Genomic DNA, 72,089 nt, shown 5'->3' on the forward strand with positions numbered 1-72,089 from the left:
TTCCTACTGCTCCTCAACAGTTTCCAGTCTCTACTGCATTGGTTGTATCTGTTTCTGACTTTGCTGCTCATATTGCCCATGTTGCTGAAATCAGGCAGCGTATGCTCGCTAGAAATCCATCTCCGGAACCAGAAATCTTTAACATGGAATTTGAGATAGAAGTTCTGAAAAGAAATCTCAACAATCTATCGGAGATTGTTAAGCAAATATCGCGTGAACATGCCGCAAAAGTGAGTGGCGCACAGTTTTTCCGAGATCGTATCTCTAAAGAGATATTTCGCACGATGGAATCTGTTAACAAGATGCATGCTGAGACAACTATTTTTAGACAAGCTGTTTCCAGAAGTCAAGGTACTATAATGCTCGGACAAACTCACATTCTCCAACGACTCACCGACCATGATGATGTTATTCGCTCAGTTTTTACTTCAATAGAGTTGATGGATGCCAAGATTGAGTCTCAATCTCAATTCTTAATACTCTAAGTGAACAAGTATCTCATCATACACCATATCTAGAGATGCTCCACAATGGGATAATAAATCTCTCTGGGCGTATGGACTACTTAATTGCTCAAGTCATGTCCGCTGATGCCAAAAGGGGGAAGAAAAACAACCAGAAGGAAGTCAACCAGAAGTTACAAGAACTGGAGACTTGGAAGAATCCTCTGCCAGAAGAAATCTTAATGCTGATGATCCGGATGTTGAAATTATTTCAGAGACATTGGCACTGATAACTAAAATCTTTGTTGTTTTAGTATCTTAATATATTTTGTTGTTTTGTATTTGCTGTTATCTATCTTTGCTAACATTCAAGTTTTGGCATCACCATAAAGGGTGAAATTGTTAGACCTAAATTTATTGTGGCGATACGAATCAAAACCAGCAGGCTGTTAGTTAAAACCAATAGACAATATAAAAGCAGTACTAAGTTTTCAGAACTTAGATAACCAGAAGCAGAACCGTGTCTGAAATTAGGATAACTTGACGTTTTCTAAGCCAATGAAAGTAGTCTTAAATGTTACCGTTAATTTATCGAGTACAAGTATTTATTGCACCATTAAATGTTGTACTAAATCATTTAATTCGACTTACCCATTTTAGTAAGTAACAAGACTGATTGTGTTGAAAGCTTTTTGCAGGATCCATTTAAGGAATAAAGTTGTTTCTTTCAGACACCAAAAGAGCCGTTTATTATAGACGTTGGATTCAAGTTATCTATATATATCGATCAAAACCACTGAAGATTATCACTGATCTTTTATCTATCCAACGCTACTTTGAGCAACCGCGAATCAATCACCATTTTCTAAGCTCAAACTTGCAGAAAAGCAGTACACGTTTCATATTTTACATCTGATATTTGAAGATCATCTTGTACTACTGTTTCTTAATCTCTTCAAGCAAAACACCTTACTATATTCTGAGAAGAGTTTGTAAACTGGAAAAGAGTCTTTTCCAGAACTTTGTTATACTGAGTCACTTTGTGTTTAGTTAATAAGAGTTTCAGTATGCAATAGATAAGCTCTGCTAAAGTGGATGTGTACAAGTGTTGTACTGTAAAATCCAACGTCTTTTAGTGATAACTTCTGGAAACAGAAGAAGGGGAGACGTAGAAGATTTTATCTTCGAACTTCCAGAAACAACTACTGTTTTATTGTCTACTGCTATTACTGTTTTTCACCTTACTCCATCGGATTGTTTCCGCACTTATCATTGTAATCTGCTGGACGGACTATTGAACAAGAACAACTACAATTTCTAACAGGATTCTAGCACCCTTTGCAAAAACTATCATTAAAGAAGAAGAGTTTATTCACCCCCTCTAAACTCTACATCGATCCCCAACACCATTCATCCCAAAAAAAATAGGATTATTTTCTTTTTCACATATGTTAAAAAGTCATTGGAAAACCAAACTTCCTATTTTGCATATATTCAATTCATTCAAAAAATGGTTGCACGTTTTCAAAGACGAAATTAACAAAGTTATAACAATAAATAATTAAAAAAATAATAATAAATATAAAAACTGGACTATATATAGTTTTGAATAATCGAAAAAGAGAAGGAATCCTATGTATTTGGAACGAAATCGATCCTTTTTTAGTCTGAACTTGGAGAAATTTTAAGGCCGCAAAGGTACGAGCAATGATCGAAATTTAACTTTCGTCGAAAGATAATTTGGCATGCATAAAGTATGTCTTTGATATATAGCTGTAAATTTCCTTTGGCTGTTCGTAAAATTATAATTCTTAATTATAGTTATTATAAATATATAATTAAATTTTGAATAAAGAAACTACTCCTTTGCAAAATAATTGAATTTTTTTTCAATTAATGTGGATTTTTTTTTTCCCAATTTCTTCCACTAGGTTATCTCCATCGTTTTATTTGAGGCAAAAATGGAATCGTGGGTTTCGAGTAAAAATTAATTAACTCGTAAATCGAATCAACCCGCATTAAAGTTGATTTTTAAATTATTTTTTGTAATATTTTTCTATTTGTAATTAAAAAAAATAAACGACATTGAAGAAATTAGATCTAGTTTTTCGATTAATCGGTTACGTTTTGGAATAGAACTAATTTTTTCGCTTTTCGGCATTTTTTATTTTAATAATTAAAATTTCGGGTCGAAATCTTTTTTTTAATGGTGGCCTAGCAAAAGGATGAAAGAAAGAAGTAATAGTACTTGGAAATTATTCATTTGATTTTGCTTGATCATACCGCAAGATAAATGTCAAAAGTGTAAAAAAAGATTTCAACTTTCATATAATTGCTAAAATATAGTTGTTCTGTTTATTTTGTTAAATCCAAATTAATTAAATCATTGAATCTTGAAAATTATATTAAAAAGATAGGCTACACACACGCGAATAAAAATATAAGGCAATAATTTTAAATATGATTTCAGTCATTTGAAAATGATAACTTTGTATCAAATTGATTGAAAATAAAAGTTTAAAGTGATAATGATTGTAATAGACTCATAAATCAACTTAAATTAACTATTTTCATAAATTAATTTGAATATGAAATAGTTGATATAAGAGTTCATTTTATAATCGTGTTTTTGGGTGACAACTATTCTTGCTTTTCATTAGCAAAAGTAATTTTTTTTTTATCTATGCATCAAATTTTTTTGATAATAAAAAATAAACAGATATACTAAGTTCAGTCAAGGGAATATATCGAATACATCCACAAGTGTCATGGAAAGATAAATTATATATATTGATGAAGATATGTAGTTTAACATTAGGCAGCAACTCGTATGTGACGGTCTCACGAGTCATATTTTATGAGACAAATCTCTTATTTGGGTCATATAAGAAAAATATTACTTTTTATGCTAAGAATATTACTTTTTATTGTGAATATCAGTTATTTGAGTCATCCATGAAAAAAATATTACTTTTTATGCAAAGAATATTACTTTTTCTTGTGAATCGGTAGGGTTGATCCGTCTTACAGATAAAGATTCGTGAGATCGTCTCACAAGATACCTACTCTTAACAGTAACAAGCAGAAAATCTAAAGTTTTTTTCTGATGAAAAAATTAGTTCAATTTTGTAACGGGGCGGCCTTATCTCAAATCCAGTAAAAGATAGCTTTATAGTATAATATTGATGAGCATTCACACGTTTTTGCCAGTGTAAAATAATTTTTTTTATGCATAACAATACAAATTTATATTGTTAATTTTAATAAAATCCCTAAATTTTTACATAATTTTTTTAAAATCAAAATTTATATATATATAAATTTTGATGTTAAAAAAAATTACATAAGGGATTTTATTAAAATTAACAATTATAAGGTGACTTTTATTATTAAAAATAACTTGATAATTTAATAAAATGAAATTTTAAGTTCGGTAATTTCGATTATTTTTAAAATTGATAGTGGTTTGGAAAAATGTTATGAATCAAGGGTGGTATTGTCATTTTGTGATTAGAATTATAAAACATAAACTAATTGATGGATAATCTACACGTTTCTATTTTTTTTAGAGTAGGTCTCATGTGAGACCGTCTCACGGATCTTAATCTGTGAGACGGGTCAACTCTACCAATATTCACAATAAAAAGTAATACTTTTAGCATAAAAAATAATAATTTTTCATAGATAACCCAAAAAAAATCCGTCTCACAAAATACGACCCGTCAGACCGTCTCACATAAGTTTTTGTCTTTTATTATTATTAATTATAATACAGTAACATATAATATTATATGTTTATAAAATATATAAATGTAAAAAAATATGATTCTGGAAGTGAATCCTTCACATGGGGAACTGCTTACTAACAATCTGATCCATTGTTAATGCCAAAATTTGCTCAAAAAATAAAACTATTTGACCCTTGAAAATATTAAATTATGGCGTACATGAATTTAGAAAATATGAATATAGGGGACAAGCATGTGACTGGCTTGACCACACTCGGTATTTTTTTTTGAAGGTACCACACTCAGTATTTGATAAGAGACATAATCAGAATTTTAGAAATTAATGTGCACAAATTTGCACAAAATGTTCTAGTTGGCCATTATAATATTTTTATTATTCTTGAAAATATTTACCAAAACATATTAAGGAAATTATGGAAATTGCAATTTTGGTTTAGTAAATATGCATATTTGCGATTTGAGATATCCATGTTGTGAGATTGAAGTTTTAGTTCGATATATTTGTTTTATATATTTATTTACAATTTCGGTAATTTTTTCAATGTTGAGCTAATGCGACGATGACATGACTTTGATCTGAAACTGATTTGAGTTGTGTGGATGATGTTGCATCAACACTTTCAATGAAAAAAGATTAAAATTACAAAACATTATATGATATATGACTAGAAGTTTAAAAAACTGGGGGTGTAAAGAACCGAATCGAGCATAATATGTTGAAAATTGAAGGATCAAATTCGGCTTGAAATTGATATATTCGAGAAAATTTAATTTTTTTTGTTCGAGTTCAATTCGAATCAAAGGTCGGGTTATAGTTCGACTCTAAAGATGAGAACATGTTCGCGATCTGTTTTAAATATTGCTCGAAAATAAATATGAGAAAGACTGGAAATATATTTATTTTATGTATATTTACATTATATTATTAAAAATATCAAGTCTCGCGGGCAGCTTTTGAACTAGCAAATAATATAATTTGGGCTCGAAAAAAGTTCGAACATGTTTGAATTCGATATAATAGAATACGAATCAAATATTTTTTAGTAAGCTTGAAAAATTTACGAACCAACTCGGTTCGTTTAACTTCCGATTAAAAACAAGGGGTGTCAAAATAGGACCGAACCGTTAACCTGAACTGGTTCAACCGGAAAAAAATATGTTCGGGTTTTCGATTTCGAGTCAGATATGTTCACATTAACCATACTCATGACGACAGAATTTTCACAATTACCTAAGTAAAGGCTTGATTCATGGAACATTCTGACACTTGTTATATTAAAGGTGGATTCACAAATATAATAAAACGGCTACTCAACTTATTCATATTTCACAATTATTTTTTAAAGAATCATGCTTGGCATATTTCCCTGTAGCCTAAATTGTCATTATCTTTTTCAGAATTGAACCCAATCAATTTGTTTCTTCACATAGCTTTATTAAGTTGCACATATTTTTTAATTTCGAAAAGGTCATACATTTTTATAAATACATGCAAAAACACTGCATTGGTGATTCTTCATTTGCTTTGATTTAAAAAAAAAAAAAAACCGAAATCGAAACCGAATCGAAAAGTGGAACTTATGGTGCGGCTGGAGCCAGGCTCAGATGCAAATCCAGCCCAAATGCGTAATCGAAAATCGGGCCATCAAAACCCTTGTGGGCTTTAATGGGCTGTTGAGGCCCATCAACTGCCGGAGCTGAAACTTCACAGCGACGCGACACGTTCAATGACCGTGCATCCCGTGGAGCATGAACCCACGACGGGGACGGCTGCGCCACCGCCGGAAGTGGGACATCGACGGAGGGGAGGAGATTCTCCGGTGGAATGAAGCAGTGAAACGTCGTGTTTCGCATGCAGGAAAAAACGGAGTTTCGAGTGGCCTGCATTTGTGCACGCTTCAGCTGTTGTCTCTCTTTCTTGTGAGCGTTTTGGTGTCCGCCCAAAGCTTGTGAGTTTGGGAACTCGCGGGAGCAGTACTGGCACTCGTATTTCCGGGACAATGAAGGTGGTAAACCACCGGAATCCGGTGACCTTGATGGAGTTTTTGTGGAATCTACTTCTTCTAGATCTTCCGATACGTCGAATCCGAATAGTTTTAAGCGGGCAGTGCTTGTAATGTTGTGTGGTTTCGGGTTTCGATACTCCAGTTTTGACATGACATACATTCAAGTTAAATGTAAATTGAAAGAAGAGAGAAGAAAGAATCAAGAATTTTGGTGGGGGTGACTCGAGAAAGTTGCTGCTCTGTGTGGGTATTTATATAGTATTAGGGTTTCAGTAAGTGCTTCCACATATCCAATGTCGATAGGACAGAGTTAAGGTCTGCTTGTGACTTATTAGAGAAATAAAAAATTAAATTTTTTAAGGAAATTTTTTTTTATTATGTTATCAGTCAACTCATAATAATACACTAATTTGCGTTTATATTTTTCAATTTTAATCATTTTTATCGGAATAATTACGTAACACTAAATACTGATAACATTAATTTCTTTTCAGTTATTTATTAAGGTAATCTATCAAGACCCGTAAATTCAACTAGGTCCATAGAAGCTAAAGCTCGCAAAACTCTCTAAAAATCTATAAATAGCTCATGCCACCTGATTTTCAAGATAAAATCTATTTTCAATCAAAGTCTCTAGTTCTTTGGAACTTTTATCAAGCAACTACATGCTTGAGTAACAGGGTATCTTCACTTAGACGCCACTCACTTTTCTTTGTGACGTAGATAACATCCCAAAAGGTCGTTCTTTCGACTATCGCATATTAACTGGTCACTCAAATCTTTACAAACTGCCCGAATCTTTTAAAATCGGGTAATATCATGATTTTTTTTTTTCATCAACACTTAAGATTAATGATGTGGACATTGTTGATATATTAGACGTCACGTCAGCACTCCGATGAAAATTGAAAAAAAAAATGTAGATTAATTGACCAAGACTGTGAATTGATCACCTACACCATAATGAGAAACGAAAAACTGACAAATTACATGATAATTTCTCCTATATCTAAATGAGTCAAATGAATGTGATCATGAATGCACCCTTAATTTCTTATGAAATTGTTATTATATGCTAAGATCCTCAATTGTGGGGCACTCTTTATTTGTTTTTTTGTTTTTTTTTTAAAAAATTTAAATAAGCACCTTACATCAATCCATCTGTGATTCCATGTAAGTGTGTGCCAAACAATTAATCAAATAAAAGAAAGGCTGCACAGAAAGATAGAGAGGTAACATGAACTGAACTAGGTTATGTGAATGAACGAGTCGGGCAATCGAGACATGGGCTTCACGATACCTCATTGGGGCTCGTTCCACTAATAAATAATTTAATATCTAATTTAAAAGTTTATTTTTATGCCTTCTCAAATTAAAAATGGTCACCAATGCACTGAGTTTTTAAGGAAATTGTTATTCTTGAATTGAATTTGGCAATTTTTTATTGGATACGTAGTAGGTCTTTTGTGAGACAGTCTTATGAATTTTTATTCGTTTGACGAGTTAACCCTACCGATATTTACAATAAAAAATAATATTTTTTCACGAGTGAACCAAATATAATATATTTTTCATAAAATTGATTGTATCCATATTTACATTATATAAACATGAATGATGTGATCACGCTGAAATGGGTGAGCCGGGCAAGGAGCTCCAACGGATCAAATCAACAATTTATAGTGTTTAGGAATTTTGAGTGAGGATAATGGCTGTGATAACACCTGCAAACAATCAAAGAAACTCGTGAATGAGCGCCGAAGAGGTGTCCGACGTAGCCACTCCGATGCTAAAGCCAGCAGGTTGAAGATGAACACGAGCAATATTTGAGAGAAAATATGTGTAATGCTTGAGAGTTAAAAGATTTCAGAATCATTAAATGAGAAGTGTACCTGCGATTTATAGTAGAAAATGGGGTAGGTACCTCGATTCCAGTGCCACCTACTAAGTATGGCAAGTCGGTTGCCCATACTCTAGCTTCTGATGGCTTCTAGGACACTCCAAGTTCAAGTTGTTCTGACAGAAAAGACGGCATGTATCAATCATACTCGATTGTGGTGCAATTCTCGAGGTAGCCCAGGTAGTAGAGTTTCCGGATGGTGGGTAGAGAGCCCGGGCTATGATGACTACCGGAGAGAGGTGAAGTGCCCGGGATGAGGAGATCTTCCCGGGTCCTCGGGATAGTGACTAGCATATTGGCTCTGTTTTGGGCTATCCAAATAATAAACCGGGTCGACGAGGACCCGGATCTTAATGGAGTATCACCACCCATCCCTAAAATAGTCGGGCTAGAGCTTGACTCGCTGTCCCGATCAGTCATACTCGTAATTTTGTTGAAACATAACTTAGAGTAAATAAGAACATCGGGTCTTCAAATATCCCACGGATGTGATGGGTACCAGGACCCCAATCTCCCGGGCCTTGAAAATTTGTCCTTTAGTATTCTCGGAAAGTCCAAGGGATGTCATTATGACGCATGCATTAGCATTTATACTGCCGAAAATAGTTTCACATTCCGAGGCAATAATGAGTTGTTTCCTCGATATCCGTACACGTCCTTTCACCTGCTTGCACAATTTCCTAGACTCATTCTGATCGTACGATTTGATCTGGATCAACGGTGGAGATTGACTCCTTCCTCTATATATAGTAGCCCACCTATTTTTCAATCATATTAGCAAATTATTATCCGAGAAGTATAATGGCAGGTTCAAGTAGCTCGAAGACTCCTGATATGGTGGAGGAGTTCATGAACGCAGCTTTTGAAAAGCGAAAAGCTGAAATGGAAGATGAAGTCTTCCAAAAGATCCTTCGCTACTGGGAGGAGCTGCAAGGACTGCAGTTTCTCTACGAATGTGGAGAAGCTACCACTCCCCGACTGGTGGCAAAGCATGGAGAAATATCGGGAACGCCTGCACGTTGCCGAGACAATGAATCTCTTTGAAGATGACTACGTCTACTAGCTGATGCTTCACAAGGAGAGGAAGATTCTAACGAACATCACCGACTCCGATAGCTTCCACAAGACGTCCACTGTAGAAGTAAAAAAATGGATGACCTTGTGGATGGCTTTTGTAGAGGAGGAATATTCCAATGTAATCTACAAAAATTTCTTTAAATAAATAAAATGCTTATCTTTGTTTTTTACATTGCTGCAAGAATTTAATTTCATCAGTTGATATATATATCATGAAATGAATAAAATAACTGACAAAAACTGATAAATGACCAACGGAAATACCAGGACCTAATATCCCCCGCGCTTAAAATAAAGTGTCAGGGCCTCATATCTCCCGGGATTTCGATAAGATGTCAGGGGCCTCAAATCTCCCGGGTTATAAAATAAGATGTCGGGGCCTCAAATCAAACGGGCTATAAAATAAGATACCGAGGCCTCAAATCTCCCGGGCTTTGAGACAATATGTCGGGGCCTCAAATCTCCCGGGTAATTGATGTGGTGTCATAATGATGCATGAATCAGCATTAAATTCCCGCCGAAAAACGTTTCATATTCCGAGATGGATAAGACTGACGCCTCGATAACCGTACACGTCCTTTCGTCTGCTTGGTACAATTTACGAGGTGCATACTGATCGTCTACGTGTGCCTAAATCAACGGCCGAGATCTATTACCTCCGCCTATATATATTAGGCCTCCTATTTTTGGAAAAAATACTTGCAAATTCAAAATCTCGGCGAAGCCCTTGCAAATTTTGCTCTCGAAGCTCCTCCGTCCAAGCTCCTCCACCTCCGACGATCCTCTGTCGTTGCAATCACCAACTTTTCTTTTTAAAATCATAAGTTCTTTCTCCCGACTATGTCTAATTCTACTTCTTCTATCTCTGGAGCCAATGCGCGAGGCTCTCCTAGCGACGAGTTCACCGCACTGCGCTCTGACTCTCCTCCATCTCCCCCTCGCCGTTCTATCACCCAAACCTCTAAAAAACCAAAAACCCTTCCAACCAAACCCTCGTCTTCAAAACCCTCATCCTCGGGCACTTCCCGAGCTCCTGGAAAGGACAAGGGTAAGGGAAAAGCTCGGGCTTCTGACCATCCTTCCACTGAGATCCCGGGGCTCCTTGGTTCTCCTCAATGAGCTGCACTTTGCGCTCAGGGGCGGACGAGGAACTCCGATCTTTGGGGTCTATTCCTTCTTCTTTCTCTATTTTAGTACCCGGGTCTTTTAACAGGGCTAATAACCCTCATCTCGGGTATACTACTTTCTTTCGGGACCAAGTCCGGAATGGTCTCCGATTTCCTGTCCCCCCTTTTTATATTGAGGTCGCCAAGTTCTTTGGCGTACCAGTTAACCAATTCCATCCTAATTCCTTCAGGATTATGGCCTCGGCCTACGTCTTTTTCAAGATGAATAATTATCTCATCACTCCCCTTATTCTCCACTATTTTTTTTCTTGCCGGCTTGGGGACAATGCATTTTCCCTGACTGCCCGGCTAAATGTCCGATTCCTTGATGACATCCTTCCTCTCAAAAGGGATGGAAAGGAAAATTTTTCTATATTCAACTCCCAGGTCTTCTTCCATGTCTGACCGGGTTCCTCCCTCCCTTCCCCAACAACCTACCCTTCCCCAGTCCGAAAAATTCGAGGAGCCTTTCCTCGTGAGTCAAACCTTGGTGGAGGGGCGGAAGTACTCCTCTTTTGTTCTTATCTCAGATGAGAACCTAATTACCTACGGGTTGAGTGCCCGTGCTGAGAACCCTTTGAACAGGGTGATTGACGAGGTTGCTGTATCGGGCGCTCAACCCGGTAATTCTTGATATCGTAGTCTTGTTTTTAGAGTTTCATACTTACTATTCGTGCTAAAACTTCTTCTTATTCTTGTGCAGATAACTAAAAAATGCAGGAGGCCTTCGCCAAAAAGTGGGCGGCTGAAAAGGCGACCAAAGAGAAGAAAATGACAACCCGGAAAGCTGCCCTCAAGAAGAAACTAGCCGAGGAGGTGGCAGCCCGATGAATTGAGCTAAATCGGGTTGAGACCCAACAAGAGGAGGTGGCCCGAGAAGCACCCCAAGAGGACCCTGAGGATCATGTCCCCCTCGTTCAGAGGAAGTGAAAGGCTATCACAAGCCTGTAACTGATCCTGACTGAGGCCAATCAGGAAGGAGGCCAGGGCACATCCCAAGCAACTCGGTCACCTACCCCTCCCCAACAACAAACTACAGAGGAGCCTCTCAAGAGCCTATTCTGATCGATCAACCCACCTGGCCCAACATTTTCCTGGAGGGGACCAGCTTCAACAGGCATTCGGCGCCTCAAGCACATGCTTACTCCTGAAGATGAGGCCTCTTTGAAGAACTCTAGGCTCAGTGTCCGGTTTCTTGAGGGATCCAACCGACCTATCTATGAGTTTCCTCTTCATTCTTTTTTCCTTTGTTTTTCCTTTATTTATTAATTTGCTTTGTACATGCTGCTCAAATGATAATCTCGGCATTTGAGGAAGTGGTGGCGGCGGCCACTAAGAAAGGCCAACAAGCCCGGGCTGCCAAGGACGTTCAAGATCAATTGCACGGAGAGCTTGCCCGAGCTAAAAGCCTTCATGAAGAGGAAATCGCCGTCCTGAAAGCTTCCATTGGAGTCGGCTCACATGGCACTGGACAAGTCTCGGGAAGACCTCAACAAAGCTGCCATTCGGGAGGAAAATCTTCGAGGTGCCCTGTCTGTTTCGGAGTCGAGAAACCATTATCTATCCGAGCAGATAGAAGATCAGTTGTCCCGGGCAGAAAAGGCCGAGAATGCTTTGGCCCTGGCGGAGTATGACAAGAATAAATGGCAGGCTTCCTTCCTCCAATCTCCCGAGTTTAAGAAGGCCGTGGTAGACAAGGCCTATCCTCTTTTTCAGACCGGTTTTGAGATGTCGGGAACAATTTGAGGAAGCCAGGACTTCTGCCCCAAGATAAGGAAAATTTTCCTGATTTTGGTCTGGCCATTGCATCCCTTCCCAAGGATGGCGAGGAGGAGAAAGAGGTGGACCGAGAAGAGCAGCCCGGGCTTGAACATGTAGATATAGACTAGGATTTGTATTTTTCCATTTTCTTTTCATGTCTTGTAATCTTTCGGCCTTCGGGCTTTTATTAATGAAATTTTCATTTGCCCTTATCTTCCCTGCAATCATAGTTTGATAAGTCTTAAATAACTCGGGTGATATAACTGCTTGTATGTGAATAACCAAAATTTTTTCTAAGTGTTGCAAATTAACCGGTAAATTCAGATAGTATCCGGGATCTTAATCCCTGTAATGAATAAAATGCCTCATACTCCGCAAGTGACCCAGATGTAAGCATCCTAAGACCCAGATATAAAACCTTGGCCGTATATCAAGTAGAAAAGTTGGGCAAGAGAGCATATTTCGGAGTTTAGACTGGTTGAGGTATGGTTCCCCGAGCCAGGGTGTAGTGCCCTGGGCTTATAGAACCAAGGTGCGGAGCCTTGGGCCGGGGAACATGTCCCGGGACTTTTGAATGGTCAAGGTGTGGTTCCCTGAGCCAGGTTGTAGTGTCCTGGGCTTTTAGAACCAAGGTGCGGAGCCTTGGGCCGGGGAACATATCCCGGGACTTGTGAATGGTCGAGGTGTGGTTCCCCGAGCCAGGGTGTAGTGCCCTGGACTTTTAGAGTCAAGGTGCGGAGCCTTGGGCCGAGGAACATGTCCCGGGACTTGTGAATGGTCGAGGTGTGGTTCCCCGAGCCAGGGTGTAGTGCCCTGGGCTTTTAGAACCAAAGTGAAGAGCCTTGGGCCGGGAAACATGTCCCGGGACTTCTGAATGGTCGAGGTGTGGTTCCCCGAGCCAGGGTGTAGTGCCCTGGGCTTTAAGAACCAAGGTGCGGAGCCTTGGGCTAGGGGAACATGTCCCGGGACTTGTGAATGGTCGAGGTGTGGTTCCCCGAGCCAGGGTGTACTGCCCTGGGCTTTTAGAACCAAGTGCGGAGCCTTGGGCCGGGGAACATGTCCCCGGACTTGTGAATGGTCGAGGTGTGGTTCCCTGAGCCAGGGTGTAGTGCCCTGGGCTTTTAGAACCAAGGTTCGGAGCCTTGGACCGAGGAACATGTCCCGAGACTTGTGAATGGTCGAGGTGTGGTTCCCCGAGCCAGGGTGTAGTGCCCTAGGCTTTTAGAACCAAGGTGCGGAGCCTTGGGCCGGGACTTATGAATGGTCGATGTGTGGTTCCCCGAGCCAGGGTGTAGTGCCCTGGGCTTTTAGACTGGTTATTCCCGAGTTTAAGTACAACAAATAACACACCACTTCTCTCTGAGAAAAACAAATCTTTCATTATATCTTCAACCAATCAATTATATCTGTTAGGCATAATACTGCTTTAAATTAAATACATTCCAAGGCCTTTTGAGAGAGCATCCTTGCGTATCTTTTAACTAAAAAGATCCCGAGCTGACCCTCCGGGTAATTTTATAAGGTCCTTCCCACCGAGCTTCCAACTTTCCAACATCCCCAGCAGGGTTGACTTTTTTCATGACTAGATCCCCCACTTGGAAATCTCGGATCCGAACCTTCTTGTTATATGATTTCATAATCCGGCTCCTGTATGCGTCCATTCGAATGAATGCTCGTTCTCTCTTTTCTTCTATCAAGTCCAATTCCATGGCCCGAATCTGGTCATTGTCATCCTGGTAAGATTCTACCCGAGAAGAAGTTTGCCCGATTTCAACTGGAATGACTGCTTCAGAACCATATACCAAGTTGAAAGGAGTTTCTTGAGTAGGTGCCCGGGGAGTAGTTCTGTAAGCCCAGAGAACACTGGGTAATTCTTCCACCCAGTCCTTTCCTTTGCCTTGAAGCCGGGTTTTCAATGCTTACACAATAATTCTATTGACAACTTCTGTTTGACCATTAGCTTGAGGATATGCTACAGAGGTAAAAGATTGAGTGATCTTCATTTCCCGGTACCATGATATAATTTCTTTGCCCTACAATTGTCTCCCATTATCTGAGATTAGTCTTCTGGGCACACCAAACCGGCACAAAATGTTTTTCCACAAAAACTTCAATACTTCCTGCTCAGTAATTTTTGCCAAGGGCTCAGCTTCTACCCACTTGAAAAAGTAATCCACATCTACTAATAAGAATTTTTTCTGAGCCGGGCAATTGGGAAAGGACCCACGATATCCATGCCTCATCGATCAAAGGGGCAAGATGCCCAGATAGGCTTCATGAGAGTAGCCGGGATGTGTTTAAAATTCGAGTGATGTTGCCAGCCCTCACAAGATCGGACCACCCGAGCAGAATCTTAACTAAGATTTGGCCACCAGAAACCAGCAAGCATTGTTTTCCGGGCCAAAGACATTCCTCCGAGGTGCTCAGCACAACATCTTTCATGGATCTCTCGAAGGCTATAGTCTACCTCTTTCTCAAATAAACATTTCAAAAGAGGTCCCTAGAACGATCTCCTGTACAAAATATTATTTAAGAGAACAAACCTGGGAGCTTGTCTCTTAGTTTTCTGAGCTCGGGCAGTTCATTATTTACGATGAACTTGATCAAAGGTGTCATCCAGGAGTCCTCGAGTTCTGGTAACATTTCTTCCTCAGTAGAGAGGATCAGCCGGGAAACATACGAGACCTCCCGGGTGCTAACTTCTGATAAAGAAGCGGCCATTTTTGCCAGGGTATCTGCCTCGCTATTCTCCTCCCGGGGTATTTGTTCAATACTTCAATGTGCAAAAATTTTCGCTCGGGCTTTGATGAGCTGTAAATACTTCAGCATCCTGTCATCCTTAGCTTCATATGCGCCCTTTATCTACTGAGTAATGAGTTGTGAATCAGAATATAGAATAATCCGAGAAGCCCCGACTTCCCGGGCAGCTTGGACACCAGCTAGGACAGCCTCATACCCGGTCTCATTGTTGGTTACCCGGGAGTCAATCCTTAGTGCTAGTTTAATCTTTTTTCCTAGGGGAGATATTATCACAACCCCAACTCCACACCTGGCAAGGTTAGACGCCCCATCCACGAATACTCTCCATACTTCCTCTTCATTGGGTTGAACCATCTCGGATAAAAAATCTGATAGAGCTTGTGCTTTGATGGTGGGGTTTGTATTCAATATCATACTCCCCCAACTCTACTGTCCATTTGATCATCCGCCCGGATACTTCAGAGTGAGTTATAATCCTGCCGAGAGGACTATTGGTAATAACAATGATTTGATGTGACAGAAAGTAAGGCCTTAGCTTCCGTGCGGTCATGATCAAGGCCAAAGTAATCTTCTCCACTTCGCTATACAGGAGCTCGGTCCTCTTAGAGCATGGCTGACATAATAGACAGGCTTTTGATCAGAGCCTTCTTCTTTTATTAAAAGTGAGCTGACATCATACTCTGTAGTAGATAGATATACAAATAATTTCTCCCCGGGCTCCGGTTTTACCAATACAGAGAGCTCTGCAAGATGAATCTTCAAGTCCTGGAAGGCATGTTCACATTTCTCATCCCATCCATATTGTTGGGCCTTCCTTAAGACTTGAATGAAAGGATAAATCCTATGCGCTGACCGGGAAATAAATCGAGAGAGAGAAGCAATCCTCCAGGTCAGCTTCTGTACTTCTTTGACATATTGGGGAGATGGCATGCACAGCACAGATTTGACTTTTTCCTGATTTACCTCGATCCCTCGATCTGTCACTATGAATCCCAAGAATTTGCCACTTTTTACGCCAAAAATACACTTGGCAGGGTTAAGCTTGATTCTGTAATGCATGAGAGTGGCAAAGGTTTCTTCTAGATCAACAATAAAGCTTGCAACCTCACGGGTCTTTCCCAGAATATCATCCACATAGACTTCCACATTTCGCCCCAGTTTCTTCTCGAAAACTTTGTTCATCAGACGCTGGTAAGTAGCCCCTTCATTCTTCAACCTGAAAGGCATTACAATATAACTAAATGTACCTCCCGAGGTGATGAAGCTGGCTTTATCTTGATCAATTTTGGCCAGGGGGATTTGATGATACCCCTGGTATGCGTCCATGAAGCTCAGCAATTCGAAGCCCGACGTGGAATCCACCAATTGATCAATACGGGGTAGAGGATAATGATCCTTGGGACAGGCCTTATTAAGATCGCGGAAGTCTACACACATGCACCATTTCTCGGTAGATTTGGGCACCAATACCACATTCGAGAGCCAGTGTAGGGAATTGAATTTCTCGAATGTGGCCAGCCTTCAAGAGTTCTTTCACTTGCTCATCAATAACTTTGTCCTTTTCAGGACCAAAGTGTCTCTTCTTTTGCTTTACTGGGTGAGATCCCGGGAGAATGTTCAGTTGGTGCTCTGATATTAAGGGAGCAATCCTTGTCAGCTCCTGTTGGGACCAGGCAAACACATAGATATTAGCTTTTAAACAGTTATTAAACTAACCCAGGTGGATATACTGAGATCCCGAGCCACCCGGATTTGTTGGCCTGGTCGACTTCTACTATCTCCTGCTCTTCTTCTACTACAAAATGCACTTCCCCTTTCTCCACCACTCTTCCTCCTGCTACATCCACTCTGGCTTTCTTCCCTTCCCTCTTGGATTTGCTCTGATCCGCCCGGACTGCTTCCACATAGCATTTCCGAGAAGATGGCTGATCTCCTCGGACTTCTCCTACCCTGGCTCCCACAGGAAACTTTATCTTTTGGTGGTAAGTAGATGCCACAGCCCTCAGCTCGTTCATGGCCGGCCTCCCTAAAATGATGTTATAAGATGATGGGGAGTCCACCACAGTTAAAGAAGTTATCACCGTTTTCTTGAAATCCTGGGAGCCCAGGGTTAGTGGTAAGAAAATCTCCCATTCTGGGTAGACCACATGGCCAGCAAAGCTAAAGAGGGCAGTTTCCACAGTTTCCAAGTGATGGCCCTGCAAATCCATCTGCACAAGGGCATCTTTAAAATTACATTTACAGAGCTGCCTGAGTCAATAAAGACTCTCAGAATGTCATAATTTTCCACCCGGGCTTGGATGACCAGGGCATCATTGTGGGGCAGATTCACCCCCTTTAAATCCTCTGGGCCAAAACTGATGACCGCCTCGCTCTTCCTCATTCCCTCTACCTCCACACATTCCCTCCTACTCCTCGACTTCCTCGACCGATTGGAGTCTCTGTCAGTAGAGCCTCCTGATATCATTTTTATCAACCCCGTAGCTGGGGGTGAATTCTTTTTTCTCTCAAGCTCGGGCTCTCTTCTTCTCCCGGGCTCTCGTCTCGGACTATTCCTCATACCTCCTCCCCGGGCGCTGGACCCTGGCTGCCGAGATGTCCAAGGTGGCAATCTCGGCTCTCTGTTGTTGTGACTGTGTCCGGGGATGGGAGATGGGACATAATTTCCCTTCAATGTCTTGCAATCTTCGGTGTTGTGGTAACACACTTTGTGGAGAGAAAAAAATCCTCTCTTTTCTGGCCGGGGTAATTGATGGTCCGGGGCCAAGTCTCTGCTACATTCTTGCACTTCCCTCTCCAGGGCAATCTTCAAAGGCACGTGATGGGAAAAGTGCCCTAGATTACCTCTCTTCTGTCCCATCTCCTCGGGCTTAGACACCCGGTCTCCTCTCTCCTTCTTAACAGCCTCCCTCTTCTGCTTCTGAGCCTCCTCCATATTAATATACTTCTCTGCCCGGGTGATAAGTGCAATTTATTGTACTTTTATTACTTGTTTTTAACTTGGAATTTTGTGATTCTTGAGCAGGTTTTATGTGATTTGTTGTTATTTTTTTATTGAAGTTTGGAAGCTTAGAATGAGAATTTGGAGTAATAAATTGATGAATTAGAAAGTGCAAAGGACAATTTTTGTCGAAGCAAGACCGCACCCACGGTCTTGTCAGCACCGCACCCACGGTCTTAGTTTTGTGAAAAATGATTTTTGTTGCGAAGCACGACCGCACCCGCGGTCCTACTTACACCGCACCCATGGTCATGCACAGACAGAGTCCGGAAATTCTGAAACTTTGGTGTGCTGCGCATGGGAGTTGCTGACTTTGATGTTTTGCGTATAAGACTTGTCTAGGACTATAAAAGGCCTCTATTATTCATCATTTAGGTCATTGAGGAGCCAAGGGAAGGATTGGAGGCTACAAAGAAAGATTGAAGATCAAGTTCATCAAGTTCTTGAAAATTCTCTTGCACACTTTTGGAAAGGAATTTCATTGCACTCCAAGCTCTTGTTATAAGTTCTTCTTTCTTTATTTTTACTTTTATTTGATATGTCTTGTTTAAGATTCATGTGTTGTTGTGTTATTTTTATTATGAACTAATTTTTATTTCTAGAGGAGTAATGGAACAAAACTAGAAACCATGTGTTGGGATTTATGATTTATGCTATATAAGTTTTCCTTATTGTTCATTTGTATTTTTCCAATCTTAATGCTTTCATTTTATTGGCCATATCTTGAATGATTCTTATGTTTATAATTTATCACTTGGAAAAGGAAATTTATAAACAAGAAAGGGAAAAATACATCGATAGTATTTATATAGTTCGGGAGGAAATATATTGCTTTTGAAGCCATTAAAAGAATTTAGTGCTTATTGTGTTATTTAATTATAGATTGTTGATGGGGATGTTACAATCTTTTGTTAGATAATTAGTATCTACTTAGCACTCGGGAGAGGGAGTAGATAATTTAGAATTCTTGGCTAATGTATAATAAGGACATTTATAATATAGCTACACAAAATAACACATGGTGGATAGTTGCGTAAAATGGGACCTCTAGATCTTTTATTCTATAGTTATTTGTTATAAAAAGTTTTATGTTATAATATAATTAAATTTATTTTCAATTTAGTTATTGGTGAAAACAAATCTGTTAATTGATTTTTCTAAATAAAATTGAGACTATTTTAATTGCAAGCATTAATATACATTTAAATACATACTCCTCGTGGGATCGACACTTATAGTCAAAAATACATTTTATTACAAACTTGACGTTGTGCACTTGCAAGCAATTAAGAAAACACGCAACACCGGGACAACAAGTCCTCGAAATCCCCGGGCACCTTCTTGGTTAATGATTTAAAAAACTCACCCTCCTCAAGCCCTGGGTGAAGGCGGTTGTCTTTGTTTCAGTGGCACAAGTGGGGACATCCAAAGCCACTATGTTGAATATCCTGATATAAGCCCTTAAACTCTCTTCTGGGCTTTGCTTGACCTCGAAAAGACTGAAAGCAGTCTTTTTGTACTTTTGCTGCTGCTAAAATGGTGTGAGAACACCTTTTGAAAGTCCTTGAAAGAATGTATACTTTGAGGGGACAATCCCTCGAACCATCTCTGGCTGAATCCACCAGTGTTGTCAAGAACACTTTACACTTTATTTTGTCAGTGAACAGTGCAGCATGGACATTTTCTCAAATTTGGCCAAGTGTTCCTCAGGGTTTGCGTTGCCATCAGGAAGAGGTTCTCGGACAATGGCCTCAGCAAACGGGCATCCCCTGGCGATTACCCGGGAAGTTCCTCGACTCTCCAACTATCCTTCCATCACCATCATCTTCTGTCTCAGCTTTACCAACTCCTCTGCCACAATGGGAGATTTGGACCCGGCGCTGGACTCCTCGCCTTCTCCCCCTACCTCCTCTTCCTCCCTCACTTCTTGTTCTTGCTCCTGCTCTCGCTCCTGTCTGTTTCCGGGTGGTGTAACATGCTGAGACACTTCTTTCATGGCCATAGCTTGCTTTACGGCATCTGATATAATCTTCTTCAACCCTTCCGAGGTCATGGTGATGGGATTTTTCCCGGTATTATTAACTTCAACTTGTCTCGAAGCCTGCCCTCCATCTTCCTGGGCCCGAGAATTATATTGCTTAGTTCTTCTGGTACGAGCCATATCAACTTCTTGAACTCAATATTTCCCATAGACGGCGCCAATGATGTGATCACGCTGAAATGGATGAGCCGAGTAAGGAGCTCCAACGGATCAAATCAACAATTTATAGTGTTTAGGAATTTTGAGTGAGGATAATGGTTGTGATAACACCTGCAAACAATCAAAGAAACTCGTGAATGGGCGCCGGAGGGGTGTCCGACGTAGCCACTCCAATGCTAAAGACAGCATGTTTAAGATGAACACGAGCAATATTTGAGAGAAAATATGTGTAATGCTTGAGAGTTAAAAGATTTTAGAATCATTAATGAGAAGTGTACCTGCTATTTATAGTAGAAAATGGGGTAGGTACCTCGATTCCAGTACCACCTACTAAGTATGGCAAGTCGGTTGCCCATACTCTAGCTTCTGATGGATTCTAGGACACTCAAAGTTCAAGTTGTTCTGGCAGATTAGACGATCTGTATCAATCATACTCGAGTGTGGTGCAATTCTCGAGGTAGCCCGGGTAGTAGAGTTCTCGAGTGGTGGGTAGAGAGCCCGGGCTATGATGACTACCCGGAGAGAGGTGAAGTGCCCGGGATGAGGAGATCTTCTCGGGTCCTCGGGATGAGGAGATCTTCCCGGGTCCTCGGATAGTGACTGGCATATTGGCTCTATTTTTGGGTTATCCAAATAACAAACTGGGTCGACGAGGACCCGGATCCTAATAGGGTATCAATTAATATAATTTTTAAAGATCGTCCAAAATAAAGGTTGCGTGAATACTACATGGAGCATATATCGTATATTGAGTATATCAATAATGGATTAGAAATATGCATATCTATATATAGAATAACTATTATCTGCTCGACATAAAATTTTACCTTGATTTTTTTATAGTAAAAATTTAAAATAATAAAATTTTATAGTTTGCTACCTGCAAACATTATTCAAATTTTTTATCTGATTCTAAAGCCCCGGTAACACAAATTTCCAAGGTATTATTAGGTATATGAATAAAATGTTTCCTTGAATTCTACATTGAGAAAATATATCATCGACATCGGTAACGAGTACACATGTACACATATTTCAAGGCTAGCATTGTATATATTTGTCAGATCAAGTGCTTATCATTAGATCCAAAGTTATAATATCAATGTACAACTTTATTTTTTTATACTCGTGACATTGCAGCGTGAACCTACTTGATTGCTAATGGGCAGAACTGTTAGGCCCATGGATTCCGGAGATGCATGTCTATCTGCTGGTGTTGTCTCTTATCTCTTTGAGGTCAGTCTTAGTCTCTTCTTATTGCTGGCCAGCGGAGACAATATTATCCATTAAGATTTAATGTCACTCTTTTATAGGTCACCTAGTCAATTAATTCAAAGCGTCGCAACGTCAGCAGCTTAAAGCACAAAAACTTCCCAAGACATCACTCATCTCAATACTTCTCTTCCTCATATGCACTTGACCCAACAATATTCGTTCTTGTCAATAATGTTCCCATGAAGTATATTCGTATGCGTGGAGTGAGAAACGAAAGAATTGATGGACAAATGTGAATTCCATGTGGGAACACTTGAATATGTGTGGATTTAAGGAGCGTCGAGGAGAATTGTCACATTTCATTATATACAAAAATTTGCCAATTATGACATCATTACCTTGATGTTAAGTTTTACTATATATCCGAAATATTTCTCTACAATTTCTAGACTACCATTTCTTGTAGGTATTTACATGTTGGATCAGTTTTATTTATAAAGGCCTACATATGAATATTTATGTATTGTGATTTGTCGATTAAGTTAAGACGAAATAAATTGATCAACTAATGTTTTGAGTTCTTGGGCTTTAATGTATCTAATAGGTTGTGTGCTTTTAATGTATAGAGACATAAGTATAATTATGTTTTTATGATGAACTAAAACAGAAATATCATAGGATAGTGATAAAATAGTCCAGAAGAGAAATAAGTATATGGGTTATGGTTTCCAGATCACGTGTAATCACGTCCTCTTTCTCTTTCAATAAGAAAATAGTCTAAAAGAGAAAACTAAAGGATTCTTTTAAAAAAAAGAGCGCGTAGATCTGGAAGATTAAGATATGTTCTAAATAATTCATAATTATAGCTTCAGGTACGTTGTCATTTACGTTTACTGTCAAATTCTTAATGATTTAGCAGAATGGATTCTGTATTTTATGTGTATTTTCACCAACAAGTGGTATCAGAGCCACTCATTGCTTGAATAAATGAGATTTGTTTAAAGTTTTAGATATTATTTGGCTCTAGATCTGGGAAAGAAAATGTTGTTTGAAACTTTTTTATATGATTTCAGATCTGGAAAATATTTTGGTCGAAAACAAATTTATGGATTCAGGTTTATAGTTTCCAATTTTCGGTTTTCTTAAAACAATCTTCAGAAATTCGAAACTACAAGGTCTCCACACATTTTCTACAACATACTAGTGCTGAAAAGGCTGTGATACACACATATACAATTGTTGCAAGATACTGGGAATGTGTCGAGCGCGCGGGGGCGCCCATATTGCGCACGCTAGCACTCCAAAGTATGTCCGAGAAGGTGAAAGCACACAATGGAACCCATTTCGCGCATACCCATGGGACCAATCCTGCCCGGGCAGAGACCGGCATGCATGGGTGCCCCTCACGCGCCCACGTACCCAAGACAATCCTGGACAAGCCCAGGTGCTCAAGGACAATATTTATGGGTGCCCTCGCATGTGTCGTTCGGAATTTTACAAATTTTTTTTTATGTTTCAGATTAATTCGGTGTATGTATATATTTATACATTCAGAATTCAATACTTATGTCCAATGTGTTCAGAATTCCATACTTATGTCCAATGTGTGTGTGTATGTGTGTGTGTGTGTGTGTGTGTATATATACACACACACGTTCAGAATTCAATACATATATACACACGTTCAGAATTCAATACTTATGTCCAATGTGTGTGTGTGTGTGTATCATACTGATGAAAAGAAAGAGTTTGAAAGGTGGGAGATGTCGAATTACATGTTTATGATGATCATAAAAAGGGTCATTCTAGAAACATTGAACACAATGTCGAGTGACATTGCTATGGCTATGGTTCTCCTTCAGGACCTCGAAAAGAGTTTTACTAAAAGTGAAATGTCTGAAATTGGTACACTTTTGGCAAGCACCGTTACAATAAGGTACATGGGTAAAGGCAACATAATGGAATACACCATGGAGATATCTCATCTTGCTTCAAGGTTGAAAGCATTGAAGCTTGATATCTCTGAGGACTTGCTGGTGTATTTAGTTTTGATATCTCTTCCTCCACAGTTTAATCAATAACTCTTAGAAAAAGATTTGGTCTCTGAATGAGCTCATATCGCACTGTGTTCAGGAAAAGGAAAGTTTAAAGCAAGACAAGAAAGAAAATGATCATTATGTCTCTACCTCAAAGGATAAAGTAAAAAAAAAAGGATAAGAAAATTTCGGGATACATATCCTCCAAAAATAAACGACAAAAGAATCCTAGTGATTCTCGAAGTGCTGGTTGCTTCTTTTGTGGCAATGATGGTCATATAAAGAAGCAATGCACAAATCATCATGTTTGGCGTGCTGAGATAGATATACTTCTAATAGAGTTTATTCTGAGATTAATTTAATTTCAGTACCTAGAAAAACGAGGTGGATATATTCTAATGCAAAAATTCACATCAATGTGTTTGTACTGGGTCGCCTAGATTGTCGAAAACCAAGTGCTACTGAAAGATTCATCTACGTTGGTGACAACAACAAAGTTGAAGCTGAGGCAATAGGGAAATTTATATTATTGTTAAAGACCGTAATATGTTTGGATCTTTTGAAACACTTCGTGAACAGTCTTTTAGACTCAATTTTATTTTCATTTTTGAATTGGACAAATTTGGTTACTCTTGTTCATTTGGAAATTGAATATTCAGTTTGTTTGATGATTCAAAATTGGTTGATTCTGGTTCTGTATTAAGATACAATAATCTTTATTCTTGGGATGTATTGCTACATTAAATGAATCTTTGTGAACCAGCAGAGACACTAAAAAATATTAACTAATGAGAATTCAGTTGTGTTACATCACAAGAGATTGAGTCATAAATCTGAAAAGAGAATAAGAAGACTTTTATCAAACGAAATTCTCGAACCTTTATATTACACAGATTATAATAATTGTGTTAATTGCATAAAGAGTAAATAAACCAACAAAAATATATTTGAAGCCAATATTATTTCAGGTGACTTAGAACTTGTACATAACGATATTTGTGAATCATTCTCTTCGGCTTCTTGGAATGATCGAAAATATTTTATAACGTTCACAAACAACTTTTCAATATATGATTTCATTTATCTCATTCTGGAAAAGATACAATCATTGGATGTGTTCAAAAATTATAAAGATGAAGTTGAAAATCAGCTTGTCTTAAACATTAAAAGTGTCAGATCTGACCGTATGTGTCTTGGGCACTTATTAGGATTTTATTCATCACTTGCCCGAGACACAATAAAGGAAGATGATATTAGAGATTCTCTCATTTTAGATGAACAAACTCAAGCACCTCTAGACTTATGTCACCAAGGAGATCCACTATAGAGTGGAGAAATGCAATGACAAATGATTACATTGTATTTCTTCAATAACATGAGGCAGACATTGGAACAATGTAAGATGATCCTATCAACTTTCGTCAAGCATGGAAAGTTCTAACTCTCAAAATTGGAATGATGTCATGAATGATGAGATAAAGTCCATGAAGGACAATGAAATATGAGATCTTGTCCCATTCCTAAATGTGTGAAATCTATTGGTTACAAATTGATATTTAAAATAAAGAGGGATTTGAAAGATAAGTGTAGAAATATATAAGGTTTGTCTTGTCATTAAAAGCTTTACACAGAAAGAACGTATTGATTATAAAGATACTTTCTCTTTGGTTTTTTTGAAAGACTCTTTAAGGATTATAATGGATTCGGTGGCACATTTCGATCTTGACATTTATCAGACGGACATAAAAACTGTGTTTCTAAATGATGACATTGATGAAACAATTTATATCGCGAAAAGAGAAAATTTTTATCCAAAGACACAAATAATATGGTTTGTAATTAAATAAATTCATCTATGGGCTCAAGAAGACATCTTGACAATAATATTTCAAATTTCATCAAATGATCATCTCGTTTAGTTTTGTGATGAATTGTTCAATAATTTTGCATATTTTCATATTTATCTGGTTTTATATATTGATGACATCCTATTTGCTAGCAACGAAATAGATTGTTGCATGACACCAAGAGATTTCTAGGTAAGAATTTGAGATGAAAGATTTTGGTGATGCATCTTTTGTACTAGGTATCCAGATACATCGGGATCATTCTCGATGTATTCTTGGATTATTTCAGAATGACTACATAAAATTCTTAAGCGATGTGTAAGGAAAGACTGTAAATCAACGGATACCCCTGTGGATAAGGGAGACAAATTTAGTCTCAAACAATGCTCCAAGAATGATTTTGAGAAAAAAGAAATGCAGAAAATTCTCTATGCATCTGTAGTGGAAAGTATGATGTATGCTGTAAAGTCTAGTATTTTAAAATACGGAAATATTTTTTTTTAAGCTCACATCTTGAAAATAAGCATTTGAATATTGCATGCATGCAGTCCTACTAAAAATACTATTTAAAAATAATCATAAGTATCTGCCAATAAAAATATAGTGGAAACATAAACAAGAAAAATCTTAACATTCATTAATGAAATAAAACAGCGTATATAAAAATACTCAAATCCTCTCAAATCATAAAATCATAAATATGCAGAAAACATGATCCCACGGGTCGTGTCGCTCCACCAGGTCTGCTACTCAGGATTCAGCACCTCCAGTCCCCTCAATATCGAGCTCACATGCATCACACACGACTAGTGAGTCTAAAGATTCAACACTGCCTGTACCAAAAATAGCAATTATATATACATGACATACAACAGTGAAAAATACATATAATCAACATATCTTTCATGAACTTAAAAAGTGTAATGCAAACGTGTCGTATGAATTTGTAATATGTCAAAACAGCTCAACATTAATCATCATTCATCGTTCATCAAATCTTTTAGTGAATTCAGTTCATTAGAGATGACTATCGTATATCATCATCATTTACGATGGATCCATCATACATAGAACTGGCAGTAAGCGGCGGCAGTCGGACATCAGTGACAGCATTACCCATCCACTGTGCCTAGGCCTCATCATCATCATTTACATATATGTCTTAAGCACTTACATATACTTCGATAGCCACAACTCATTCTCATCATTTAAAACATCATCATTTTCATAACTTATCAAAATCATGTACATATGCAATTTTCCTTAAAACCAAGCATGTAACGTATAATTCCATAAAATCTTAAAAATCATGATCATGATGAATAATCATTTAAAACATGATAAATTTGTGCTCAGGTCGCTTCCAGGACAAAAATCTCGACTTGGGTGCTAAATGACTATTTTGCCCATAAGAAACCCAAAATGACCATTTTATCCTTGGACCTCTAAATTTTGACCTGAAGCTTACCAATCTCCTTAAAACATCCCAAAACATTTTTAAAAGTATTTTTTAGACGTAAACTCGAGCCCGTTTCAAAACTTAGTTGATTTGTTTTAAAACTTGGACCGAGGTCACGGTTTTAACCCGAGTCGACTCGAAAATTAACCAAATTTCTCCCAACTTTAACCATGACTAAAATACATCCACCAGCCTCTAAACCACATTTATAGCCCACTAAAACCCAAGAAAATCAGGCCACAAGTTGCTGGGAATTTATGTCAAGCCTCAATCGAAAAACCCTAGGTGCAAACTCTCCATAACTTCGCTCCTAACACGTGACCGAATGGAACAGCTCCTATCCAATCTCCCCTGGACCACCCTAGGACCCTACTGGACCGAAACAAGCTAGGGACAAATGTGAGGCTCGGAGCCAAAGAGGGCGGGGGGTGATCGCTGGTGCCATGAGGTTGCATGGACAATGAGCGGCTCCTAGCAGGCTTCTAGGCGGAGGGAACATGAATGAACCGATCTACACCAGAACGAGAGATATTCCGACATTGTTCAGGTATAGGACTGTGCAGTTGAGGAGGGCTTAAAAGATTTGATATGTACTACTCATATCAAGAAGGTGAGTCTTCTTTTCGGTAGCTCATCACATAAGAACTCTAAAGTTAAGCGTGATTGACTTGAGAAAATTTTGGGATGGTTAACCCCCTAGGAAGTTTCCTAGGGTGCGTGTGAGTGAGGACATAAGCACGTTGGAAATATTCGTCTTGGTACAGTGAGGACAGTCGTTGAATTTGGGGCGTTACAGTTGGTATCAGAGCAAGAGTCTTGTATATGGTTGTAGCACCGCCAGCTTCTGCAGCTCAGTCTTCAAGCCTCAAGTCTGTGAGTTTAAAGGTTTTAAATGTTTTTAATGCTATCACATGCATGTTTACATGATATACGTTTAATGTACAGGTTTATCTGCAGTTATGTTTTGATATTAGATGCCTTAAAATTTTTATGCATGTTACGACATGAAATGAGAAATTATATGATTTTCATGCATACTGGCTTTGTGGTGGAATTGAACATGAATAAGAATTTTTATATTGAGCATTAGGAAAGGTTAGAAATGATTTTTCTATATTGATTTTTGGTTTGTAAGTACCGATGTCCTACTTTTGGGTCCCGAATTAGTCATGAAGATTATGAATGCTTTTGGAACTTGTAGATTTTCTAAGAAATTACTGATGGTTCGTGGTTTCTAGTCGAGTTAATTTTGGAGGATTTCATATAAGAAATAATGACTCGAAGTCTACGAAGATCTTTAGATGTATAAAAATGTAGAATTTATTTAGGATGCATGCTCTATCTAGTTGGACTTAAGGATTGAGTTGTATGAATTGAGAATGTTAAGGACCTAATTGTAATAACACATAATTTGAGGACCTAATTGCAAAAATAAAATTCTAAGGGACTATTTTCTAACTAGCCAAATTTTTTAGATTAAATTCTTAGTTTCGAGAATTTTAAGGTTTAATGAGGCTAAGTCAAAATTTTATGGGGACAACAATGCAAATTTCGAAGAGTTGTATGGCCAAAATTGTAGTCTTCGAGAACTTTAAGGACCAAATTGCAAATTCTGAAATTTTTGAGGAGTAAATTCGAACTTTTGAGGAACACTTAGGTAAAATAAATAATTTTTCGAGGATATGAGAATTTATTTTTGGGTTTAATAAGCTTAAAATTATTGAACTTTATGTTTCGAGAAACCAATGAAATGGAATTATGAATGCCAAGAACTTATGGCTGATTGTTGAATTTTCGGAATTAAGGATAAATTGGATAATTTTTTAGAAAATTAAGAATTAATGTTGCAATTCTAAAGAATTTGGAGACTAATTTAGCAATAAGAGATAAATTAATGGTTTAGATGATCGGTGATTTAGGCTTGATAGATATTTAGAACCTTTAGATACCTGAGTTATAATGTTATAAGAATGGTAATCAAGGACATTGTAGGATGAATCAATCTTGGGCTTGAAAATTTAAGCGTTTTTAAAGTGATGACAATTTAAGTTAGAATTGATCGGTTAGCTAAGTTATAAGAGTAGACATTGAGTTGCAAATTTTTGAGAATTTAAGTTTGATGTGCCATAAGTTTTAGTCATGATTTTAACGGTTAGACTATACCTTTGCTAGAATTTAATTTTTCTAAGAAGTTGGATATGTTTGATGGTTAGGTTAATAAATAAACGCATTTAAGAATTGAGGTAGACACCTTGTTTTGAGAAATTTTTGAAAGTCATTCACAAACTTGAGACTAAGTGGATATGTGTGTTGGAATTATGTTATCTAATACTATTTGGGTTGCTTAAGTTTAAATTTTAAGTTTATGAATTAGGTGTTCGTACGAAAAATTTGGGTGAAAACAAATTTGTGGTTTTCAGCATAGGTTACCAATGAATGAATATTAAGATTCTTATCGAGTGAGAAATCTAAAATCTTGATATTGGGATTCTAGAACTCTGTGGGTTATAAGCTTAATTGCTTTATTAGAGTTAGTCTAAGCCTACCTTGAGATAACTTATTAAGTTTATGTGTTAGAATTAATTAAGCATTAATGATACATAAGAATGCGACATTTGTTCCAATGAGGAAAATCCAGAGTCTTAGGCCTCCGCTATATTGTAATTGGAAAAAAAACAGTTTAAGCACGTAATTTGGACTTGAAGGACTTTAAAATATAGATAGAAGATCAATATTGTATATTTAGGTTTTATGGATTAACGTTACTTGAGGATTAAGATTTGCAACAATTTTATATTGGGATGCACTTGTAAATAGTTAAGTTACGTAAGTTAGGTGTAGTAAGACAAAGATTTGATTCAAGGATCTCAGACTAATATTATTATGGGGTTGAGGTAAAGTTTAACTTTTAAGTGCAATACGAAGGATATAAATCAATCAGTAAATTTTTGTACTAAGGTTTCTTAGGTTGAACTGCATAAATACAAATGAAATAAGTCGATGGACATTATGAGTATAGTATAAGAAAGTAAGGTGCGATAAGTTTGGACATTCATCTCTAGTATGAAGAATTGTGAGATAAGTCAAAATTCGAGTTCATAGTAGAATAGAACTAAGTCACCATAAATCGTTTTAAGTTGTGATTCGCAAACGAGGATTTGAGTAGGCAATTTAATTAGAATAGAGAAAACATAAGATCGGCCTAACACTTATTCTATCAGACTGGCGCAGCGGAAGCGTGAGTTATTGGAATATTGAAATTATGAGTCTAAACTTTTTTTTTATCGAGGATAAACGAATTTCGGGGACGAAATTTAATTTAAGGGGGTAGATTGTAACGTCCCGAAAATCTGAAGGTCCACGTGAACCACATGCATGCAAGTTATTAAATTTTTTTGGTATTTTATTAAATTGTTTTAAAGCATTAAATTCTTGTTTATTTTATTAAATTGTGTTTAATTTATTTTTATGCATTTTAATCATAATTATTGCATGGTATAATTTATTTCATGAAATTTTAAGGGTTCATGCATTAAAGATTTTTAAGTTGCATTTCGCGCTCGAACGAGGAACGGAGACTGGAGAATTATCAGAATTTTTTTTAATACATGATTAATTTATATTAATTAATTTAAGGTGTTTTTAAGTACATTAAAAAATGGGATTTATTGGATATTTTTACCCGCATGATTTTATTTTTATCCTGTACGCAAATTTTATCGAATCGGGGTACTTTTTGAGGGTTCGGCTAATATTTTCAAAATCTTTCCAACACGAAATATTTTTTTGGGAGTGTGTTTGGATTTAATGGGCATAATTTTAAGCTTATTAGGCTTAAAACCATTTTTATTTTAATTGAGGCCCATTAGTGCACATTTTAATTAACCTAAACTACACTTAAACTAAACCTAAACCTACCCTACACTTATTTACCCACCCATCAACCGATACCCCATTCAGAATACAATCTTCCCCTCAATCTCTCTCAACAGAAACCTCAAGGAAATATCGGCATAGCATCTTCTTCAATAAACCAATCTCCTGCGCTCCTCTCTTCAAATTCTTCTCACATTTTTACATTTACCAGGCACGCATGTATCACCCTTTTCTCTTCATACACACTGATAGTATACTGATATTTATGATAATGCATGAAAGTTTATCGATCCAGCCTCGTACATGCACGATTTTTCCGCATATTTATTTATGAAATTTGAGAGGAGTTAAACATTTTATATACGTTGAGGATATTACTATTTTTACTCATTTACGTTTACGTTTGTTGTTGGTTAAACCGTGAAATGTTTATTGCCAAATAAATACGAGTATTTTAAATGTTATTATGTAATGGCGAGCTTTTTAATAAAAATAAAAAAAATATTTCCGCACTTTTAAATAGGTAGACGTTTCAGTTGGTATCAGACCCAACCTCTCCGAGTACAGTGTGGTTCGGGGAAGAACCATGCGAAAGTTGGTGGGCATGTGAGGCCCGGGGTCAAAGAGGGCGGGAGGTGATCGACAGTGCCATGAGGTTGCACGGACAATGAGCGGCACCTGGCATGCTTCTAGGCGGAGGGAACATGAATGTACCGATCTTACATCGGAAGGAGAGGGATTCCGAAACTGTTCAGGTATGAGACTGTGAAGTTGAGGAGGGTTTAAAAGATTTGATATGTACTACTATCAAGAAGGTGCACCTTCTTTTCGGTAGCTCATCACATAAGAACTCCAAAGTTAAGCGTGCTTGACTTGGAGCAATTCTGGGATGGGTGACCCCCTGAGAAGTTTCCTAGGGTGCGTATGAGTGAGGACATAAACACGCTGGAAAGACTCTACTGGTACAGTGAGGACAATCGTCGAATTTTGGGCGTTACAACAAAACTCCATGTAAGCCACGAAGCACAGCCCCTAGCAAGACCTCAAACAAAGCATCTTGCATCTCCTACGTTAACTACAGTTCCAACCATTCTTACTCTAGTACCAGCAGTGAGCAACCACACTAGACCATGACTCCGACCCACCGGAGTCTGGTCCATGGTCCGGAATGGTTTGCCACGCCACCAGCTACACACCAACGTATAATCCCTAGCATGAGCTCAATAGAGAATTCCACCTCTTTGTCTTGTGGAACGCCTGAAACATCGTTAGGGAAAACACTAGAGAACTCACTGACTACATCCACATCCTCCAGCCTCTGACTGACTGCCTCTGTCACTGACACAATGCTGGCCAAGAATGTGTGGCAGTCTCTCTTGATAAGCTTCCTCGCACACATGCAGGAAATGACGTGCGGCAACTGCTGCAGTCAAAAACAAATGGCCTACCACTGGGCGTTCGGACAGACACGGCCTCTGCCGAAACTCTATGACTGCTCCATCGGAAGATAGCCAGTCCATACCCAAGATGATGTCGAACTCTTGTTATGGTAGCACTATAAATCTGTGTACTGTATACTTCTATAACCGAAACTCCAATTTCTTCACTAACTAAGAGGTGAACATCTGATCCCTGGATGGGATCGATACTCTGAACCCTGAATCCATCACTACTGGCATGATTCTTATTCGCTTGACGAAAGATTCGCATATAAAAGAATGTGTAGCCCCTGATTCTAGTAGAGCATGCATGGCTACACCTGCAATATATATCCTCCATACGACAAAACATATCATCAAATCTAATAGTGTCGAACTTAAAGAATTTTTTATCATCAATTAACCCAAAATCATCAAAACAAAATCACTACATTAACCCAAACATCGTTTCCAAAAATTCGAATTAATCCTCAAATGATCGAAAATTACAATTTAGCCCCCTTCACGTTTGAAAAGTGCACCCAAAAATCCCGAGTTTTAGCCATCAAGTCCTCAATTTATTGGTGATTACAATTAAGACCTGACATTCATCATTAAAACAATTAAATTCTTAATCCCATCTAGGTCGAACATGCACCCTAATTTGTTCTAATTTATCAATCCCATATATTTAATTCTCATGCATTCATAAAATCCATGCAATCATGCGAAAAAGTAAAATCTTAAACGCAAGGGTTACCAGTAATCAATGTCGAATCTAGCTCTGCCTCGGCCTCCTCGGCATGCATCACATATGCTCGGCCAGTAGTAGGGCCCTTGTTCTTTGGGTAGTCTGCTGCTTTGTGGCCCTCTTGTCCACAAATGAAGCATTTGTAGGTCTCCCACAAGCACCTGCCGACATGGAACTTATTGCAATTTGGGCATGGCTGTCGGTCATCTGGCTTAGGCGTCCCTGGCTCCTAAGGAGGTCTCTGCTGCTGAGGCCTCCTAAACTGATCCTGGGGCTTCAGCTGCCTCTGCTGTCTCTGTGGCCTTGAGAACTGTTTCTTCTGAGGCTGGGAACTGGACTGTGTCTAATGCCGCTTCCTCTGCATCTCAAAGTATATATCCCACAGAGCCTGCTCTGCTTGAAAAGCGTAGGCGGTGGCCTTGTCATAACCTGCTGGCCTCATCAGCATGAAATCCCAGCGAAGGGTGGTTCTCAATCCATCCAAAAATTGCCGAAGCTTCTGATCGGCACCTCTCACTATCATGGGCACAAAATGGCAACCCATGTTGAACTTGCGGAGTTCACAGATGAGTCCCCCTGGCAGAGACTCATAAACTCTCTCGTCAGGCGGCACCTGACGTCAGCTGGAAAGTATTTCCCATAGAACAACTCCTTGAACCTGGCCCATGTAAGGGTAGCCAAGTCCACAGCATGAGCGGCTCCCTCCCACCAAAGGGACGCATCGTCTCTCAACATATAGATGGCGCACATGGCCCGGTTGCCATCCCTCATCTGAAGGTACTCAAAATGCAGCTCTAGTGAACGAATCCATCCCTCTGCTATGAACAGAACAGTAGTGCCCCCGAACTCCTTTGGGTTAAGTCCCTTGAACGGCTTAAAAACTTTCACCTGCGGCCTAGGAGCCTGCTATAAATGCTCCAGAATCCTAGCCATACCCTCCAGAACTCGGGTGACTACATCCAAAGGCGGTGGTGGTAGTGGTCCTCTACCACCTCCAGGAATCTCATCCTGTCTGTCAACACTGGGGTCGCATCTGGGAGGCATATCTGAATACAGTCCAATTTATAAACGTAACCTATCATGCAATTAATCTAGATTTTCAAAATAAAGATTCTTTAAATCATAAAAGCAGTTAAACATGCACTGAAAATCCTCGTAAATCATATATCATGAATACATGCAGGTGATAACAATAAATCATTTAAAATATAAAAGCTTATAGACTTGAGGTTGGAAGACTGAGCTGTAGAAGCTGAAGGCGGCACAACCCTATACAGGACCCTTGCTCTAATACCAGCTGTAACGTCTACTATTTTAAAATGAGAAAATATATTTTTTTAAAGCTCATATCTTGAAAATAAGCATTTGAATATCTTGCATGCATGCAGTCATATTTAAAATATCATTTAAAAATAATCATAAGTATCTGCCAATAAAAATATAGCGGAAACATAAACAAGAAAAATCTTAATATCCATCAATGAAATAAAATAGTGTATATAAAAATACTCAAATCCTCTCAACTCATAAAATCATAAATATGCGGAAAACATGAGGTCCTAGGGCCGTGTCGCTTCACCAGGTCTGCCTACCCAGAGTTCAGCACCTCCAGTCCCCTCAATATTGAGCTCACTTGCATCACACACGCATAGTGAGTCTAAAGACTCAACACGCCTGTAGCAGAAATAGCAAGTACATATACATGACACACAGTAGTAAAAAATATCTGTAACCAACATATATTTCATGAACTTAATTAAAAAGCGTAATGTAAATGTGTCGTATGAATTTGTAACATGTCAAAACAGCTCATCGTTAATCATCATTCATCATTAATCATTCATCAAATCATTTAGTTAATTAAGTTCATTAGAGGTAACTATCGTACATCATCATCATTTACGTGGATCCATCATACACAGAACCGGGGTACCCGACGGCTGTCGGAAATCAGTGACAAGATTATCCATCCACTGTGCATAGGCCTCATCATCATCATTACATTACATCTTAAGCATTTACATATACTTCGATAGCCACAATTAATTCTCATCATTCAAAACATCATCATTTTCATCACTTATAAAAATCATGCACATATGAATTTTTTCTTAAAACCAAACATGCAACGTATAATTCCATACAATCTTAAAAATCAAGATCATGATGCATAATCATTTGAAACATGATAAATTTATGCTCAGGGCGCTGCCAGGACAAAAATCTCGACTCGTGTGCAGAATGACCATTTTGCCCCGAAAACCCAAAATGACCATTTTACCCCTAGACCTCTAAATTTCGACCTGAAGTTTACCAAACTCATTAAAACATCCCAAAAAAATTTTAAAAGTACTTTTTAGACGTAAACTGGAGCCCTTTTCAAAATTTAATTGATTCGTTTTAAAATTTGGACTGGGCCTAGTTTTAACTCGAATCGACTCGAAACTTAACCAAATTTCTCCCAACTTTAAGCAGGCCTAAAATACATTCCACCAGCCTCTAAACCACATTTTCCAGCCCACTAAGACCCCCGATAAACAGGCCTCAAGTTGCTGGAAATTTCAGTCAAGCCTCAATCGAAAAACCCTAGGTGCAAACTCTCCATAACTTCGCTCCTAACACGTGACCGAATGGACCAGCTCATATCCAACCTCCCCTGGACCACCCTGGGACCCTACTAGACCGAAACAAGCCAGGTACAAAACTCCATTCGAGACACAAAGCACAACCCCTAGCTAGACCTCAAACAAAGCATCATGTGGCTCCTACATTAACTACGGTTCCAACCATTCTTACACCACTACCAGCAGTGAGCGACCACCCTAGACCATGACTCCGACCCACCAGGGTCTTGTCCACGGCCCGAAATGGTTCACTACGCCACCAGCTACACGCATACACTCGAGCATCCAACCCGAGCGCATCACGAGATTGTCTCCCAGCAAAGCGCCGCACAGCCCTTCGCTCAACCTGCTTAAACTCTGACATCAGCCTCAAGACACGCTCTTAACACTGTGTACAACCCTTAGCACATACCGAAAATATCAGCCCTTGCAACCAATACAAGAAACGTGAGCATCATGCAAGAAACCGAATTTTTCATGTCAAACTCTTCTAAAAATACAAGCATGATGTAGATCACAGAATTCTCATACAGATATTTTAAAATCAGCATATGTAAGACGTGTATGAAGAGAAAATGAAAATACAAGTGTGCCTTGAAGAATTCTACGCAAATACGTCGAAGAACGAATGTCGGGGAAGCACCAGAGAATTTTTCTAGCAAGAAAGGTGATTGGCCGATGGGTTGCTGCTACGGGGTGCTGAAAACCGAGAAAAAATGTTGCTGAGGGGAGGTGTCGGCTGATGATGGGAATGATTTTAGGTTAGTGGAGTTTAGGGGAATAATTAAATAATATAATAAACTCTAATGGGCCATTAATTATTGTTTAAAGACCTTCAAGCCCAAACGCACTCCCAAAAATATTTCGTGTTGGCAAGTTTTTGAAAATAATACCCAAACTCTCAAAAAGTACCTCGTTTCGATAAAATTTATGTATCGCTGAAAAATATGCTCTGACAGGGTAAAAATACCCAACAAAACTCATTTTTTGAAAAAAAATTAAATTAAAAACATCTTACATTAGTTAATAAAAATTAATAATAAAATAATTTTCCTGATAATTCTCCGATCTTTGTTCCTTGTTCGAGCACGAAATGTATCTAGAAACCCTAATACATGAACTTTTAAAATTTCATGAAATGCATCCTATCATGCAATAATTATGCATAAAGTGCATAAAAATAATAAAACATATAATTTAAATAAAATCCTAGATTGCATGCATTCAGGTTACGTGAATTAAATTTTCGAACCTTACATATGCTCAGGTTTGTACACGTCCATATATTGCGTATGTGCCAAGAATGTTGGAGAGATATCTAAGTAATTCAGGAGTAAGGTATTGGAAAGCAGTCAAACGATATTTACAAAAAACAAAAAACTACATGTTCATATATCGGAGGATAAATCAGTTTGAGATCATTTGGTATACATTTATGGGATTGCAAGATAATACGAAAACTACGTTGGGCTATATTTATTTGATGGCATAAGGTGTTGTGTCATGAAAGAGTGCCAAAATAGTTTTTATTATAGCCTATTTTTATCATGACAGTAGATTTTATAGCTTGTTATATTGCATCCAATTAGCATGATGTATTTTGTGGTTTATATGCACGCAAAGGAAAACTTAGAGAGAAAAGAATATTTGTGAGTGCTTGTGAGTATCCAGAGAAGAGTTACATTTCTGTAGTACCTACAGGGGGTATTTATAGATGAGGCAGGTAGATAACTTGCCCGCGAAGTTCGTGTTGCAAAGTAGTGGGCCACGTACTAAGAGCTGACCTGGTCATGGAACATGGGAGAAGGGGTTCTGCGATGTCCGGAAGACGTGGTGATCAGGGAGAGAATGTGTTCCTATCTCGGGTGTTTCCCACCAGGGTGCCTCTGAGGTACTTCCCGGGCAGGGAAGTTTTTACCCCGGGTACTGGCTGGTTACTCCCCGGGCGTTTTAAGATCCGGGATCCTTTTTTCACACCGGGTCGCTGAAGGTAATTGCACTTTGATATCTGTTCCCCGTTCTGATCTTGCCCGAGTTCGAGAACCTTCCGGGTCAGGGTCTATACCCGGGCCCGGGTTCCCTTGGGGGCATCAGTGTATTTTCCTCAACACTTGTATCATTTTCGAACGGATTTCTCGGTCACTCCCAGAGAATTTCACCTTTGTTGCTGTGCAATAATTATATCTACTTGTTAGAGTAATCGAAATGTGACGTTTGCGTTGCTATACGATTTAAAAGAATTGAGATGCACCATTACCATCAGTATAATTTTTTGTAAATTGACAAACGCTCGTTCATATAACCCCCAAACTATTGTGTGGTACATTCCACCAGGGCATAGAGCTGCTAAGAGTATTATCTTCACTTGCATATTTAACTCAAGCAAATTTCTTCTATATTTGATAATACATAAAAATGTTAAATTTAGAGAAATGGAGATAAGCACATGCGCCATCCATTGATCAAGGAATCCATGTGATTTTGCGTCCATTTGTCTTTGGTAGTTGGTTACATGTAAGGAGTTTATGATATTTTTGTCTAAATTATATCCAATTGTATTGCCAGAAGCTATAGTGTGACATAAGTCAAACCATCTCGTAATTAAAAGTGTGGCGCTTTAAATTATTTAGGCTATGTTTGGAGATAGTGATTTAAAATTAACAGATTTTGATTATAATTTTATTGCTTGTAACGAAACAATATATCAAATTTTAATTTATATTTTACCTGTTAAACATTATTAATACATAGTAGAATGAATAGAAATTCATTTTAATTAACATGAAATATTATTGAACATGTAGGTGGTGAATTTGAAATTTATGTTCTTTACTCTCTAAACAATTAAAATATTTTGAATACAGTTGATATATATGGATTTGAAATTTATCGATCCAAACATAATTCTACACTTTAATCTCTAAGACTCTTAACGGGAGCATCGGGCGTTTTGTTCATTATCATACCCGACCTGAGCTGGTCTTAATTTTAAAAAATTCTTGTATTCAATTTGGTGCCCCTTTTTTTGGTTTCCCGATCCGACTTTTTTAAAAATCATGGTACCCGAGTTAATAATTAAATAGGCCAAATTTTTTTAAAAAATTCTTTAACATGGGACCTTACATGCAAACTCCAAGTACCATTCACCAGTAAAATGGAGGAATCTGTTTTTTTCGGTTGTTTCTCTGCCTGAAATTTTGGGTATCTGACTCTATCCGAAATTTTTCGAGTAGCGAAAGTCGGTAGTTATTTTTTTCCCTACATTTGGATGGATTTGGATTGTAATAAATTACCCCGTTTTAGGTATTTGACCGGGAAAAAATCCTAAGCCGAGAAACCCGGCCAAATCCCACCATACTAGTGGGTAAAATTTCATCGATATAGATTTTTATAATCAATATATCAAATAAAAGAAATAAAAATTTTTATCCCTTTACTAGTTAGATTTTCTTATTTTTTTATGGTTTCATAATTCCATATCAATTTATCGAAATTTTCATAAAGTTCAATAAAAAGAAAATGACAAAAACTTACGTAAGACGGTCTCACGGATCATATTTGTGAGACAGATCTCTTATTTAGGGTTATCCGTGAAAAATATTACTTTTTTATGCTAAGAGTATTATTTTTTGTTGTGAATATCGGTATGATTGACACGTCTAACAGATTAAGATTCGTGAGACGATCTCACATGAGACCTACTCTGAGAAAATATTAAACAATAAAATTCCTCATAGATGGTGACCAAACGAAGAATTCTTCTTAACGCATAAATAAACAGAAAATGTGAATCTAAAAGTTCCGATAGATCATCTACAATTCTTCACACAATCCCATGTAAGAGATAAGTTAAAGGGGCGCATGTTTAATATATTTTTAATCGTATTTAAACGTTTTAAAATGGTTTTTATCGCTACAAGAGACAAAGAATGCAATTGGTAACATAGGACAGTGGGGACCAAACGATAATCAAGAATAGATTGGAGGAGTAAAATAGAAAAAACCCTTTAAATAATTTTGTCTGGAGTTAGCCTCATGGCCACCTATGAAGTGACAACGACAGGTCTCTCCTTCATGGCCAGTTCTCTTGAAATACAAGACGGATCGACCACTTTTAATTAAATAACTTAAAGGCGATCTAAGGCTAAGCCACGATTACTTTTAGATTCGGAACATTTTTAGGCACAGTCTCGTGCAAACATTATACATTAATTGATAATAATTTATAAAAAAATTAAATATATAAATCATAATGTTATCCAGACACATTTATCATTCATATATTATACATTTTGCATCACCAAAAGCTATGGTTAGGGAGACAAATGTATTTACTCCCAATACTTTGAAACACTTGAACATAAACTGAAGGCAGCGTACTATGAGATTAAACCATACTCATTTACTAAGCTAATCGAGACAATTCGAAAATAATTGTTTTCTCAGCCAAACACGTGGATCCCTTATTTTATATATCCTCGAAACATTTGTGGAAATGCATTCATTGCACATATTATTAATTGAAATGCCAAAAAAAAATACGAGATTCGAACACCAAGCATTAAAAAAAGGATCGGGTTAAAGAATCAGACATGCATAAACCAAAGTGTTCTGCACCATCGAAAAGCACTACCTAAAATGGTACTCAGATAACAATCAGTACCTGGTAAAATACAGTACAGTTATAGTGTTGAATTGACAAAGCAATGTAGAAGTCAAAATTCATTTGATAGTGCAACTCTTTTTTTTTTTTTTACATAGTAGTAGGTCCTCGACTTACTTTCTTCTATATGCGTGGAAGGAATATCGGCAAAAAAAAAATTAAACACGAGAAAGATCTCAAACAGATTGAAGCGTGTTTTACTTCGGGTTTCGAGAATGAGAGAAAATGGACAACAAACTCATCAAGAAGTATGATCGCCTGCTTGGACGGGCGTGATACCACCAGGCACCAACCGATTTGTACACAAGTGAATTGTTTCAGTGTCAACTATGATGAACAAGTAGGCGATCGTTCAACCTTGATTACCCTTGTATTGTAAGATCCGCAGAAGCCACACTTGTGATATAGCCAATGAAAGGGCGCTGTTCCCTTTCTGTCGCAGTCGTTGCATAATATATCCTGCAACATGGATACCGATTTACTTGATTGTTTATCAAGAAAATGGTTGATATATAAAGAGTTCTTTAGGTAAAGTTCGATGCTCACTTGACACCGATCCCTGTATTCTTCTGGGAGGACCTCAGAAGCCATTAAAGCATCAAGCATGCCAAAATAGACCTGCATAGATGAAACAGCTCTGACTCCGTAAAACAATTCTTTATGTACCTCAGAAAATATCATGATTCATGAACCAGAACCAACTGTGAATGATAACATTAACTTAATTGTGAGTTCGTTTCATCGAAAATTAGGGTTGTAAATGAATCGCATCGAAGCAAATGTGAAGAAAATTTTAAGTCTCGACATAGATATGTTCGAGCTCGTGTTAGAATAGTTTAAAATTTCACTCGAATTCGGATCGAAAAATTTGAACATCTTGACGAACCTATTTGAACCATTGCTCAAAAATAAAACTCAAAAAAGCTCGACATATAATTATTTAATACATAATTATTTATGTTAATAATTACTAATATTAAGTTAGCGAACAGCTCAAGAACTATTATGAACTTTCGAATAAAATAATTTGAGCTTGAGTTTGGCTAAAAAAAAGTTCAAACATGTTCGATTTCGACTCGAATTCGATAATTTTGAATACGAATCAAATATCTTTCGAGTTGACTCGAAAAAATCAATCTGTTTACACTTTTAACCCGAAGTAAATGCGTAAATAAAGGTCATCTCAGAGAGAGAGAGAGTTGAAACGGGGTGCAAAAAGAAAAGATGAAAACATGGAGCATAAAATGAGATGGCTCAATACTAATAAGCCTTTCTCACAAGAGCGATGTTTTTCTTTAGTCATATGAAATGGAAGAAACAATTAACATGACTTGTGATACTTGAGGATGAATGAGCCACTGGCTCTCGACTAAATTAATGATATCAAATTAGTAAACCTATAATATAAGAGGTTACTTACAACTTTCTATTCATCAAAACCTTCTAGTACAGTTTCCTGCCGACCCCAAACAAACTGGTTTCCACTCTCACCTTCCAACCCCACCCCCTCAGCAAAAAAGCCAAAATAATGAAGATCGAACATCTAAATGTTTGCACCAGTATGCGGTTGAATAAAAATGATCACCACCAATTCAAACTCACATCTACATCAAGACCAAAGTTTGAGGAATTAATACGCATGCAACAAGTAACATGCATCATACGGCGACGGATCGTGTCTCGAAAAAACTACTTGTCAGAGACAACATTCAAAACGACATGATTGTCGGATAGTATCCACTCATACTACAACCCTACAACGAATCAATTGAAGAAATTACTCATTCTTACCAACATGTCTCCCATAGACTTGCTGCAGATGGGACAGATGTAATGTGTACAAGCATATGCCTGGAAAGTGAATACAAGTGAGAGTGTTACTGTAATGGTATACAAATGCCAAGAATGAACCCAAGGGAAGCAAGTAAAGAAGATTAGGCAAGACCTGGAAACAAGCAGAATGCATATAGTGACCACAGGGAAGAGCCCTCACTGTCGCGCTTGATGTGAACAAAAAATCACAGCATATGGGACAGTTAGTTTCGAGACTTTTCTCCCAACACTTGTGGTCCAATACCTTCATGCCAAGGCAACAATTACAGGTCATACAATGAAAGAAGTCTATACCAAGTCCTTTACCGACGCGGCATAAATTGCACGAAGGACAGTGATACACATCCCTGCAAAAAGAAAGAAATTGATAATAACTGTTTAAATCTAAAACATTAGCATCATATTGCCATTAACCATTTCAATGTCATACTGAATTTCTATAGTACACATATTCATATTTGTACGATCATATACAGACAAATAAAGACAAAAAAAGCAGGTTCTGGACAAAACAAGTATTAATGAAAGCTTCTAACATTCTAAAGCCAAGATATCCTGAGATAATCAAGCGAGAACTCAATCTACTATATTCGGAACCCCCCCCTTTCTCAAGAGCAGCATCGTTAAAAGAATTTTAGCTACCCATGATAAAGCCATGACATACTTCCATATGAAAGAACCTAAACAGTGATACTACACCACAAGTAGAAATAGGATTCTTATAAAAGTTAACCTTTCATCATCAAAGAACCTGCAGCTACTGCAGTAGTACTTTGCCATGGATAGCCCATGACAAGATGGCGTCGTACAGATTGGTCCAACTGGCTGAATTGTTAAACAATTCATACACATCATTTCAGATGTGGCCTTCCTGAAAGATAACAATACATCAATCTATGTTCAGGAACAAAATATATTTTGCTCATTATTTAACCAATTTCCAAGAGTTACCTATCCATTGAATGGTCACTGACTTTGTCATGGCAAAATCTGCACGCAAATAACTTTCCACAGCAAGCAGCACGAAGCTTGCAGTTTCTTTTATAATGCTCACACCCGAAAATCTGTTTATCTGGATCACGAAATGACGGTGAACATCCAAGAGAGTCATCATTATCTTCAGCTTCACTACTTGATTGCGAGTTTTTTTGCTGAGATGCGATCCACCGACTAAAAAAGGTTATTGTGATTGGAGTAAGTAACACATGCTATCATATCAAGAAAACAAAACAGAAGTCAAAAGTGCAAGAAACCAAAACCTGGTCAGTAAATTTTGAATAAGATAGTCTTTTCTTCTTGGATCAAGAGTTGAATCCCGAGAGACTTTCCTGATCTCTGATTCGAGCTCATTTTGATTCATCCGGAATATATCTTTCCACCCAGGCTTAAAATTATAATCACTGTGGTCCATGGATTCATGCATCTCATATTCTGAGACACGAAATTCAAGCTTGTAAGGTAAAATCATTGCTAGCGGTTGTAATGTGCATCTCACTAGCACGAACAAAATTGTAAACCAAGAATGAAAGTTCACATGAGTGGACTGATAAATGCAGCACAATTACCTTTCGAGTTACTAATCTCTGATGTGGATAACTGTGAAGATGCAGCTGGAGTCCCTTCCCACCATTCATTAAGCCACTCGCTAAACATAGTGTTTTTGGTCGCATGCCTCAATGTATCCATCATCCTATTTTGTTCCTCATGAGTAAGAGCAGATGTTACCCATGGCAACATTGACTGAAGCACTTCTGCACCTGTTGTGCCAATTATCCGCCCAACAAGTTTGTCCTGCTCCTCCACAGAAAAATGCTTGTCAAATAACGGCCAAAGCTCAACCTCTTCACGGATAACATGATGGTCTAAAGTGACTCTAATGGATTTGCACATGCCTTGAATCTTTGTTGCCAGATCATTATATTTTCTCAAGGTATCAGCCAGAGAAGAAGAATCGGAGAATCTCTCACACAAATCATCGGCCAAATTTTTAGCATTTAAAAGGTCATGAAGTTGACAAAGCTCATCTAGCGCAGATGAAATATCCTCGAACAATTCTTCTTCCTGCTTGTGGTCCAGTGTGTATGAGTGGCTAACATTATGTAGAGTTTCTCTTGACTCCAAGGCAGGGAACACAATATCATCCTCTGCATTACTATGAGCTCTGTATAAACCCCATAAAAGACGAAATCTACCACTAAATTGCCTAAGATAAGTTTCATCGCAGTTGCTAAGTTTCCCAGATTCTATATCCAGAAATTCCAAATCTTTTCGAATGGCCTTGTGGAATTTAAAAATGTTATCAATAGGTCTTGTTGTAAGCCCACCTTCAGAGGAACTAGTCTCAGTTTCCCAGTTAAAAAGACTGGAGTTGAGAGAAGGAGCACTAGGACCCATAGATAAAGAGCGCATAGACTTTGCTGAGGCAAGGGAATTCATTCCTAGACTATTGTTATCGACGCCAAGACCAGGAACGCAACAAGACTGGTTAGCAAGAGAAACCTTTTGGGATCTTGTTCCTGAAAGATTACAACCATTACTTTCTAGCAGAAAATTTACATTTTCAGGCTTTGAGGCCGTTTCACACTTGACTGCTTGATCAAAAGGTGTGGTTTCATTACACATTCTTGAAAAAGCACACTGGCAACAAGATTTGATTGCATCCTCTTGGCTTTCTTTAAAATCCTTTGTAGAATAACAACCAGTTGCCCAAGAAGAGAGACAGATGCCTCTTGGGTAACCTTTACACGCCCAACCAGAGAACAGAGTAATCAATGCAGTATCTGATGCTGGAGCTGCAATAACAATTAAGTCAACTCTATGCATCACTTTTGATTTACATCAGTGCTTAACCAATAAAAGAATTCACAAGATAGATGAGGAAGCTGACACTAAACCTGCCATGTGCATGTTGTAAAGGAAACAACGAGCTTCTTCTTCACTCAGAGATCTGATCAACCATGGTAAGACACATTCAAGTAATCTCAGTGGCATTACACAAATACTCTGATATAATAACTCTCGCTGCCTTTCAGAGCTGAAATACTTCCGTGCAAGTGGAAGAACCTATAACATAACAAGATGAGTAAAGTACATATCCATACAAAGGACGTTTAATGTTTGCTTATTTCAGCTTGTGACTGCATCGATTTAAGTTGGAACGTTAAAAAGATCAAATACATCAGGTGATACAGGAATAGCACACCAGATGTTGGATCTTTGAACATGCTTTCCTATCTTTTGATACAATTAATTTCCTTGACAATGCATGCTGACTGGTTAAATACAGTGTGGATACAACAATGCAGAATATGGAAACGAACAAGGACAGGCTCATGACATGCTTCATCACTCACCTGAGTTTCCTCATTGTGAAAATGTTTCTTTATTGTCTCCATAATATGATCAGCTTGCGAGCATAGTCTGGAATAAAATTCAGCAGATGAGTTGGCTCCAGCGCTTTCAACATTTTCGATCAAGGATCTAAATTTGTCAAATTCACTCTCTTCTTCTGCATGCTCCTGGACAAAAGATAGTTCTGCATCTAACGCAGGGAAAATAACTTTGTCCTCAGCAATGCTGCACAAAAAGTAAAAGAGCATGCAGATCAATGTTAATCAATAGCTGTATACAGCAAAATTGGCAAGCATATTAGAAGGAAGGCTAGACTACAAATTTTATTAAGATCATTTTTGGTTCCTCCATCCAAGGTTGATAAGTCGACTGAAAGAGCCAACTCCAAAAAAAAGCAGAGAGAGAAAATTAGAAGCATTAATGTGATTGCTAGATCATTAAACAAAATAGCCCACAGAGAAGATTGTGACTTAGAGCAATAGAATTAAGAAATTTAGCTAATGAAAATGCGTTGCCACTGCTTCCCACATCTATATAAAAAAAGAACTTAAAACGAATTGCAAGCAACAAGATTGAAGATAACCTATGGAAAATGCAGACTTCAGCTATAAATTGGAGCCTTCGGTTGAAGGAAGATGGATCAGAAAAATCTCCAGTTAACTTTATACTCCTAGCTGCTTCAGCGATGTCATTCAACTCATTTTGGATAGCCTTGTGCCAGTGCAATATGTCATCTATTGGATGATAGAGAGACTCCGACAGCAGATTATATCTTTCAGAAGTGTGGGAAGATTCACAATTGCAGTGCTTATCCTTTGTCGGACTGCCAGTTGACATAGAATGTCTATAATCTTCTTCACAGCGTTTACGCTTGCTGCTATGCTTTACCCCATCCATCCAATTAAATATAATCTTCAAAAAGAAAAAACTCGACAAGTCAGAGCAGCATTAAAAACTTTTTAAGCATATGTATCCACTCAAAGTGCCTACCTGTTGAAGCAACTTTTCATCAGGTATTATTTTGTGCAAGCACTTACGCATATCCTGTCTCTCGTCAGGTGAAATTGATGATGAAAGCCATGGCAAAAATTCTGCCATCATATTCACAGGAATGCTGCACAAAAATTGCCACACTAGTGATGCCTGCTCTTTGAATGAAAATTTTTCATTAAGCAAAGGGAAGACCTGCCCCATCACAAGAAACAAAGTAATTTCCAATTAATCAAAGTAATTTCCAATGAAACAATATGTTCCAGCATAGAATAAGAAGGGCAAACATGAAAGGCCCATGATTGATTTTAAGAAAATGATAATGCGGGAAAAAAACAAGCCAATTAGTCTAGTCATAGTGCAGTCCAAGTAGACAGGTGTGTGTGTTTGCATGATATATAACCATAAAAGATAATAAGGCCTTTAGTTCCAAAATGTTTAATTTTCCTCCTCTTATTAAGAATTGCGACCGGGTTTTCCAGGGATAAAATGAAACTCTTTGGTAGGTTTTCTATCAGAGTGTTAATTAGCAAACTAAATGTGCGGATGAAAATATTTCATCTCAAAGAAAGGCAGCTGCTGCATACATAAATTATAGACAGATATTTTTAGAGCTTGCTGAGATTTTCTGAATAAACTATTTTACTACGAGTATGCACAAGACTCGAAAAATTCAGAATAAAAAAACCTGTTCCTCTTCCTTAGACATGTGCTGATTAATCGATGTCTGAAGGGCCCCGGTACAAGAAGCCAACTCTCTCTTGTAACTTTCTTCATTGTCGGCTTCATTCTCAAGCAACGTGAACAACTGATCAAAAAGTACACTTTCCCCTTCATGCTCAAGGGAATAAGTTCTTGCCACATTCTTCACACGGATATCAAGTGCAGGAAAGATAACCTGCCACCACCCATTCGAATGAACATTTCATAGTTAATATGGTGCATGCCTCATCGCTAGGCACACAACTTCTCAAAGAGAGACGCGCTAACCCAATCACTGGTTTTTACATAAAATATAGACCAATGATAAAACAAATATTAATTTATTTTTAAGCAAAAATGAATTACTAACACGTTGAAAACACTTTGCTTTCAAAAATTTGTTATTTAAGGTGTGGCTAATGATTGTCTCAGCGTATATCTTCACCCAACATGGTGGGTGTTTCATTACACATGTTGTGGCAAACATACACAAAGAGATGCAAATGAGATTCCTGCTAACTCATAACATTTTTCCTAACACTAGGAAAACTAAGAAAGCTATAACCATTCATGCTGACCTATGATATTATGCTTACTAATAAGAAAATAAGAAGACTAGGATGATACTTGGTGTGGCCAGTTTACAATGATTATATTTTAAAATCCATTCTTACGATATCGCCCAACTTACAGATAAGATGCTTGTGGTATTTCAAAGAAGATAACAAACAGAGAGGAAAATATTTATTTTAATGTAAACTTGATAAGCAGAAAGTCTAGAGGATGACATGAACCTATGCCTGAATATGAACTGCAAAATAACCATAGTCGACAAAAAATACGCCAACTAGTATAAAGTTTTTCAACCTTAACAGATGGACCGGTTACAAAATATAAGCAAAAGTGCAAAACAATGCCTTTAAAAGTAGTTAGTTAAGAAATTGGTGACTTAGTCACTTAGCATTTGTTTGTTTGACCAACACTTGAGATCGCTCAACTTACTTTGTCAGCTTCACAGTAATCAAAACTCATAGAAGTTCAATGACCCCTACTAATTGAAGTAGAATCTTTATACCAAATCATCCGGAAGAATCATCAAAATGATGAGAGAATAGCAGATAGAATAAGATATTGGAAAAATTAATGTATGCATGAAACATTACCTTGACATATGCAATCAGTAATTTCTTGACATATGCAATCAGAAATTTTTTATAAACAGGAGATACTCCGATTAGAAAATTCATGCAAGTGAGACAGTGACAAACATATTGTCCAACATGGAAGTGGCTTAATACATACATTCATAAAAACTTTCGATTAAAAAAATGATTTCCCATACGTTTTTTTATAACCGCAGTGCTTCTCGAAATAAAGTGCGCAATAAAGGACCGCGACAAAATGAGACTCGTACAGATTGAATTCCCTAATTTGAGTTTTAACAAGGAAATATTTATGGTAATTCAAACATGCATTGAACTTCCGTAATAATTTAGCTTTCCAACTCACAGATCCTACAGATGGTGTTATCAATCAGTACCAATTGGTGTACCAAACATCAAGTTATTGATTCAATTATCTCCAATTCATCAACTTCTTCTTCTAGAAATATAGTAACGTAGCATCAATGATCGATCAAAACAATACCTACACTCCAACGCTAAAATTATCTTCAACAATGCTTAGAATTCTTCAAGTTGGTCTTACCGAACATTCTACAAACACAGCTCAGTCAAGCACGACAACCAGCTAACACTATCCATCCAACACAACAAACTCGGCTAATTGAAGCACGATAAACCACAAACACCAACCAATTCTAGCACAAACGACAAATAACAATGATAACAACAGGCACAAACCTCGTCTTCCGCATTGCAATGGTGCTTGTAAATCGACCTCAGGAAATGACACTTCTCAACCAGTTGCCTGATGTCTCCGCCGTTCCTATTCGTCGCCAGGGCCATCGCAGCTCGGTGCAAGCCATCGAGCTCCATCCGAATCGCTTTGTGGAAGAACAGGAAAATCCGAATCGGCGACGAAGCTTCCAGCTCCGCCGAGGAGTTCCCGTTCTGTTCCACCGGAGCCGGCGCCTGCGCCACTGCCATCACGGAGACGCTGCCGTTCTGAATCCCAGGCGCGGCCATGTATTTATACCATAAAATCACCACAGAGAAGCGTGGGAATTTCTCTCTCTGTCTTTGGGAATTTGGAGTCGAAATGGCGATGGGATAAATGGGGTGCAATTTATAGTTGGACACGTGGCGGGTGTAACTCGAGGCGGATGACGTGGCTAAAATGTCCACGTCATAGGATTGATATGGCCTTCGTCGAGTGTGCGTGGCGCGTGAGGGGAGAGGGGAAATCCGTGGTTGGTGTGTGAGAATTAGGTGTGAGAATCATAATTATGTGATGTAAATGCTTTTTTTATATATATATAATATGATGTACATGTTTTAGTATATGTTTTTTTTTTAAGAATATGATGTGCATGTTTTATGTTTTATTAAAAATTAAGTGGTTTTCTTGTGAGACGGTCTCACGAATTTTTATCTTTGAGACGGGTCAACCATATCGATATTCACAATAAAAAGTAATACTCTTAGTATAAAGATTAATATTTTGTCATGGATGAACCAAATATAAGATCCGTCTCACAAAATACGACCCGTGAGACTGTCTCACACAAGTTTTTATCTTAAAATTTCATTTATGATACCGATTTTTCAAATTTATAATTTAATGAAAATTATGATAATATAGATTAAATAAGAAGTGTAATTAAATAGAAAAATTATAGAAACATTTGTTTTTATTTATCGTCCGAAGACATGGAGTTTTATGTCTCTTTTTTTTTTTCCTTTTTTGAGAATTATGTCTATGTTTCATAAAAAAAATTATTTATGAATGCTTGTAAGTGAAAATGGAGATAGTAGAATGTTTATATGTGAAAATTTATAAAATAATTTGTATTTGAATGTTGATTAGTATGAATGAAAATCTTTATTATTATCTATATTATCTATATTTCTATACTATATTATTAAGTGTGAGGACATGATAATAGACACCAATTTTTTTTCTCAATTTTACCCTTATATGATACTAATATTACACTTTTATTTTTTTTTTAAATTTCAGCACACACTTTATTTTATTATTTTTTTATTTCAACCATTCAAATATCAATTTAGTCCATCCATAATTTGTTAAATTTCACTTTAATCCATGTGTGTAGAGTAACTAGTAGTTAATAATCAAAGATAAGCACTTGGGCACTAGAATATAAATCAGAATTAACTAATCAATTAAAATAATAAATTATGTCATTATATATATATTGGGTCATTCATGAAAATATATTACTTTTTATGATAATATTATTAATTTTTATTGTGAATATCGGTAGGGTTGACCCGTCTCATAGATTAAGATCCATGAGACGATCTCACATGAGACTCAATATATATATATATATATATATATATATATATATATATATATATATATATATATATATATATATATATATATATATATATATATAATGTTTTATCGAGATTCATGATTTGAAGTTAAAATTTAATGTTTTTATCGAGATTCATGATTTGAAGTTAAAATTTATCAAAGGGTAGTAAAAGTCCATGCATTGAAATAAACATGCATTAGTATTTGAGCAAGTTTTAATTTAAAACTTTATATCTAAATATGTAAAATCAACACTTATTTTCCGGGCACATGTTTGTGTGGATTTTTTTTATTATTTATTAATTCTACAAAAAAATACAATGACGTGGTAGCACGTGTATATGAGTAATTCGTATGCTATTTTAAAACTATAGTGAGAAAAGGTCATTTTTTATATTATACTTTGCGTGATTGTGTAATTTTTATCCCTTATAATTTAATTGGTCAATTATACGTGCCTAGATACGATATTACTAGGGAGGTTCATTGTTTGTCACCTTATCACAAGGTCATATTTGATTTGCTCATAATTATTATTTATTTATATAAATTTCAAATATTTTAATATTGGTTACGGGGGAAGGGTGATAATAAAAGCTTTTATAAATAAAAACATATTTATAAAAAATCCACATGTGTTATATAATTATTTTATTTAAACAATATTACTATAAAATTTAATTTTGCTCCATCAAAACGTTTTCATTATTGGGAATCAGTATTATGTATAGAGAATGGTCTAAAAACATGTCTAAATACAGAGTTTACATTAAAAAGAAACTAATGCCGACTATTTTGACTGTGATATCCCACATGTGGGCTCATTTCGAGTTCATAGCCAAGAACCAAGGCTTGGGTTCAGCTGTAAGAGATATGGTAGGCTCGTGAGGGTAGGTGGTGGAGGCGAGTAGGGATGGCAATGGGTAGGATATAGGTCGGATTTCATACATCCATCCCCATACCCATCGGGAATTGAATTTCATCCACATCCCCATACCGGATTATCGGATACTCATATCCTACCCAAATACCCAATTATCATATACAATTGAAGTTTTTCAAATTTAAATTGTTTCAATAATGTTATGAATATTTAAAAAATTATTTAAATGAACAATAAGAAAAATTATTAATAACAAAATAAACTTCATAGAAAAAATAACAAAATATTAAAAACAGTTTATATTAGTTGAACAAAAGTACGCAATTCAACAAAAATATAGTAGAATTTATATCATATCCAAAAATTCATAATTCAATTGATTAATCATCTATGGGCAACCCCTAGTTTAATCATATGTAAGCATTATCAACCAAAATCAAACTAGATCGGTTTATCTCCGAACTAATCGTGCATGTCTTCATCACTTGACATTGTAGTGTCCTGCAAAATGATGAAGAACAACATAAATAATTGACCCAACAGTTTATTTTCAATGTCATATTTAACAAAATTAAATTGTATTAAAAACTTACAACGTCAACATCAATAGTGTCCTTATCATATTCAACTGAAGAGTAATATGCTTCCGTTTCTTGTGAACTTATAGATACAAAATTCAAAGAAAAAAATCATTACTGTATATTGTAAATTAATAATATTTTTGTTCAAAAACAATAAAAACTAAAAATGCAATTTATATTATCTTGTTTCTCATTCAATAACCAACTTTGAGTGCACATCAACGCTTCTATGGTTTTTGGATGAAGTCTGCTTCTATGGGAACTCACCAATCTGCCACCAGTACTAAATGTTGATTCTGAAGCCACCGTTGATATTGGAATGGCAAGCAGATCTCGTGCCATCCTCATCAAAGTGGTATATTTGATTCCATTGGTCTTCCAACACTCCAATATGTCAAAATCAATATTTCTAGGCAACACTTTGTCTTCCAAATAATGATCTAACTCAGTCTTCATATCAGTGTAAACATCACACTCAAGTGCTACTTCTTTATCGAAACTATCCAAAAAATCATCAGTACTTGTATTCAATCTAGTCTCCGTTGATCTTTGTTCAACACTGGCATAACCATTATTATTTGTATAATCGTCAAGCAAATCATAACACATCTTTTTAATCTTTCTAACAGGTTCTTTAAAACCAATCTCTCTATGTGTTCTTTTGAAACAATACTCAACCAACTTTGTCTTATATCTTGGATCTAAAATAGTAGCTATTCACATAACTCCATGAATATCACACAAATACTTCTCAAATTTGGAAAGCATCCTTTCAGTCATGGAAGAAATTACCTTGTTAGGAGATGTTGTCCACTTGAGCAATGAAGCTTTAATTTCACAAACCTTGGGAAAAAAGATATTAGTTGTGGGATATTTTCTTCCAGAAAATAACTCAGTCACAGAATAAAACACTTGCAACATTTTAGAAACCTATTCTGCTAACAACCACTCATCATCTGTTGGGAAACATTTATATGATGGATCACGAAATCTCAGACGAGCAAACACATCTTTAAAAGATATAGCAGTCATGAGCATCACATATGTTGAGTTCCAACGGGTTTTACAATCCAACACCAATTTTTTAGCATTCATATTGCGTACTACAATACGTGCCACATCATCAAACCTTTGCTCTCTTTTAGGAGATGCTCGCCAACATGTGACACTTTCACTAATTTTCTCAACACTAGGTGCAATGATATCCAAACCATCATGGACAACTAAATTCAAAATATGAGCAGCACAACGCATATGAAGTAAAGACCCTTGCAGCATAAGTGTAGAACGATCAAGCTTATGCATCACAAAGTTCATAAGAGAATCATTAGTGGAACACTTATCAACAGTATGTGGATATTTTCCTATCAATATTCCAATCCATCATAGACTTAACTATCACATTAGCAAGGACTTCTGAGGTATGTGGAGAACGAACATAAACAAACCTACATAATTGAATTAAATAATGTATATATGTAAGTATCTATTTAACTGAAATCATAAAAAGTGTTAAAAATGTTACATATTTGAGTGACAAATAGAATATATACCTCAAAATACGACCTTGCAAAGTCCAATTATCATCTATGAAATGGGCAGTCAAAGCCAAAAATCCTTTCCTCTGATTAGATGCAGTACACATGTCGGTGGTTAAAGCAATTCTGCCTTTATTAGATTCCAATAAACTCAATACTTTTGTCTTTTCATAGTCATACATTTTCAGTATATCACTCTTCATGGTATTGCGACTTGGAACCTTGAACAAAGGCTGAAGACTTGCTAAAAGTTTATGAAATCCATGATGCTCGACTATTGCCAATAGATACTCATGTAAAATTATAATTTCAGCAAGAATTGACCTTGATGTTTCTTGATCAAATTGAAAGCCTTTAATAGCAAATTCCCCCTTGTTTTGCTCTTTAATCAGCAGTTTCTGCCTTATATCACTAACAGTTCTTCTTGGACAAATTTTGAAATGTTCACGTAAATGTGTTGTCCCATGTTTGCTTTGGCCAGAAAGAGATTTTTTTGCAGTAGTTGCAAATTGCCTTATCCATTCCATTAATTTTTTTCCTTTCAAATTATTCCACACATCAGAAGTTAACTTTCTCTTTCTTATTTCACTAGGAGAGGCACCATCAACAGATGCTGTATTTTGTGGAACAAGTGGAACCTCGTGATTTATTTCAGATAGTGGTACTTTATTTTCTGTTATATGATCTGTTGAGTCCATTTAATATACCTGAAAGTGGTGAAGTAATGTATGTTAAAAAAAGACAAAATAAAATAAAATAGAGAAAATAGCAATGTCTTTTTAGATCAAACTTAAGAGGAAGGAGAATAAATATTAGAAAAATCTTAGTCATTTTCTCATATTTGGACGCAAGTTTTTACTAAGATCAAGAAGTCAAAAGTAAACATCATAAAATAAAAAGTAAATAATGACAAATACCTTGAGGATACACTCTTCTGTCACTTGTTGAAAATTTAGATTCACCTTCTTTTCATCCAAACACAAGACAAGTAAATCAAAAGGACAAAAAAGAGACATAATAAAAATAGCCAAAAGAGTTTTTCTAAAATTGACATATTTTTCACCATTAAGTGTAAGCAACTCCACATGAGCGTGTACTTCATCTTCAACATTGAACTTATACACACAATAAATCGAAGAATTTGCTTACACAATACAGTTTCTTTTCTTTCTAAAACCCCAATTCACAAGCACCACCACCACCACCGTTGTCCACCATTGGCCCATGAAACCACCCTCCTTCTGTTGCACTATTACCGTTCATTTTTCGAACATTGATGACATTGAAGGACATGTAAATAATGTATACTGTTTTTCTAAATGTAACATAATTACTAAAAATAAACAATAATTTATCAACCATTATAATTGTTCTTTGGATATTTGATTGACATGATTCTGTGCACTCATGCAAGCCAGGTTATTTATTTTTAAAAACCATCCAAATGCATCTTCAAAAACCACATAATTATACAAACCGAAACAAAACCGAGGGTAAAAAACAAATGCGAACTAACTTAGGAAAATATGCAGGAGCCCAAAAAGAGAGAACACCGTGAGGCCAAAAGCGAAGGACCTACAAGGTCACCGAAATCAATATGGTCATCCACATCCTTAGAACATAGGCAAACAAGCGTTAAAACTTAAAACCAGGCGTCCTATGGTTAATCGGGAACAACAAACTAGCCATTCCAAAAAAAAATCAAAGAGAAAGTTTAATTGCACAGACGGGGTGTGCCAGCAGAACACCAGATTCGAACAAATCCAAGGGAAACACGCACCTGGTTGATGCTTTCCGAAGATCGACCGACGCACGGAACGGTGGAGAGAAAACGATGGCAGCAAGATGGAACCTCGAATGAGACCGAACAACGTACGAAACGATTGAGAAAGAACGAATGGGAGAAAAGGAAATCAAGCAGCTAGAATTGAAGGAGAATGAAGAGTAAGAGAGAACCGAATGCTATAACCCCTGCGCAAGCCTCCTTCTCTTGACAACACAAACCCTTGCTCTGTTGGAGAAAAGAAGGCAGAATACGTGTATTTTGGATGACCGGCAACAGTAAAAAAAAGGCCCATTTCAAATTTTTCTTGCTTTCATATATGTATATATATATTTATATATATATTAATTTAAACGGGTATTCGGGTCGGGTGTGGGTAGGATTATATCAAACCCGCCTCCATACCCGAACCCGAAAATCCCCATTACCCGAATACCCATTTATTTAATCGGGTCTAAAAATCCCTCCATACCCTCTTCTTCTCGGGTCGGGTATCGGATCCTCCATCGGGTTCGGAGGAAATTGCCATCCCTAGAGGCGAGGCAGATTGGAGTTAGAATTGGATTTGTGCCGATTATAGCTAATGGAGGTGACAAAGCTAAAGATGGTCTAAGATGTGTCCTTGTGAGTTAGGGCTTGGAGGGTGAGTGAAGTACTCGAAGTTGGTTGTGCCAATTATAGCCAATGGAGATGACAAGGGTGAAGATGAGCTATGAGGTGTGGCAGGGGTGGAAGTGATATAGGATGAGTGGCAGGTAATGAGACGAGCTATGAGGTGTGGTGGGAAAAGAGGTGGGGAACCAAGGATGTACTAAAGAGTTAAGGATAAGATTAGGAGTTATGCAACCGATTATATGCGCATGAACCGAGGATGAGCTGAGGAGGTGGGAAGCGGATGAGGATCATGGGTGAGGAGGAGGACGAGCCTCAAGGATCATGCCCTTAGCCTTATCCTGAGCCTTGCCCTAGGGGTGAGTGCACCCTTGCGCTTGCCCTAGTAAGAAGAGCCATTGGAGCATAAGCGTGTGAGTTACACGCACGTGGTCCTCCATATTTATTCATATAAATATCTGGTTTTCTCATTTCATTTGGAATTACTACTTTCATTTTAGGGGTCTCCATAGCTACCCTATTCATATTTTTCGGCTCTGACTTGATCAAAAAAGAACACTTGGCGTCATTTGTGGGAAAAAGTTGAGTTTAGACATAGATATGGTAGGCAGGAGAATAAGTATGAGAACCAACTTAGAGTAAGTCCTCAATTAAGTACCGAGAAGCCTCAGCTGGAGATGAACGTGATAGACATGACCATGGAGAAATTAGGCTAAGTATGCCCATTTTTCGAAGGTTAGGATCAATAGCAAGCACGTGAGGGAATTGATCGAGTAGAAAGTGGTTGAGGCAATTTCTAGAAATTGAGGGAAAGACGAGAAAGAAAGGTGTGCAAGGCAATAGTGGTGGGCTAGGGTGAGGCTGAGGAGTTGGGGTTCTATGAAGAATGTAAAATCAGTGATGAGCAAGGGTCTTGGGCACAGGGGTGATGACAAAGTGTGGTGTATGTGCAGTCAAAACTTATGTGTGAAACTAGAGTGGTGAGTGAACGGTCTTGTTGAGGTGAGAAGGGAGTTTTCAGCGAAGGTTTGACTAAGATGCGAACAATTTGATAGTAGGTTTTGGCAAGGGTGAGATTTGGGAGAGAGTGAGGTGGGGCGGAGCCGAGAGAGAGTTGTGAATGAGGGTAATGAGCAAGGCACATAAATGAAAGTCATGGCAAGAGAGATGTGAAAGTGAGGCAAGGAGAGTACGTTGGATGGGAATCAGGTGGTGGGTGTAAGAGGAAGAGGGTGGGGCAAGGTGTCAGACGAGGTGTTGGTGTTGGTGTTGGGTGAGGGAGGAGAGCTAGACTTGGCGAGGGGTAGGTAAGTGTGTGGCAAGTTTCACGATATTTTGCATTGAGGGAGCATGTGGGCAAGGAAACCATGCATAGGGGTAGGGCAAACATATGTTGTGGAGATGGTGAGTGACACAACGTTATGGTCGAGAGGCCCTAATATGATTAGGAGCATGATTAGTAGGGTTGGCGGGCGAGTATTTCGAGCGCATGGGCCAGGTAAGTAGGTGTTCGAGAGAGGGTGAGTAAGGTGAATGTACATGAAGACAGTAAAAAGTGAATGAAAATGGGAAAGTCCATTTTTCCTGTGTTATGATCCCATCAAATTTTAACCAATCAAGTATAGAAGAATACAATGGAAGTACTAACCATGATAACTGTCATGCCCCGAAACTCGGGATTGATACCGACGTTGTTTAACAATCACACAATCGAAACAAAAAGCCTTTTGTAGCACAGTGTATACCGAAACCAGTTTATATATCATAATTTCAACCAAAGGAAACATTGTCTTTACAATACCGAAATCCAAAAAAACGACAGAGTTTAAGTGCGAAAACGTAAAACTAAATTAAAAGTTCAACTTAATCTAAAATCTTGAAGTCTCGCATTCACCTAGCCCCAAAACTGATCCGATAACTCCTTCTCGAGTTCCTCCTCAGATCTCTCTGGGAAAGGTTGTAAGGGGGGTGAGTATTTTGGGAAATACTCAGCAAGTTGGGGCATATCGAGCACAACATAAAAACTTTACAACATTTTCAAAAATTTACACATAAATACATCATGCCTTTCATAATCGTAACATCAAACTCATATCATAACAACACTGCGATTTTTCACCTTTAACGGTTTACTGACGTCAGTCCCTAAGTTGTAATCCTCTAAGGGGGAGAGGCCATAAAAAGGTTCTATCCCACCGTGAAGTGCCATATGTTGGAATTCCACACATTTTCAGGGAATCCTCACAGTGCCAACACATAGACGTATCAAATTTAAAAACGTAGAGACGTAGCGACGGTGCTCGACCGAATTTTTCCAAAACGAACACATGCGTAATCCGAAAGTTTAACCATTTAAAACATCTCACTTACAGTTTATATTGATGCTAAAAATATAGGTCTTTGGCTTCGGGAATTGAGTTGCTTCTCGTTTTTGCTCGGACAGTACTTCGGCTTCGATTTCTAGCTTATACTTGGGATGATTTTTCAGCAGGGTTTCGGCTAGGATAGTTGCTGGAATTTTCTAGAATTACAGCTAGGGATTTCGAAAATTTAGTGTAGGGAATGCTAGGCTTTGATGTGGTATTTATATGGGAGGGGAATGGAGCTAATCATGGCATCAAAATCCTACCAAATGGCATTCAAGGTCACATGATTTTTTTGCTACAAAATAATTCCATGATGAGTTTATTTTGCTACCTATTTTCAAGATTCATTCCTTAATCCCTTGCCCCTAATAATTTCGAAAATATGGTGGCTAAGTGAGGGGATTTGCTTCCAATTTTTCTAGTAGGTTCCCATGCATTCATGCATCAAAATATCTATGCATAAATCTTAGTAGGGATTTTCAAAAATATCCAATATCTATGCCTTAGTCTTCTAGGTCTAGTATAATACCTTCCAATCTTTGCAATATATTCCCCAATTTCGAAATTATGCATGTTATGCATGACTTATTATTGTATTTTCAAGGTATTCCAATATATCTATCAACATATATGTACCCAAAAACATAGTAATAAAATCATAAAAATTCCTTACAAATATTTAATTATATGGTGGGAAATCTGGTTCTTACAATAACACCTAGGGAGGTTAAAGAATGTGGCTTTGTTACATCGATATACCGACAGGATCAAGTGCAAGGTGTTCCTAAGCACTCTAGTGAGGTCGGCACAACAATGGTTCACCATTTTAAAAACCGATTCTATAAAGTCCTTTGAGGATTATAACATGACTTTTTTTCATCAGTTTGCTAGTAGCAAGAAGTATCAAAAGAGTTATCTAAGCTTCTTGGTGATGAAACAGCAGGAGCAAGAGACACTAAGATAGTCTGTTCAGTGTTTCAGTAACACGACGTTGAAAGTACCATCAACCACAACCAACATCTTAATTAGTTCCTTCACTCAGTGTTTGAGGGGTGAATAGATTTTCAAGTCACTTGTTAAGAAACCCCCACCGAGCTATGGTAACCTTTTAGTTCGAGCGGAAAAATGTGTGAATTTGAAAGATGCACAAATGCATACATAAATGGTTTGAGCATAGAAAAAGAGGAGATGAGATGAAAAGAGCAAAAGAGCAAATGAGCTGAGAGGAGTAGAGGCATGGATACTAAGAATTTTTATTTTCATTATTCCTGCTAGGCGAGTACGTTGGAGGGGAATCAGGTGGTGGGTGTAAGAGGAAGAGGGTGGGGCGAGGTGTCGGTCGAGGTGTTGGTGTTGGGTGAGGGAGGAGAGCTAGACTTGACGAGGGGTAGGTAAGTGTGAGGTAAGTTTCACGATATTTTGCATTGAGGGAGCATGTGGGCGAGGAAACCATGCATAGGATTATGGCGAACATATGTTGTGGAGATGGTGAGTGACACAACTTTATGGTCGAGAAGCCCTAGTATGATTAGGAGCGTCATTAGTAGGGTTTGCGGGCAAGTATTGCGAGCACATGGGTCAGGTAAGTAGGTGTTCGAGAGAGGGTGAGTGAGGTGAATGTACATGAAGACTATAGAAAGTGAATGAAAATGGGAAAGTCCATTTTTCCTTTGTTATGATCCCATCAAATTTTAATCAATCAAGTATAGAATAATACAATGGAAGTACTGACCAGTGATAACACCCAGGGAGGTTAAAGAATGTGGCTTTGTTACATCGATATACTGACAGGATCAAGTGCAAGGTGTTCCTAAGCACTCTAGTGAGGTCGGCACAACAATGGTTCACCATTTTAAAAACATATTCTATAGAGTCCTTTGAGGATTTTAACATGATTTTTTTCATCAGTTTTCTAGTAGCAAGAAGTATCGAAAGAGTTATCGAAGCTTCTTGGTGATGAAACAGCAGGAGCAAGAGACACTAAGATAGTTTGTGTAATGCCCGAGATTTTTATCCTGTTAATTCGAGATGATTAATTTATGAATTGATGTGATTATAGACGGAATGGATCAGACGGGAAAAGACGAGAAAAGACGTGAATTATGGGCGAGGATAGAACACCTCGCGCATATGCATGGCACTGATGCGCGCATATACGCGAGATGGGCAGAGGACCTCGTGCATATGCGCGGCGATGGTGCGCGCATATGCGCGAGCTGCCAAGAAGATAATTTCCGAGACCAGTAGGTCTCGCGCATATGCGCCGAGGAGGGTCGCGCATATGCGCGAGATGTGTTTGCACAAGAGATAAGCCACTTGCCCCGTACATGCATGATATATATATAAATATCTATATATATATATATATATATATATATATATATATATATATATATTAAGTTCTAATTTCCTCAGCATTCAGAAAGAAGGAAACCGAGAGCTGTGGAGATTTCTTAAGCTTTTAAATTGTAAAATTCGATTTGTTCAAAATCCGTCCGTCAGATTTTCGATTCGAGTTTAGTACCGTGTTTCTATCGACGAGAGCTTAAACAGGACGTAAGTTTTACTACGTTTTGTTATGATTTGAAAATATGACATTGAAGAAATCGGATATGATTCATATATGGTGTTCTTACGATATTAAACATCGTATATTCGAAACCGGATTGAAGAACAAATGATTTTCAGAATGGATGTGATTGAGATTTGATATAAGATTCGTATTGTTATTAATTATAAGTTATTGGTATGTACTGATCTGTATTACCGGTATTTTGGAATTATACTGTCGTGCCGTCAGAATTTGATAAGATTGAGATGTCTTGATTTGAGTGGTGTATTGATATTATACTCCTCGATATTGTCATTGCCAGATTGATGATTGACAGGCTTCGAATTCAAGACTTCGACTTCGACATATTGCCAAAAAGAAAGCTATAAATCAATGTTGATCCGGGAGATAAGACTCGAGTTGGATTTGACGTGAGTTTCCTTAAATCACATACTTATTGGTTATTGTTTAATACCTCTGTATTCTTTGAATGTTTATGCTTATTCTATTGATTCATAGAAAAGTAAAGAAAAGAAGATAGATATCGAGAAAGATTCATAGGCAGATGTGCCTAGTCATTGGCAGAAATGCCAAGGCGGATGTGCCAAGTAGTTGGAGGAAATGCCAATTTGACGGAGATGCTATGTCTTTGGCTGAGTTGCCAAGACACTGGAAGTTTGGTTATATCGATGTTGCGTAGAAGTAGACCGCCTTCTATTGGTGAGATTCGATTGAAAGGACCAAAGTCCGGAATAGGAACATACCACCACCCTGAGCGAGAGAGTAGGTGGGAGATTTGTTACGTTCTTATTCAAACTGGGATCCCTAGATTAGAGATGAGTCGAGTCTGAGATGACGAGTCACTAGTTGATTTACAGATTTATCTCAATTCATGTCTTTCAGATTTGATACATGTTATTGATATATGTTTCATGCTTTTATATCTGTTATATAATTGCATGTACACCTTGTTTATACTGGGAATGTATTTCTCACCGGAGTTATCCGGCTGTTGTTGTGTTTGTATGTGTGCATGACAACAGGTGGGACAAGATCAGGGTCAAGAAGAGGATGAGAGATTACAGTTAGCGTGGAGATTCGGACCCAGAAGTAGAATAGGCTTCAGCACTTTATATATAGTAGTTGAATCCTAGTTTGATTTTAATATAATGGTACAAGACTTGTACTTTTATTTTGACATGTATATCATACTGATGTTATTATGATTTCGCACTTGTATTTTAAGAAAAAGAAAAAAAAATTAGACCCAGTTTATTGAATTGATCCAATTATTCCCAAGAACGATTAAGAGATGAATTAGCGTCCGGGTCACCACAGTTTGTTCAACGTTTCAGTAACACGACGTTGAAAGTACTATCAACCACACCTAACATCTTAATTAGTTACTTCACTCGGGGGTTGAGGGGTGAATATATTTTCAAGTCACTTATTAAGAAACCCCAACCGAGCTACGATAACCTTTTAGCTCGAGTGGAAAAATATGTGATTTGGAATATGCACAAATACATACATAAGTGGTTTGAGCATAGAAAAAGAGAAGATGAGATGAATAGAGCAGAAGAGCATAGGAGCTGAGACGAGTAGAGGCGTGTATAGTAAGAATTTTTATTTTCATTATTCCTGCTAAGGTTACGCCTACTGGAAGAGTCAGGTGGGGATGTGATGTGATATGATATTTTTCATTATTCTTGCTAAGGCTATTCGTAACAAAAAATTTAGGTAGGAATGCGAGGTGTTAAGATTATTTTCATTCTTCCTACTAAGGCTATGTCTAGCAGAGAATTTAGGTGGGAAGGCGAGGTGGTATGTGATTTTTCATTATTCCTACTAAGGTTATGCCTAGCAGAGGAGTTAAGTGTGATGCAAGGTGGTAAAGATTTTTCATTGTTCCTACTATGGCTAAGGCCAAGTAGATGAATTAAGGGTGAAGAGGGTGGGACATAATATTTTCGTAATATGGCTAAGGCTAAGGAGAGAAATTATGGGCGAGGAGGGTGAGACGTTGCATTTTTTTATTATTGGTAAGGCCAAGTAGAGGAGTTATGGATGAGGAACTTAAGACATTACATTTTTCTACTATAGCTAAGGCCAAGTAGAGGAGTTCATGGCTAACGCCTGGTTGAGGATATTGGCGAGGGGAGTTGGGCGAGGAAAGAAAAGATAGAGCACCACTACGAGGTTGAGTGAAACAAGTGGTGGCGTGGGATGAAGGTGGTGCAGGTGAGGATGCTAGGGGTGAGACTAATGAAGATGGGGTTCCAGAGATTGGACAAGAGTGAGATTAGGTGAAGGCTAAGGTGCTTGGCGAGGAGGTTGGTTGGGTAAGGGGCGATGGGCGAGCTGCTAGAGAAGGAGAAGAGAGAGGGGAGTGAGGGGTGATGCACTAGGCAAGGAGCTTGGATGGGTGATGGAGTGGGCACTGACAGAAAGGGAAAAGTCGAGAGGGAGAGGAGCTTGGCTAGGAGAGGGACGAGGCGCTAGGCGAGGAGAAAAAAGCAAGGGTAAAGGGTGAGGGACGAGGGCGAGGGCGAGGGCGAGGGGGCGAGGCTATAGAGGGGAGAGGATGAGTATGGAGATGGCAGGTGATTTCTAAGGGCTAGGGCAAGAGCGAAGCTAGTGTGATTGGGCGAAGAGCGAAGGTCGGACCGACATACATAGTGAGCGGTGGGAGAGTTAAGAAATGGCTTAGGCGTTTTCACTCACAATTGAGATACGAATGGTTGGGATATGATGGATTGTTGAGATATGACGAATGGTGAGGGCTGCAAGAGATTGTGATAGATGTGAAAAGAGTGAGTGGATGAACCAAGAATGAAGGAATGAAAAGAAAAAAATTAATGGGAAGCTGAAATCTAATCTAATTGTCCAAAAGACAAGATAGATGGTGGGGGATACGCCTATAGGAAGCCTAGGTATGATGGGAAAATGCATCGTTCGGCTATAACTTTGAGTTTCAAATAATAATTAAAATATCAACTATGAAACTCAAATAATCGAGTTTAGGACCTACCATTCAACTCGGCTCAGGATTGGGAGATTGGTAATACGCCACATGTGGTCCCATCACTTGCTTAGGACCAATTCGTGTTCATAATCAAGAAGCAAGGTTTGGGTCCAGCTCTAAGGGGTATGGTAAACCCATGAGGGTAGGTGATGGAGGCGAGAGAGGTTAGAGTTGTGCCAATTGTAGCCACAGGAGGTGACAAGAGTGAAGATGATCTAAAAAGTGTCTTTATAAGGGTGTGGAGGATGCTTGAAGTAGTTGAAGTTGGTTGTTCCAATTGTAGCCAAGGGAGATGACAAGGGTGAAGATGATATATGAGGTGTGGCGGCAGTGCAAGTAATAAGACGAGATATAAGGTGTAGGCGGGAAAAGAGGTGAGGAACCAAGGATGTGCTAATGATGAGCTTAGAAGTTGTGCTAAAAAGCTGAGGATGAGTCGAGGAGGTGGGAAGTAGAGAAGGAGCGTGGGTGAGAAGCTCACCCATGGAAGGCGAGCCCCGAGCCTGAGCCTCGGCCTAAGGGCGAGCTCACCTTTGTGCTTACCCCTAGTAGGGCGAGCCATTTGCGGAGAAGTGCGTGAATTATACGTCTTGGTTATCTGCTAAATATGTGTAGTCCCTAACTTTAATCCTATAAATATCGGGTCATTTGGAATTAACTGCTTTCATTTAAGTGGTCACTTTAGCTACCCTATTCATATTTTTCGGCTTTGATTTGAATGTCGGAGGACATACACTGGGATACCCTCCCAGCCCCTTTCTAACACTTTTTGTATTATTATTATTATTTCAGGCTTGCCTAGGTCGGAAGCATTGTCACCTGTCACCTTCGGGTCTCGGAAAAGAACCTTCTAATTCTAACAAGTATCATACTGTATTATATTATTCAAACTTTTTAAAATTTAATCAATCACGCAACACGTGCTTACATCACTTTTTCTTTGACGATGCAACATAGATAATTATTTTTTACAAAAAATAATAAAGGAAGATAAAAAAAATGAAAATATTAATCTTTCGCTTTACTTTGAACGAATATCAAAAATCATTTTAGAAAAATTAAATTAAATGTATAATTGAATCTCATGATCTTATGATTGTTCCCTTGTTGATAGAACCATATTCTCCAATGGATCTCCATAATGTTTTTATATCAAGATGAACTTATGCCCATTGGATTGATGTGATATCTCATCCTACATCAGATTGCGAGGAGTACATGAATTAGTTAACAATATACTACTATAGAAAATTCAGTTAATCAATTTCGTAAAATGATAATAGATATCATTTAGTTGTTATAAGATTCCATTGTGCACGTGTGACCCAAGCTTAGGGCGTGACAATCGATTTAAGTACATAAAATACACAAATGTCTGTGAAAATTGATATATAGTCTCTTATTCGCAATTCAATATCCCATCCCTAACTCATATAGAGATCTCTATTGACGTGTTCAATTTTTCCGGACTTCGGTTGTAAGAAATTGATTGAGCGTATTTATGTTGAGTATATTGTATTATTGCTAACCTTGAGTAATCGATTACATGATAATATATACATGTTGATGCATATATGTCATCTCTTGACGTGGATATCCGATATGTGAATTTAGGAGTAATCGATTACATGACAATATATCTGTGTATTTTTCGTCACGGTACGATATATCACTCCTACATGTGATAAGCTCATATCTATTATACCAATATAGCGTAATAAAGGGTTTTATTATATAAATTAAGATATTTATATATTTTTTGTAATTAAATAAAAAAAACTTACATAGGTTGAGTAATGGTACAAGTGTAACAAGCATATGCCAGATGTTGGGCAGGCATACGAGAGATCCGTGTCGTCACGTGTCTCTGGCTCCCTTGTTTTTGGAGTCTCGGATTGTACCGCACGCTTAATGGGACCACTTTCGTTGAATTCAATTTGCATGGCAATGGACTAGTTCAATTTGCATTTAAGTTTCAAGTCAAATTTAATGCATAAAATAAAATAAAAATAATTTAGATGCTATTTAATTTTATTCTAAGTTTGAAATTTAGTTGGATTCATTAACGTCAAATTTAATATCAAATGTCTCTTGCTCTGGCTGATGGATACCTAAAAAAAAAGCTATTTTTTTTTATGTATTCCACATCAGTTTGAAAACAAAAATTCTCAAAAAAAAAAAAAAAACTACGTCTTTAACAAAATTATACCTCGCGTGGTTGTTCATAAAAATCCATGTATGTTACAATTAAATTCATATAATTTCCTATCTTTGGCTGATATTTTTAGCCTTTTCACCCTATTTTATAGTTCCTAATTTGGCGAGGCTTTATTGAATAAAAATTTGACACTCTCTCACGAGTTTGTTCGTGTCTTTTAAGCCCTTGTTGGCGGAATAGCCTTCATACATGCAGCACATGCCTCCATCTACTTGTACCACCCTATTTAAAGTAGTATTATATATCAACCATAGAGAAATTTTTGTAGAAAAAAATCTACTGCAACCACGGGCGGAGCCACGCTCATATATATCCGGGCTTTAGTTCAAGTGGTCCAAATTTTTTAAAAAAATTTCATATAAATTTTGGAATAATATGATATTAACACGGATAGATCAATTTAAAATATTAAAAGAATGTAGAGTTTAAAATTCTAGTCCGAATAAAGTCATATTTCTAGCTCCGTCACATTATACAACATTCTCAATTCTTAAGTAATAAGTAGTAACTTTTCATTATCAACACATGTGCTAAATTTCTATGAATGGTACACTGACTGTTGTAACAGAAGATTTCTTTTCATATATATATATATATATATATATATATATATATATATATATATATATACTATTTTATTAAATTTGAGACACGTAGAGTAACTAACTTTGGTGTCATGGTCTGTTTTAATAATTATATATTTTAATAAAAATTTAAAATTTTAATGCAAGGTATATGTAGTTCAGCAGATATGGTCTTTGTTTTTTGATGTTTAGGTTATATGTTCAATTCCAAGCTCATTTTTTTATTCTTTTATTTTTCAATTTATTTTTTAATTTATATATCAAAATTAAATTATAGTCACTCACTATTTTTTATAATTATATTTTGATCCTCATTTAAATGTAAATCAAATGAATTATAAAAAATATTATACTAACATGCAACGCGTGCGTCGATGCACTAGTGTGTGTATATATATATATATATATATATATATATATATATATATATATGAGAATTAGTGAGCAATTGTGAGCTATTTAACAAAATATATGCTCTATGAAATATGGATAAAATTATATAATAAAAAATGATGAATGAACCGGTTAGATCGGTAGTTTAAATTAGGCATGCATACATATTCCATTTACACTTGTCACAAGAATTATTCTATGTTAATAAAAGAAACTTGGATTTTAAATAAACATTGATGATCAAGCAGTGAAATATGAACAGGGTAATTTATCGGACCACTCGAGAAATCCTTATTTGGGGACCATAGATGTTGTGTGTGCATATTTTCTCTTAGAAAAAGGTGTCTAATTAGTTCATTGTTTTATATATAAAAAAATTGCTTTAAAAATATGGGAAAATTGTAATTATTGTTCTGTATATTTATCTTTTTGCGATTATTCATTTAATTGCCGTCAAATTTCAGTTGTACTACCGATATATTCAATTTTACACTAGACATTATGATGAAAAATAACTATGTTTAAAATGTATTTTCAACCATTTTTAGGCGGTTCGAAAAACTCCTTTCTCAAACGGTCGAAAGAGGTGGACCACTAAAGTGTGCGGAAGACGGTTCACTTCCTTTTGACAGATATTTCTTAAAGATTTGACAATCTAAACAACAAGGATATGAATAACAGATAGCAGTTTGCACAAGATAAGAGACACAGTATTTTTATGGATGTTCGGAGATTGAATACTCCTACGTCATCCCTTCTTCCTTTGGTAGGAAGGATTCCACTAAAAGACTTTGACTTTACAAATCGTTTGTAACAGCCCAATCCAATCAGGACTTATTCCATTGCCTGTTTTGGAACTCCTAGTGATCACTTTACACTTCTGGATTTTTAAGAACCCTTAGTTCACCAGACTTCCAAACTTTAATCAAATAACCACAGGTTATTGATAGAACAGTAGATTGTTTTGGTAGCACGAAAAGATCCTTAAATGATCAAATATGTGTCTGTGGAGCTGCGTGCAAAAGAGCGATAATGGAAAATGTAGACTGTGAAAGCGCTCAAAGATCTCTATGAAGGCAAACTGAGAAACTTTTTCAATCGATGTTAGAGTTGTGTAGCTTGCTTGTGAATAACTTGCATTCCTCCCAGATGATATAGCTAAAAGATCTAACGGTCAGAAAGTACTGTTAACGTAAACCTGAGCTCCTGAAACAGATAAGTCGCTTTCATATTTATGAGCAATAAATGTCCGCATTTAATCTTCCTTTTTCTTATCATAAATTTGAGGCTCTTTACTTGAGGTTTTCTTCTTTAGGCGACTGTGCATATATCATCAGATCATGAAAACTGTCTCTGAACTTCCTTTCTGGGAAGGAGAGATAAATGCACATCTTCCTTGGAATCGATGTGAGATTGTTGACTTCAAGGTTTTGAATGCATACAACCGGTCAGAGAATGTCGTTTAGCAACAAGTAAGTCTCTTAAATGAATCGGCTGAAATCTAAAGAATAAGCGGTTGAAAATCAGCGGTTGAGAATTTCCAACCGCGGTTGATTTCTAATTTGTCATACACCAAAATTCCTGAAATTTCATTTCTTAATAATTTCCCCTTTTTTGGTGATGATAAAACTGAGCCGAAATTCTGTTAGCCAAATCAGAGACAATATTGCTATTTCTTAGGTTCTGATCCTTTGGCTTCCATTTTCTTTAGAGCGGCCAGTTCTTTTTGAATAAGCTTTTCTTGCTCTCTTTCCCCCTTTTTGACATCACCATTTACCAGAAAGTCCATAATTTCTGTAAGTTGAGCTCCTTGGGCATCCATTCTTTGTTCAATACGAGTGATTTGAGATGAAAGACCAAGGCACATATTGACAGAAGTCGACTGAATGTTGGAAACCTTTGAAGTGATGGCAGCAAAATCCTTAGATATACTGCTCTTGATAGTCTGTAGATCCTCTTTTAGATCAAAATGTTTGCGGTTTAGAGCGAGGATAGACTGATCCATATTGACAAGTCGGCTTAGCAGATCCTGATGAAAGTTTGCTTCGACAACTTCTTCTTCTTCAGTTGCGAAAATTTCTTCGTCTTCAGGTGCTTTGGGATCAGCAAGAAGTTTGCCCTTGAAAGCAATTAATTTAGATGAGGTTGCTTTGGCAGATGAAGGCGAGGGGTCAATGTCAAGGGGGTCATCCGCGATACTCTCAATAAATTTATCAATGTCGTCAGTTGATACAAAAGATGCTGACCCAATGAGCTTGGATTCATCTGTTTTGTCAATTTGATCATTGGCAGAGGAAGGTTTTGAGGAGATGTTTATCTCTGCTTTCTGAATGTCTGTCGAAGAAGCTGAGGGCTGCTTTTGAAGTTCCATTGGAGCAACAACCTGAAGAGGATCTGCTGAAGATACAATAGAGTCCTGATATGGTTGAGCAGCATCAAAGTCAGATAGAAATTGTTCTGCTTCATCGACTGAAAGAGCTGAAGCTTTGATTGACTCAACAGAGGGCTGAGAGGCAATGATGCCAGTATCAGAATGTGGTGACGAAACAACTGGGACAATTGAAATATCTAGACCACATTGTTGTTCAGGAAAGGAAGAGTCTTCTTTCAGAAGTGTTTCAGATGGTGTAGGAACCGTGTCTTCATGAGTTGGTTGATTTGTTTCAACAATAGCCTTGGGTGATGCAGATTTATCATGTGTATCAGATAAAACATCTCGACAAGTGGGAGAGGCTAGTTGTTGTTCTGACCGTTGAGTGTCCTGAATAAGATTTAGCTTCAGCTGAGCTGTTGTCGAAATGCCTGGTGAAGTGAGTTTGGAACTAGTGCAAGGTTGTGACGAAGAAGCCTTCTGAGAGGCAATTGGTGGAACTGGTTCTGTGCTGAAGTCATCATGAATATCCATCAAAGAGTCAAACTTATTCTGATTTGCACTAGCTGGAAGATTGAGCGTATTTCGCATGAGAGCGACTGATGTAGCAAGAGACAGAGCATCCATTTCAAGTTGAGATATGACTGCAGAGTCATCTTGAGCTGTAGGACTAGATGGATCAAAATTTCTCCTTTTTAACTGTATGATGATTCGAAGAGTGCTTTCTTTCATTTGAATTTCTATGAAATCACGTCTTTGAAGAGCGGTTGAAATGTCTGTTGTTTCTGCCCATTCCAAAATGGACCATTCAAGCTTTGCAGCAGTCTTTATTTTCCCCGTTTCGATGAGTGAATCAAAAGAGACAGCAGTGCGATATTTTACCCATTTATCAAACTTCTTGATTTTGGACTCAACAGCTTCATAAACACGCTGACTTGTGAGAACGATTGCCGTATGAACTGCATGGTTTTGCGGAGGATTGGTACTCATAACCTGTTTGCCTTTTTCTGATGAAAGAATAATCGGAACTCCTGAATAAGATGATTGGATATCCTTTTCTGTAATCTGAATACCTTTTAACTTTGAAACCGAGACTGATGGGATAGGTGCAGGAATAAGTGGTGCAGAGATATGCTTGATCAGCTTAATCTTCGTTGCTTTGGCAGGAGCGGTTCGTTTCTTTTTGAACACTTGTGAAACCGGAATGTCATCCTTAGTTTCTTCATCAGAACTGGATTTCAGAACCAGCTTTCTTTTTGTTTCCTTGGGAGTGGAGGCAATCGCATTCTTTTGTTTCACAAATTCAACCCCAGTTTCTGTTTTGACTTGGACGAATTCTTCATGTCGGTTTGTTTTTCGAAATGAATTTGTCAACCGATACCCATGAGAACAGCTTGGTTTTACCAACTTCAATCATCTCAACTGGTTGAGCACCGGCAGAAATTAGCATGTGGCAAATTGGAACTGCAAATCCTTGAGATTGGTTGTCTTTCTTTACCATGGCCACCAGAATGTTGAAGAGGATATCAGACCAGTTGATTCCTAGTTTAGAGGAGATGGTTGCCATAACAAGAAATTTTTTCAGAGTAATTTTATCATAAGCACCAGCTTTAGCAAGAATTCCTTTAGCCACAATATCAGCTAACAGTCGATATTCAATCTTTAGATCTCGCTTTTGGCAAGTTGGATGAGAGATAGGAGAGGCAGTGAGTGAGAAGGTTTGACGACAGATATCAATATTACCATCTGGTAGTGTAGAGAAGTCAGTGACACCTGCCGTAGGTAACTTAAAAAATTCAGCAAACACCTTCTGGGTGAAAGTAAAGTGTTGGTCCTGAACAGAACAGAGAATTTCTCCATTTTTCATGTGAGCAGTTTCAAAGAACTCTTTCAGTAATATTTCAGAGTATGAGTACCGACAGCCCAGAAAAGTTCGAAGCCCAGATTCTTCAATTGTACGGAACATGGCCTTCATTGGTTTGTTGGGCATAGAGGAGACAGATGGAAAGTTGATAGCCACTGTATTCTGTGAAATGAAGGCAGCCATTTGATGATTCTTGAAAGGATTCTGTAAACTGGTTCCTGTATAGTGAGCAAGAAGAACAATGAGGTGAGTAAGGGTATGTATGTCCGGTTCAAGGACGTACTAACAGGTCCACGTGGAGGACTGTTGGTGGAGAATTTTAAAAGAATATTTGAAATTTTTGGACGGCGGCAAAATGAGTGTTTTTCAAATTTCAAGGAGATAACCGTCACTTCATATAGGGGCAGTCGAAAAAGTCTTGGGTGTGGTTTACGAAAATGACGTGGATTAATTATGTCCACATAATATGAACCGGATCATTGATATTATTAGGTGGAACCAGTTACAGAAAATGATAATCATTCTTAACCATGTTCCCCCTAAACACGTGCATGAATGACAGTGAACCGTCGGTTGCGTATGATAAAACTCTTCACATTTCCCACCAGAGTCATGATGACATAAGCCCTTGACGCTTGATTTTCATCTATAAGTATCAGCCAAGATGTTAACACTATACTTCAAGTTAAAAATATGGATAGCGATAGCAGTCCAGACTTGGCTGAGGAGTTCATGAAGGATGCCGTGGCTTCAAGGAAGAGGACTATCATGGATAGAGTGCATGAGAAGCCGCTGGCCATTTGGGCAAAAGTTCAAAGATTACAGTCCGTCCTTGAGAGCGGAGAGGCTCCTTCTTCCAGAAATAAGGCGGCATTAAAAAGATATAGGCGACGGCTTCGCGTCGCTGATAACGCTGGAGTCTTTTCTGATGACGGTGTTTATCTTCTTATGCTGCTTAAGGAGAGGAGAGCTCTGAGAAAAGTAGCCATCTCAGAGGAGTTCTCACGTATTGCCGTAGGAGGGA

At 37.6% G+C, this 72,089-nt stretch overlaps 3 protein-coding genes across 3 annotated transcripts; all 3 read right to left on the reverse strand.

Moving 5' to 3' along the window:
- Positions 1-5,707: 5,707 nt before the first annotated feature.
- On the reverse strand, positions 5,708-6,469 carry LOC140836140 (zinc finger protein GIS3-like). The gene has a single exon (XM_073201551.1). The coding sequence runs from the start codon at positions 6,356-6,358 to the stop codon at positions 5,771-5,773; it is 588 nt and encodes a 195-aa protein (XP_073057652.1). The 5' UTR covers positions 6,359-6,469; the 3' UTR covers positions 5,708-5,770.
- A 7,114-nt stretch (positions 6,470-13,583) lies between these two features.
- Positions 13,584-14,823, reverse strand: LOC140835688 (uncharacterized). Its single transcript, XM_073201090.1, has 2 exons — positions 14,646-14,823; positions 13,584-13,999 (listed from the first exon to the last, which is right to left on the reverse strand). Exons 1-2 carry the CDS (start codon positions 14,821-14,823, stop codon positions 13,584-13,586), a joined length of 594 nt encoding a protein of 197 aa, XP_073057191.1.
- A 25,090-nt stretch (positions 14,824-39,913) lies between these two features.
- LOC140837227 (zinc finger protein BRUTUS-like) lies at positions 39,914-49,054 on the reverse strand. Its single transcript, XM_073203306.1, has 14 exons — positions 48,691-49,054; positions 46,815-47,024; positions 46,127-46,321; positions 45,720-46,048; positions 45,139-45,361; positions 44,680-44,848; positions 43,351-44,577; positions 43,045-43,216; positions 42,737-42,955; positions 42,519-42,656; positions 41,898-42,132; positions 41,744-41,803; positions 40,499-40,570; positions 39,914-40,411 (listed from the first exon to the last, which is right to left on the reverse strand). Exons 1-14 carry the CDS (start codon positions 48,973-48,975, stop codon positions 40,280-40,282), a joined length of 3,666 nt encoding a protein of 1,221 aa, XP_073059407.1. The 5' UTR covers positions 48,976-49,054; the 3' UTR covers positions 39,914-40,279.
- Between the last annotated feature and the right edge of the window lie 23,035 nt (positions 49,055-72,089).

The sequence above is a fragment of the Primulina eburnea genome, chromosome 7 (assembly GCF_022965805.1).
Source record: "Primulina eburnea isolate SZY01 chromosome 7, ASM2296580v1, whole genome shotgun sequence".
Classification (NCBI taxonomy): domain Eukaryota; kingdom Viridiplantae; phylum Streptophyta; class Magnoliopsida; order Lamiales; family Gesneriaceae; genus Primulina; species Primulina eburnea.

What these genes read in the sequence shown, in the direction of transcription:
- LOC140836140 (XM_073201551.1), bottom strand. Translation starts at nt 6,358, where the DNA reads ATGTATGTCATGTCAAAACTGGAGTATCGAAACCCGAAACCACACAAC.
- LOC140835688 (XM_073201090.1), bottom strand. Translation starts at nt 14,823, where the DNA reads ATGGCCGCTTCTTTATCAGAAGTTAGCACCCGGGAGGTCTCGTATGTT. An exon ending in ACTAAGAGACAAGCTCCCAG is followed by an intron (nt 14,000 to 14,645) that starts GTTTGTTCTCTT and finishes CCCGGCTTCAAG; the next exon opens with GCAAAGGAAAGGACTGGGTG.
- LOC140837227 (XM_073203306.1), bottom strand. Translation starts at nt 48,975, where the DNA reads ATGGCCGCGCCTGGGATTCAGAACGGCAGCGTCTCCGTGATGGCAGTG. An exon ending in ATTGCAATGCGGAAGACGAG is followed by an intron (nt 47,025 to 48,690) that starts GTTTGTGCCTGT and finishes GGGTGGTGGCAG; the next exon opens with GTTATCTTTCCTGCACTTGA. An exon ending in TGTCTAAGGAAGAGGAACAG is followed by an intron (nt 46,322 to 46,814) that starts GTTTTTTTATTC and finishes GTGATGGGGCAG; the next exon opens with GTCTTCCCTTTGCTTAATGA.